The sequence below is a fragment of the Nicotiana sylvestris genome, chromosome 12, assembly GCF_000393655.2.
Source record: "Nicotiana sylvestris chromosome 12, ASM39365v2, whole genome shotgun sequence".
Classification (NCBI taxonomy): Eukaryota; Viridiplantae; Streptophyta; class Magnoliopsida; order Solanales; family Solanaceae; genus Nicotiana; species Nicotiana sylvestris.
In genome coordinates, this window is record NC_091068.1 from 93,293,490 (window position 1) to 93,365,578 (window position 72,089).

The 72,089-nt window shown below is 37.4% G+C and overlaps 2 protein-coding genes and 1 long non-coding RNA gene across 15 annotated transcripts; 1 reads left to right on the plus strand and 2 right to left on the minus strand.

Moving 5' to 3' along the window:
• Positions 1-1,803: 1,803 nt before the first annotated feature.
• On the minus strand, positions 1,804-3,506 carry LOC138884330 (uncharacterized). Its single transcript, XR_011404501.1, has 2 exons — positions 3,070-3,506; positions 1,804-2,083 (listed from the first exon to the last, which is right to left on the minus strand). It is a non-coding gene; the product is annotated as an uncharacterized lncRNA (long non-coding RNA).
• A 12,998-nt stretch (positions 3,507-16,504) lies between these two features.
• LOC104238241 (ricin B-like lectin EULS3) lies at positions 16,505-20,468 on the plus strand. Of its 5 annotated transcripts, none has more exons than XR_011404303.1 (5): positions 16,573-17,243; positions 17,330-17,452; positions 19,297-19,360; positions 19,437-19,642; positions 20,268-20,468. XR_011404303.1 is itself a non-coding variant. In XM_009792557.2 (4 exons), the coding sequence occupies exons 1-3, from the start codon at positions 16,635-16,637 to the stop codon at positions 19,631-19,633; spliced, it is 972 nt and encodes a 323-aa protein (XP_009790859.1). In that variant the 5' UTR covers positions 16,505-16,634; the 3' UTR covers positions 19,634-19,642; positions 20,268-20,468. The 5 variants fall into 5 exon arrangements, 3 of the variants coding, with proteins under 3 accessions (XP_009790859.1, XP_009790861.1, XP_009790860.1); XR_011404302.1 differs by having other exon boundaries at positions 19,437-19,628; XM_009792557.2 differs by lacking the exon at positions 19,297-19,360 and having other exon boundaries at positions 16,505-17,243; positions 19,394-19,642.
• A 1,179-nt stretch (positions 20,469-21,647) lies between these two features.
• Positions 21,648-42,236, minus strand: LOC104238239 (U11/U12 small nuclear ribonucleoprotein 65 kDa protein). Of its 9 annotated transcripts, none has more exons than XM_009792549.2 (13): positions 42,096-42,236; positions 34,154-34,346; positions 31,383-31,454; positions 31,023-31,247; positions 30,506-30,587; positions 30,204-30,386; positions 29,826-29,984; positions 29,573-29,740; positions 25,313-25,400; positions 25,046-25,104; positions 23,722-23,787; positions 22,323-22,461; positions 21,648-22,173 (listed from the first exon to the last, which is right to left on the minus strand). In XM_009792549.2, exons 2-12 carry the CDS (start codon positions 34,318-34,320, stop codon positions 22,378-22,380), a joined length of 1,353 nt encoding a protein of 450 aa, XP_009790851.1. In that variant the 5' UTR covers positions 34,321-34,346; positions 42,096-42,236; the 3' UTR covers positions 21,648-22,173; positions 22,323-22,377. The 9 variants fall into 9 exon arrangements, with proteins under 9 accessions (XP_009790851.1, XP_070021048.1, XP_070021047.1 ...); XM_070164947.1 differs by lacking the exon at positions 42,096-42,236 and adding an exon at positions 35,322-35,704; XM_070164946.1 differs by lacking the exon at positions 42,096-42,236 and adding an exon at positions 35,138-35,306.
• Positions 42,237-72,089: the final 29,853 nt, after the last annotated feature.

Genomic DNA, 72,089 nt, shown 5'->3' on the forward strand with positions numbered 1-72,089 from the left:
TTTATTTGCACTAAACTAGGAGAATTATTCTCTCTTTTTTTTCATTTTTAATAATTACACTAATATTTTTTAAAAAAATCGGTCGACAATGCAAGTAAGTCTTCCAAATGATGTATCAAGTAGCACATACGTGAACATGATGGTCTCAAAGAGGATACCTGTCTTATACGGACCCGACCCCTGTGCCGAGTTTCGCTAAGTCAAATGCATGTGATGCAAATAAAGCGAACCTACTAGGGATATCCGGCATGAGGCTTGTTCTTCTAGGTTTAGATCCTATTGGAGAAGGTATCTAGACTGGCTTGCTCGAGCGGACAACTCGAGCCGAGGAGGGTCAGTGTACCGGTAGCATTGCTTTCCGGCTTAACTGGTGGTGCTCCCCGCCTAAAACAGGTGTGACTAAAATCCTTCACCGGGTGACGAACACCTCGGCTATCTCAAAGAAAGCGGGTTATGTCAAGCAAATGCCAAATTTTTAATTTCAAAAAGACTCAGAGGGGTGCGTGAGAAAACAGTTTATATGTACCCTTCAAAATAATAATAATATGGTGTATGGGCCAAAGAGTTTTTCCAATTAAAGTGACAAAATTTGAATAGGGATTATTTTATTGTTCAGAGTCGCCACTTAGAATTGATTTTTTCGGTGTTCCAAGTCACCATTTATTTGGATCCCTAGTCAAAGGAAGGTTTGACTCTATTTTAATCGGTCCGCGAAAACAAAGTTCGAGTAAGGAATTCTGTTGACCGGGGAGAAGGTATAAGGCATTCCCCGAGTCCCGTGGTTCTAGCACGGTCGCTTTATTGACTTAAACTTGGCTTGAATTAATTTTGGACAAACTGTGATTTATATTATTTTCATGTTTTACCTATCCTCTTTTATCTCTTGATTATTAGAAAAAATAAAAGAATATTTTTGAATAATAAGATGTCATAACCACACTACGCAAGCGAATGCGTGATCGACAAAATTTATTATTTAGTCATAACGGCGCTACGCAAGCGAATCCGCAGTCATGACAGACGATTGTTAGCACGTTATTTATTTTTGAAAAATTGCTGCAATTGTGTTGGAGGAAATATTAACCCTCTTTTTTTCAAAAAATTTAATAAATGTCACTACCACGCTATGCAAGTGAATCCGTGATTATGACAAAAGATTTATAAATTAATTAAAACTATTGAATATGACATGAAATTGATGAATTAACTTATTAAAAGTTAAGCGTCACGCTACACAAGTGAGTCTGTGAAGTTAAAGTGCACCTACTATTTGCCTAACGTTTAAATTAATTAAAGGGAAACTAGTTAATTAAAATAGTAGAAAAATCTGATATTATTATTATTTTTTCGAGCTTTAAAGTTGGGAAAAATTATGCAAATAAATGTTGGACCAACTTTACCTATTTTAAAGGAAATGAGCCAACTTCTTATTAAAAAGAAAAATGGGCCAGCTTGTATGTAGACTTTGGGCTGCTGGAATTTATTATTAAAATGGGCCAAAAAATGAATTTCAATTGGTCCAATGCTATATAGAAGAAAAGGGGAAATTTTGTTGTTCAAAGGTAAATGGGCCAACTTTTATCTTTGATTCAATAAGGCCCAAAGTTGATACAATCTTAGCTCTTTACTTAGTTTGAGTTCTTGACCATTAACTACATAGTCACAATTGTATAAACGCCCACTTTATAAAAATAGCCATTTTTGCAAATCCGGCAAAATGGCCAGATTCACAAAGATATTATCACAGCATTCCTAGAAGCATATGTTGGCAGTGAAATTTCAGCAACTAAAATGAACTCATGCTATGTGTTATACACCTAAAGTCATTTATGACATACTTAGCATTGTTACTCAGATATAATAGCTTGAAAACATGCTTAAAAAATCCATAAACGACTTACATATCACATTCAAGTATTATGAAGGACTATATTCACATTATCACATGCTTGATACATAACAATAACATACAAGCTCTTTTGTTGTCAAACTATTCATCATTTCAAACACATTTAAATGGTGCAGCATGTTCAAGTTGTTCCCATTACTGAAAATACGTACATTACGAGTCTTAAAGGATTACCTGGTAGCAAAAGAATAAACAGTAGTTCAGCAACTAAAGCAGTATAAAAACAGCAGCAAAACCAGCAGCAAATTCGTGTTAAAACAACCCGAAAACTTAGAAAGGGAACCCAAAAACGAACTCTAAAGAGGACTTATACCTTTCTAAAAGTTTGCACTCTAAGATTCACTCCCAAAGCTCACCATTTCAGCTTACTTTTCATGTGTTCAACTGCTGAATTTTTTTTTTTGTGTGACAAAGTAATTATAAAAAATGCCCCCTGGAAGTGTGATGGAGTCCCCCCAAAGTGAGGAAAGGGCAGCCCTTAAATAGGCAAATTTGGATAGATTTTGGTTCACCAAATGTCTGTCCGACAAAAATTGACATTGTGTGCTAAACACTGTTTAAAATCTGTCCAAAGGTCAAAGGAAATCTACTATGTCAGAAACAAAGAGAAAAAAAATATCATTTCAACCACCCTAACTAGTAAAAGTAGGCTACTAGCACCCTATTTTATGATAAAATAACATAAACTTCAGATTTTAACAACATCAATATCACCCTGTTGATTCAAACTAAACCAAGTATTAAAATATGTAATTAAACTTCACACATGTGTTACGAACCAATCGTAAGCAAACAAAAATTAACTATTAAAGCCAAACGAAACGCACGCTATCACTGGAGCAATTTAATAAAACCAACTAGACAAAGATAATAAAAAATGGATTAAATGAAGAAACAAGATAGAAACTAACTTTAACTAAAAAATCAAAAAATTAATAACGGGGCAGGATTACGATTTTACCATATACTCTCAAGCATTTCCTCACTACCTCACTTTAATCAACACAAAGCTATTTTACTACTTCAACAAATGCAAAAACAGAAAATTTAACATTCCAAAACTTCAAAAACTAATGCTAAAATAATTAATAATAAAAAATAAAATCTGAAAAATAAAAATAAAATAAAAAAATCAGCCATGAAAAAGAATAGGATTTTACCATTTTACAATTCAAGTGGTCGAAAAAATGGTGGTATGCCAAAAGAGGGTGCTCGGGGAGGTCGCCGGAATTTGGCCGGATTTTGGTCGCCGAATTTTCAGGGTGAAATTGGCATCAATAGCTAGGTCTTGAGGAGCTCTATCCATTGATGTAGGTATTGTGGTGTTGTAGTGGTTGGAGCTTCAATAATTTGGGCAAAAAAGTGACGGGAAAGTTTCCTAGATCTAAGATTCAAGGAGTTTGGGGGATTTTTGAAGGATTTGGTTTTGAGATATGAAAAGAGGGAGTTGTGGAGATTACATGGTGTGAATTTAGAGGTGTTTGGAGGTGGTCCGCCGGCGGCGGCGATTTCCGGCCGGCGGCGGTGGGGCGGCGGCAGCGGCTTGGGGGAGAGAGAAGAGAGAGTGATGAGAGGGAAAGAAGAGAGAGGAAATAATGGGGAAATGGGGCAAATTTTTGGGGATTTTAGGCTTTAAATACCTAGGATGAAGATCAAACTAGGACCGTTGGATTAAATCAAGATGGGTGGATGAGATTGAATCTTGTCACTTCACCAAAACGACGTAGTTTCAAAACAAAACTATGTTGTTTTAAGCTCTTCTTGGCAGCCCCCTTTTGGACCGGGTTTGGGCTCTTTGGGCTCAAATTTTGGGCCAATTTTGGCACAATTTTAATTAAATTACACTAGCCCAAACCCTACCCCATTTATCAAACCATTACTCAACTCTTAAAACCTATACATACACAAATAAGAACAAACACACACACACACACACATACATATTATATATATATAAGGCAAAAATTAGGCATTTACAAGCCTTTTTAAAGATTTTCTTTACTTTGTTTCTATAATTTTCCTTACTTTGCTTCTCTGAGTTTTAGCATGCTTTCTCTACTTCGTGTCTGTGTGTTAGCCTGCTTACTTGAGTCTTGTGATTACTCTGCTTCGAATATGTTTTCCTGAATCCCTAGCCTACTTATGTCGCTTTTGTATGACTATGCTCACTTTGTTTGTTCATCTTTTGCTTCTTTCTGTGACTACGCTTCAAATATGTTTTTCTTGCTACATCTGTGGACCTCCTCTATTTATATGTTGAAAGTATAGAGTCATGACTCCCTTTTGATCAAGTCTAGTTTCCTTAATCGATGGTGATTGAAAATTTTCTTTCAAAAACCCTAAAAGCTTTGCCTCGTTTGTTAAGCTGACTGATTTCCTTACCCTATTTTGCTATGATACTTATTTTTTCTACTAATTAGTGGCCTTAATCAAGGCTTTATGAATTTGGCCCTACTCTATGCTATTAAATCTCGACCCCTACCTTTCCACTTAATTTGATTAGTTGCTTACCTTAATTAATTCTCCTTGCCTTGTCTGCATTGCTACTGATTGTCTCCTTAGTTTGAAAACTTTCTGAACCTAGCCTTAATTACTTGTTCTATACTGGTATTATTTTTGAAATCTTTCCTTATCTGTTATACTCCAGCTGTGTATGATTTTTTTCCTTATTTGTTACCTGCTCTTTACCATTCTCACTAACTCCCTTAATCAAAGGGAGATTCGAACCAATTCTTTATACTGAGGTCTATAATTACTAAAGAATTGATTCTTGCCTTATTTTAATTAGTTGTCAAACTACTATATAAATGACTCTCTTCTACAGTCTTAACACACGAACAATTAGTTCGAAAAAAAACACACATAAAAACTCTCTCCTCTCTCTCTGCTACTTGTGCTAACTGCTTGTCTAGCCGGCTGAAAGCTAAGGCTAGACTGTGGAACTCTAATTGCTTTACTTTCTGCACTTTGCTTCCTTAACTGGTATGTCCTAGTTTAAGTTAAAGCCTCAACAATAACATGTTTCTATTCCTGTTTCGGTTTCTTTTTTAATGGCCTGCTTTTACTTGTGGTTTTTATTGTGAAGTTTGTATCCAAGCATGTTGATATGATCCCCCCATCCCCTTTAATTTCATGCGACTTAAGCATGCCTGGATGATTGTATTTTGTGCTCTTACCATCTTGTGAATCCCAAATCCCATATCCCTCCTCTATGTGTTCATGACTGGTTTGTGATTATGCCAGTGTCCAACCATCTCTGAGCATGTCCCTACTAGTCCTAATACTCTTATTGGGGTCAGGTGTTTGTAGTCAATATATATGTATCCCCAAACCCCTTTTTACCTCATGTGTGATTACTGAATTCATTCACTTGCTGTGTGTGATCTTACCCTGAAGTGTTTGAACCCTGTCTTACTGATACAACTTCTTTCAAACATCTTTGTTACTAATTGCTTTCAAAATGGACCTCTCAGTCCAGTTTTTTAAACAAAACTCATTTCAAACATGTGTCCTGCACTTTCACTATACTCTTAGACTACTAGGTTCTGCCCCTTTTGTGTGAGCCTTGCCTTGGGACCCTTGAGCTCCTTCTGAACTTAGACACATAAAAGCTGGCCTTTTCATACTGCAATTACTCTGTCTTGGCTATAAAATCTAGGTGTGAGCACTGCCCGGGATCCCTTGAGGTCCTTAGGGAACTCTGACACACCCAGATATGAGAAGGCTATGGAACAATCTTGGCACTTAAGGTGATTTATTACATAACTCAGGGAGGAAGTCCTAATCAGGCTCCCTATGGTGTAACTTCCTATTTTTCATTTCTACTTAGGTATTTCATTTCAATGTTGGTCTGTAATAATCTATTGTAAACAAGTATTAGGGTGGCTAGTGAAAAAGTATGGGGTAAATATGCATGCTATAGTTATTAAGGGTAGAAAACATGTTATTAGGTTTATATTTCTAATTGTGCAATAGAAACCATGCTTAGGATTCATACATGCATTAGAAATCCTGCTCTTAGGAAATTCTGTAATCATGTTGTGCATTTAGAAATCCTACTATTAGGAAATTCTGCAATCATGCTGTGCATTTAGAAATCCTACTTTAGGAATCCTGCATATAAATCATTAGATACCATGATTAGGTTCTCGTCCATACTCACCCAGCTACGCTTAGTTAAACTACTGATGCATGAAAAGGAGTATCAACGGTCTCATCCTGCTTTAAACAAACTGATAATAATCCCTGCATATGTTTGCAATATTTAGAACAACACGTTTTAGGTAAAAAGAAAAACAATCTCCAAACTGTTTTAATAATTCTGGGTAACTGCTGCATATTACTTTACGCCTAGGCAAGCCTTAGGCAATCATTTAAATAAAACCAGAACCGTCTCTGTGATTAGTGTTTAACTATCAACTGTTAAAATCAGTAGGCAAACCTGATTCGGACTTCTTATCTGAGCCATATGATAAATCTAATTCTGATGTTGTCACTTAGATACCATGCTTTAGGATTCTGAGTTAAAATGTGGACCTTATCTGTGTATGAGTCGTGTTGTCTATGTGCATTACTTGTGGAGGTATACCTCAGCCTTCTATCTGCTTCTCTGTGTTTTCCCCTCTAAATGCAGTCCTGTGTGTTCTTATTTGTCGCCTAGCATTTTGCCTTTAAACCTAAGGGTCTGCCTAGAACCTACCTCATAGGATAGAAGTCCTAAATTCCTCCGGGACTGATAGGAAGGGACGGGTAACAGCATGCAATAGGGGGTCGAGACCAACCCTCACTTTAATTACCTTCACGGGGCAGGAAAGGGTAGATATGGATATGATGACCGGTGCATTAATGCCATGTGTAGCCCCTCTTTGAGGAGTGTCATACTGGGTATTTCATTGATGTGATCCATATTATAAACAAACCTAGGACCCCCCCTCCCTCTTTTATGCTTAGTTTGTAATTCTTTTCAAAAAGTCTTACTTTTCATTAATTGCTTCTCAAACACCTGTGTATCAAAACTTAAATCCCCTATTATGTGAGCCCTACTTGTCTATTTGCTAATTGTACAAATTCATAAAAAACTGTTTGGCCGGGAACCATACTAGTGGATCCTGAGGGGTGCCTAACACCTTCCCCTTAGGATAATTTCAAGCCCTTACCTTGTCTCTGGTTATCAAACGTAGTTATAAATGAACCCCCATAGGTGTCCTAACACACCTTAAATCGCTAGGTGATGACTCTTCAAAAATGCAAACCCCTTTCCCAAAAGAAAAAGAGTTGTCCCATACCAAAATATCATAAATCCGATTTTCGCGGAGGGAAAAGGGGGCGCGACAGGGCCAACATCAACAATAGAATTGACTTCAGTGGGTCCCAATAGAATAAGTACATGGCCTAAACATGATTTCTAACATGGTTCATAGCTCATTTACTCTAACACGTAGGAATTTTATGGATAGAAACAAGATAGATAACTACACAGTACCGCATAATTAATCAATCGAGTCATAATTCGCACGGTGCACGCCCACATGCCCGTCACCTAGCATGTGTTCCATCTCAATGCCAAACACATAACACGTACATTCAGGGAGTCATACCCTCAGCACTATGTTTAGAAATGTTACTTACCTCGAACAAGTCAAATCCAATACTAAGCAAGCCAAACAATACTTTAGAAATGTCATATCGCGCGTACCCACCTTCGAATGGCTTGAAACCCAATCCATGTGTAATGACCCGACCGGTCGTTTTGAGAGTATTATCCATGATCCTCTGTTTATTGTATCCTCTGTTTCATTTTATGGCTATTTGACTTGCTAGGGTGATTGGTATCGGTTTTGAGAGAGTTTCGGAGTGGAATGGGACACAAGTCCTTAAATTTGAAGTTGAAGTTGTAAGAGTTGACCATAGTTTGACCTATGTGAAGATGACTCCGGAATGGAGTTTCGTTTGTTCTAATAGCTCCATATGGTGATTTTGGTCTTAGGAGCGCGTCCGAATGTGGATTTAGAGGTCCGTATGTCATTTCGACATTATTTGGCGAAAGTTGGAAATTGGAAGGTTTTTGGCGAAAGATTTTGGTCTTAGGAGCGCGATCGCGTGACCTTTTTTGCGATTGGGAAGCACACCAACAAAAATCTGCCAACTTCAACATGCTTCGGATGGTCCGAAACTCACCCGAGCCACTCACGACTCTGTCCAATCATGCCAATAAGTCTATAAACATAATTCGAACCTACTAGAGATCTCAAAACACATAAAATAATATCACAACCAAGAATTGCATCCGAAACCAAACTAATCAACTTTGCAAACTTCTAACTTCTTTAAACTAACTTTGAATGCGACGAATCATATTTAGACAACTCGGAATGGAACCAAATCTCACCCACAAGTCCAATATGACAACACGAACCTGTTTCAGGGCTTGGAATACCAAACGGGATCCGATAATACCAAAGTCTGATCCAAGTCAAACTTTCAAAATGCCAACTTCCAAAAAAAAGCGCTGAATCATTCACGGACCACCCGAACATATGCTCAAGTCTAAAATCACCATATGAATATATTGAAACTTTCAAATTCTGATTCTGAGGTCGTTTATTCAAATTATTGACTTAAGTCAAACTTGGCCATCTTAGGCTACTACTATAGAACTAAGTATTTCGAATTCAAATAAAACTATTCCGAAACCAAATCAATTGTCCCCACAAGTCACAAACAAAATAGGAAAGCACATACAGGAAGTCTCAAATAAGGGAACAGGATTCTAGAAAGCCAAACGATCGATCGGATCGTTACAATTGAATTATGTTGAACCTGTCGAATATAGGTAATGTCCCCCTCTTTGTTACAAGCACTTGAAGTCTTGATGGTTGTCATTTGACTAGTATCCCACGTAGTCCAATTCAATTGACTATTTTCCAAGACACCTTGATGTTTCTAGCGGCTAGTGGCTTCTCCATATTTCTTTCTTTTGGTGAGTCCCACTATTGATATTTAGTACTAACCTTGGTTTTTTTTGGTTAAAAAGATATACATAATATAGATACTTAAAAACGTATACAAGAGTTTGTAAAATGCATAAGCTGCATCAATTGAAGAGAACTAGAGTTGGATACTATGTCCCCCTTATGGGAACGATTGTCATATACAAAACCTGGATTTGTTACTACAACACTACTACTAGACACAGTACTAGTTAGGGAACTACTATTACATATCATAGTTGTTGATTTCATCAGTCTTCTTCTAAGCATTCCATCTTGATCTTGCTGGTAAAAAGGCTTGACAAAAAGTGGAGGACTTCCAAAAAGTATACAACTATCCTCCACATACATTGCTCCATATTTAGCTAGACAGTCTGCAATAAAGTTTTGCTCTCTGTATATGCTTTGAATCTTTGGATTATCCAGTTGTAGGAGTAATAACCTGCAATCATTGATTAAATTAGTGTATTGCATTGTAGGTGTATTTAACATACCAAGTATTGCAGTTGCATCTGTTTCGATGGTCAGTAGTGTGAGTTGATGCTGGATAGCAATTTTTAGCCCCATGAATAGTGCCAGCAGTTCTGTCTGAACACTTGAGCCATGTTGTGCTCTTCCTGCAAATCCTATAATCCATTTGCAATGTTGATTACGAAATAACCCACCAATACCACATTTGTTGTGAGTGTAGGATGAAGATCGATCAATGTTTAACTTTAAAAAAATGTCTGTTTGGTGGATGTCATTTTATATATAGAGGTAGTAATGAGTTATTTCTTTTTTTAGGATTTATGAGATAATAAAATTCAGTGGCATATTTGTATAGTAAAGGAATACTTGACTTAAGTTTTTGATGATCAAAATAGTTTTTATTTCTTATGGACCATAACTGCCACAAAGCAAAAGGCAAGATTATGGAAGATGGAATGTTACGAAATGAGGATAATGGCTGCTTATGTATAAAGTTGTGTAACCAAGTTGTACGATCAATTTGAGGTGGAGTATTTGTTTGTGTAGTGGATATATTAATAGCAGTCCAAATTGCAAGAGCATTATGACACTCAAGGAAAATATGGTTTATAGTTTCAGGGACCATATGACATGGTACATGGATGAATTAATAATTCCTAATTTATATAAATAAGAAGCTGTAGGGAGTCTTTCATGATAGATTAACCATAAGAAGAAAGAAATTTTGGGTGGTATGTTAAGTTTCCAAATCCACTTATAGTTAGTAAACTCTTTTGTTGTTGGTTGATTGAGTCCATTTATGAGAGTATTGTACATAGATTTCACAGAGAATATCCCATTTGGTGTAATTACCCAATATAATTTGTCATAAGTTATGGGCCCCATTGGTATATAGATATCAGTGATTGCATATTCTAAAGAAGGAGGTACTACGAAAGGTAATTTATCTAGGTGCCATTTGTGATTGAAGTAATAATCTGACACTAATTTTCTGTCTTCAGCTTAGGGGAGGGGTCCTGATATATAATTACGAATCAAAGAATTGTGAGTTAGCCCAGGATCATTCCAGAATTTTACGTGTTGTCCAGTAGTTAGGTTCCATTTATAACCTAATCCACAGTTGGACCAACCTTTAAGAATATTATGCCAAGTTGATGAAACTTTATATTTGATAAAAGTGGGTGGCCTTAGGTAACTATGTAGTAATACTTGAGACCACAGGTGATTAGGGTTTTGAAAAAGCCTCCATGCAAGACTCGCATGCAAATCTTGGTTTTTGGTAATAAGATTTTGTATGCCTAACCCCCCTCGCTCTAAAGGTTGTGTAACCATAGACCACTTAATAAGATGTAACTTTTTCTTTTGAGGAGTGGTGCCCCATAGAAAATTTTGTTGGTATCTATTAAGAGAGGAAATAATATAAGAAGGTAGTGTGATATATTGCATCAGATGATTAGGAAGGTTGTTTAAAGTTGAACGTATTAAGATCGTCCTTCCTGCTTTAGTTAAAAAATGTGTTTTCTAACCTGCCAATTTAGATTTGAAATTGTCAAGTAAATATTGGTAATCTCGTTTAGTGGGCCTTGTGTTAAATATAAAGAATATTTCCCAAAACTTTTGCCCGTGCTCATGTGAAAATTTTGTAGAATTGAAGCTCTTATATTAGTACCACAATTCTTGGAAAAGAAGATTTTAGATTTCTCAAAGTTAATAGTTTGCCCAGATTGATGTATAAATTGATTGATAGTGTTAGCTATGGATTGGCATGAGGTATTTGTAATTTTGGATGTCAAAATAATATCATCCGCGAAAAATAGATGTGATAATTGAGGTCCCTTTCTACCTATTGAAATTGGTTGTCAAATGTTATAGTCAACTTCAGTATTTATTTTCCTTGATAGCATTTCCAAGCATAAAATAAATAGATAAGGTAATAGAGGATCCCCTTATCTAATGCCCCGTGTAGGTGTAAAATAATCAGTAGGTGTACCATTAATTAAAATAGCAGTAGTAGTAGTTGTTATACAAGACATTATTAATTTAATAAAAGTTGGTGGAAAATTTAGAGTGTATAATGTGTTGTAAATAAAAGACCATTCCAATTTATCAAAAGCCTTTTCAAGATCTAACTTTAGAAGCATATTTGAATTGTTACCCTTCATTTTGTGGAATCTAGTGATGATTTCGTGTACGATAATAGCATTGGCATCTGCTCTTCTATTTTTCTGGAAACTAGATTGAGTTGGATGAATGATGTGTTTCAGAACTAGTTTTAGTCTGTTAACAATTATTTTCGTAATAATCGTATAGATTGTATTGCAAAGACTAATAGGTCAGAATTGTGATATAGTGAATGCATTCTTATTTTTTGGAATTAGACAAATGAAGGTTGTATTTATAGAAGGATCAATTTGATGGTCCAAGAAAATTTTATGACAAAAATATTTGACAGAGTTCCCTATGATATGCCAATATTTTTGATAAAATAATGGATGTAATCCATCTGGCCCAGGAGCCTTTATAGGTTTAAAGGAATGGATGGTAGTGAGAATTTCATAATCTTGTAAAGGAGTTGTTAAACAAGACTGCTCATTTGATGTTAATATATTAAAAGGCTATAAAAAAGTTCTTTTAGTAGAAATAATTTTTTGAGTTGTAAAAAGATGATGGTAGTATTGTGTAATATCATCTTTAATCTGATGAGGGTCAGTAGTCCAATTACCCCCTAAGTCTTGAAGAGCAGTTATACGATTATGTCTTCTTCGATTTAATGTAGTAAGGTGGAAAAATTTGGTGTTAGCATCACCATTATTTAACTAATCGATTCTTGATTTTAACTTCCAAAATTCTTCCTCAAGCTTTAGAATGTTATTAATTTCTAAAGTTAATTTTTTTTCCAGATTTTGTAAAACATTACTCGTTGGATAGTGGAAAGAAGCTTGAATACCACCTAGTCGTGCCAATAATTTTTGTTTACGCTTAAAAATATTTCCAAAAGTAGCTTTATTCCATTCTTGTATTTTTTTTCGTGAATTGATTAATAGCAGGAAGTAAGTGCAATTTTTCTAGCTAAACTTGTTCGATCACTAACGAGAAAGAGGGGTGGATAGTCCATATAGTTTCTAATCTAAATTTTTTTTTTCTAGGCATTGAACAGTGTTGGAGCTCAATTTTAATCGGGCAATGATCGGAGTGAGTTTGGGGGAGGTGTGTAACTAAAGCATCAGGATAAGTAGTGATCCAACCATAATTAGCTAAAACACGATCAATACGTTCTAGTATGTTAACACTATTATGCCTACCATTTGTTCAAGTGTAACGACTACCCTTGTATCCTAAGTCTGTTAAGTGACAATAATTAATACAATCTAATAACTTACTAGCTCTTGAATTATTTATAGGTAATCCACCAAATTTGTCTACTGCATGTTTGCATAGCCAGGCTAAGTCATCGGCATTTGTCTATTTTTTTGTACAACCTAGCGACTCAATTAACATAGTGGAGATAATATATATTTTTGGGTAGCGTTACTGTGATAATCTCATGTTATGACTTGTTCATTTATGTTGAAGTCATTGCGTTATTATATGCTGAAATGTTAATTGCATAGATTATTACATTGTTATGCGATGACACCGGGTGCGGAGTTCCTTGGCATGTGTTTGATCGTGCGGCGGACGCACATATTCCCTTTATATGATTCATTAGATTACCTTTGTCGAGCGGCGGCCGATCCATAAAGTAAGTGAAACAATCGATTTAGGCCCATATTTTTGGGACCCCCATTATTTGTTATACCTATTAAATTATGTATAACTTTTTAAAAAAGTTCTGTACAGTGAAAAAGTTTGATTTCTTTATCAAGAAAATTGCACTTGTAATGAATATCGAGCCCGAATTTCGTAAGAAAATTGTGATATATAGGAAGTAACAATTTGATGCTAATGTTAATAATGAAATCTCAAAATCTTTCGAAAAGTACTTTAGAGTTGATTATTTTTATACATAATAGACAAGGCCATTTTTTCACTTCAAAATAGATTTGAACAATTCGCAACATATGAAAATATTTTTGGTTTTCTATTTGGCGGTAAATACTAAGATCACTAGATGTTGAAAATTCGAAAAAATATTGCCTTAATCTTGAATGTTCCGTAAAGCATAATAATCAATTGGTATTTAATGGTTTAAATTTATTTTCTGATAAAAGTATTAAGGAAAATAGTACAATTAGAAGATAACAGTTTAATTGATACACTTAATAAATAAAAAGATTTAATTCTTTTCCAAATGCATAAATTGCTTATGGAATAATGTTAATAACTCATGTTACCGCTGCTTCACAGGAAAGAAGTTTTCAAAATAAAAATTGATAAAATCTTACCTAAGATCAATAATGTCATAAGAAAAGTTAAACGGATTAGCTATGCTATCAATTGAGAAATATTTATTAGGAGTTATTGATTATAAGAAAATTACTAAAACTTTGCATCCAAGAAAAGCTAAAAAAAATAGAATTCAAATAAATAATAAAAAAAAATATTAAGGCCCCTCATAAAGTTTGGCTTTAGGCCACAAAATTTGTCGGGCCGCCTCTGCCTTTGCCCATGCTTAAGCACAAGCCCAATAATTTATATTGTGTGAAGATTGGGAGAAATTCAAAAATAGTCAGATTTACAAGTGGTCATTCAAAAATAGCCACAGTTTCAAAAATAATCGACAAAAACACTTTGACCTCCGCGAAAGCAAGATAAAGACCATTATAGAAGAAACTCTCTCTTTATACAAGCAAGGGAATCTTCCCCTTCGGATAGAAGAAGAATTTAGCCACTTTTCATGTAAAGATAAATTTGAACGAAAACACTATTCAAAATCCGAAAAAATACTCCAGTATAATATACTGGAACTTTCCGCGTGTTGGAGTTCCAGCATAATATGCTGGAATTTCATACACAGGATGCACCGATCTCCAGTGTATTATGCTGGAACTTTCCATATTGCAACAAAATAATGGTTATTTTTCAATGACTTTGCAAACGCTGGCTATTTTTGAATGACCAGTCCGAAAATGCTATATTTACGTGAAAATTCGTTTATCTTATGCTTATTAATTTGGTCTCTATATAAACTATTGTTGTATTTCGAATTCAATTAACAAAGCTAAAAATCTTATCTTTTTAGTCCTAGAGCAATAAAATTAATCATGGGAGCATATATGTATTTTTATATTGTCAATTTATTGAACTAAAAAGGTGATGAAATAAATATAAACTTCACTAAAGAACATTCAATTGTAATCTTTTTTTAAAATAATCTTGAAAAGGTAAAAATGCCTTATTTAATATTGTAATTTTTTGGGCTAATTCTTGATTCTATCTAGATAGCAAATTTAATTATGATATTTAATAAGTTTTGTTATTCAGATTGCTGCTCAATAGATGTTAAAAAAATTTATATGCAAGGTTTATTAACATGCAAGGTTCGTTCTTATCATTTTCATTTCCATTGAATTTTTTTTATTTCTATGGGATTTCAACGGGCTATAAAGGTTGTATTTGGAAGATCTTTTTATAGCATTTCTTTCGCTACAAATTTATCCAACTTTGATACAACTATAGTTACCAAATATAATCTTTGGCATGCATGTGACAACTCTTTTAGCGAATTAGACAAACTTTCACGAGAATAACTATCGATAATCATTACATTATGCACTAACATTAAAATACATTTGTTCAAAAAGTATTTCAATTGAAATAAAGATTTTCACTCATAAATATTCTAACTTTTTTCCTTGAGTCCGTTTTGAACGACCAAAAAAGCACTACTCCTAAATAATTAGTGTCATGTGATAGTGACACATAATTGATTAAGTGAAATCACGTTATTCACATTTGTATTTTTAACTAATTAAGTCTGTCTCTCTAAACAGTCTAAAATATGTATAGTACAAAAAGAGGAAGGGTCCATCTTGGGTATGTTGGATCTTGCAAAGTACTTGTTCTTCTACCTGGTTAAACCAAGCTGCTCTTGAAATAGTATACACGTGTTTTATGGAGTATATATTTGGTACAACTACTATCTAAAGAGTTGTTACAGCCAAAATAACCATAGTAAAAAGGTTTACAAAATAATTTAATAATTTTTTCGGTAAATAATTGATAACCTGGAAAAGAGAAGTTACATAAATAAGGTGGCATATATAGTAACTAAAGTGCACTAAATTTCAAGTAAAAATCAATATCATATAATATAATTTTAGTATATGATTTGCGAAAGTAATTCCAGAAAACTTTTATAAATTTGCTATTACAAATACAGAAGCGTAATTTGATGTTTGAAAATGTTCATCTTTTTGCGGAGTGAAATAAGACTCCGTTTGTCCACCAAAAAAAATTTGTTTTTTTTCAAAAAAATTCAAAAATGTGTTTGTCCATAAAATTTTGCAAGTTTTGAAAATTTTTCGGAAACGAGTTATTCAGAAAATCAAGTGGTCAAAACCACTTTTTCATAATTTTCAAAAAAAAAATCCCACTCACAAAATTGCATCACTTTTTGAAGTGAAATGCATGTTCAAACATAATTTCAAATTTCAAATATTATTTTTCAACTTAACTTAATATAAAAAATTTTAAATTATAATTTTTATGTCCAAACGCCTACTAAAACTTCTAACAAAAGAGGGTGAAATAAATAAACAAGAATTAATCCAAATAGCCATCCACCCAATTACTTAACTAAAAAAAGTTGGTGAAAGTATAATATATGTGTAATTTATATATATATAATTATATATAATTAATGTATATGACAAAAAAAAAACAATAAATATGAACAAATATTTGTGTAAATATCCCATAAATAAAAGTGGAGTTTTCAACGGTCAGTACAATCACAGATAGAAATGGGCCCACAGAGAGAGTGCACTTGTCAGCCATAATGATTAAGTGAAATGAGCCCATTGTAAACATACACGATAGCACGGGCAAAAGTGTCTACGCAGCCAAAAAACTGATAAAGCATTGCACAATAATTGATTTTTTGGACCAATCAAACTAAACTAGCTCATATGTATTTACTAAAATGCCCTCTGGTCGGCAAACAAACGTACACGATAGCACGGGCGTGTAATATATTTTGTTTACGTTTCAGCGTTTAGACTTCTATCAAATTACTAAATAAGTGCAGGGATAATTAAAGCCAATATAAATAAAGAACTGAATAAAAGTCTTTAGTTCAGACAGCCCTAATTTTGTCATAAATAATGGAATTTCCTTTTGGACACCACCACCACCGTCGCGACGACGACGGTGGAGAGGAATTTCCACCTCCCGGACGACGACCACCACCGTCAGCCTACGACGAACCACCACCGTCAGAAGTTACCCATGTCTATCACACTTCCCATGTAGGTGGACCACCACCGATGGATCCCAATTATAACCGTCCTCATTATCCTCCACCGCCACCTATGGAGGACGATTATGGTCGGACTAGTTATCCTCCTCCGTCAATGGAGGATAGTTATGGTCGGACTAATTATCCGCCTCCGCGAATGGAGGAGAACTATGGTGGATCTTATAATCGTACACCGCCTTATTATGAGGGCCCGCCACCACCGCAACCACCTAGTTATTCCTCCGTCGAACACGTGTCTCACGAGAGTGAGAGTGAGAGCGTTCATCGTCAGCATGATCATCATCGTTTTCAACCACATGTGCCTTCATTCTTCCACCATGAGACCTCACCACATCCAGAGCTCATCGATAAGCCTTCATTTAGGGTTTATACAAAGGCTGATCCCAATTACTCTCTCACTATCCGTGACGGCAAAGTCGTTCTTGCCTCTTCTGATCCATCCGATCCTTTTCAAGTAGGTCCTTTTTCTTCTTTTTTTGAATTTTGTTGATTCTTTGCTGTGAATATGATGTAATTTTTTCTGTGTGAATTTGTTTGCAGCACTGGTATAAAGATGAGAAGTACAGCACTAAAGTGAAGGATGAAGAGGGGTTTCCAAGCTTTGCTCTGGTTAATAAAGCTGCAGGACTGGCCATGAAGCACTCTGTTGGCGCCTCTCACCCTGTATGTTCTGTATCTTGTTAACCATAAGCGCTGAAAAATAAAATAGATATTTGTTTGTTATTGAATGAATTGTTAAACCTTGATAGCCAACCCATTACTTTGTCCTGGAAAAGGATATTAGAGATTTCCACCTAAGACAAATGCTGTGACTTGCAAATGATGCATACTATGAATTTTTCACGGATTGACTAGAGAAATCAGAGAAATGGATCTTTTGAGATTTTTAATGTTGACTGCAAAGGATTAATAATTTATGTGAAGGCTCAGTTATGACTTCTTTTAGAAATACAGGATTCAAGCATGATTCAAGTATGCATTGTTTGGACACTATGGGGGAAGAGAAACCTTATATGTTCTGAAGGAAAGTTTAACCCAATATGTAGACTGAATAGTTTTTTTTTTTTTAATGATGAACATGGTTTTTTGGATTTTAGGTGCCCTCTAGAAGTACGGCTAACCCCTGAAAATAGCTTAATTCTTGGCATCAATACTGTTGTCTATATTCAAAACAGGCTGATTTTATCCACAAAAAAGAGGTGGAGGGGTTTGTAAATGACAAACATAATACTAGTATGGATTTTAGGTGCCAAGAAGGTTTCATAAGCTTCACTATTTCTCTTTGATTTATTCATAGCATAGCTAGATAGATGAGATCTTGAACTTGCATAACTTATAGTCTATTGGTAATGAGCATAAGCTAGAAATTAAACAAATATCTAGAAGTTAAAGCACTATTGATATGCATTTATTATTAATTGGAATTTACTCTTTAAAAAGGAAAAAAAGGTGATGATGATTATGTGTGCATTACTTTTATCTAAAGCTATGTTGCGTGACTCCTGAAAATCCTCGCATTGTCGACACTACATGGGTGTGGGTGTCGGATCTACACTAGATTTGGAAAACTTACCGTGGGTGCTTTGACTATATCTATGATCGAGAAGTATTGATTGATCGGGTATCTAGTTTGATTTTGTAGGTTTATGTCATATATATTATGAAGAATTTATTAGGTGTTTATAAAGAATTAAACTTTACCATTAGTCTTTGCTCACTAACTTTAATTAATAGAAACATATACTTATAAATGTCGTAACGTGCATATATTAGCCGTATCTAAGCACCCGTATTCGCACTTGGATCCATACCCTCAAATTCTAAAACTCATATGATGAAGAAGCCGACCTCTAGATCCGCACTCGTATATCCGCACCCGAGTTCGAGCAATTAGGATCAAAATAGAACTAAAGCAGAGCAATATTGTTCCATGCTGATTCCAGTACATGGATGATTTATTCGTCCAAGTATGTGTGCTGATTCACTGCAACACCCGCAATTCTGCATCGTTACACCAGTTTGACCATGTTGTAGAGAGAATAGTTGGAAGCATTTTCATACTAGCTCTAGCTTTAGTTCATCTACTTTTTTCTCCTACAGTATCTGCACTCTCTTCAATTAAGAAATAATGTGCAATGGGTGTGAGATAAACTGAGGCTATGGTGAAATTAGAACTAGAGGCATCGTGGCCATGTTGAGTTTAAGTTTTGAATTCATTAACTGCAGAAAACCTTTAAGTTGCTAAGAGGAAATTAGTGAAACATAGACGTTTGTGGCTACTATTTGTGGGATACACTGGGTTTGTTGTTGTTGTTGTTGTTATAGGCATTTGTGGCTTGGGTTTATACAAGAAGAATTTGCATCTTAAACTTGATTCTTTGTGATGTGAATTGCTATTGTTATGTTGCCTATTTAAGTACTATATGTGATTTCAACTAATATTACCCTTGCTCCATGCACCTTGATTGTTGCAAATGCATGAGTATGGAATTTACATATGCTTGAAGGTAATTAACACACTGATGTTCAAGGGCCTTGCCTTCCTGATGTTACATGGCTTTTGACTGGAAGGTGAGTTACATTCCTATTAAAATTCCTCTACAGGTGCAGCTCACCCCTTACGACCCTGATGTTCTTGATGCATCAGTCTTGTGGACAGAGAGCAGGGACGTGAGTGATGGTTATCGAGCAGTTAGGATGGTTAATAACATTCGCCTCAATCTAGATGCATGGAATGCTGATAAAGAACATGGAGGTGTCCGTGACGGGACCATTGTTGCTCTCTGGGAATGGTGGAAAGGAGACAACCGTAACCAACAATGGAAGATCGTTCCCTACTGTTAGTCTTGCAACGTAAAAAATGATTTTTTTGCTTGGAAAGCCTAGAACCTGAATTCCTCTCTCTTCTTTGTCTTCAAGTTTATATTCCATTTAAAATTTAGCCATCCTCGCCCTTAAGGCCATTGATTCTTTTATCTGTCTTCTTTTTGCATTCTCACACTTAGCCTCCATGTTGTTTGATATAAATTACTTTCACGAAAACTATTTTCTCAATGAAATGTATTCCTCAGCGAAATATTTCCGGTGTTTAGTAGTCTCAGGTCTATTTAAGCCTTAATATGCTTTAACTGGAAATTTTCTGTCCTCTTATTATATCTGATACTCTTTCATCAACATAGCTACCCTCCCACAGTACCTTATCACCAAGCACCACCACCCCCTACTGTTTTGTGCAACCAAAAAACCAAAAATTATGTAGGAAAGATGTGTTCTTTATAATACATTCTCATAAACTTTATTATTACCTAGTGATTCAGTACCAAACCTATTTTAATTAAGCTAGATGTCATTTACTTGTCAGTTAACAAGCAATAGGGGATGCTACCATCAGCTTTCATCCCAATAATTTTACACTTTTTGTTTTTTATTTTTCATGCATTTATATTAATTAATTTTTCCCTAAATAATTTAATTGCAGGATATGTTGGCTCGTGAATGATGACTGGACGAGTTTAAATAATGGAGTTGATGCTTGGTGTTTTTTTTATTGTGTGGCTTATTACGCATTTTGTATTGTATTCAATGTCCCTCCAAGAATGTAAAAGAAATTGAAAGCAAGGGAAATACTATGTATTGTGTGGGAGGTGACATGGCTATGGTATGTATGTGTTTTAATTTCTATTTTGTGCTCGGTAGTTTGTGCCTGTTTATCTTCTTTCTTATTACTAAGATATATGACAAAGGATCACAACAGCCTTATGAAGCCATAAATTTAGCCATCCGGCAGTTGGGAGTGTGCTTATAGTTGCTAAAACAGTTCCTTATTTTTATGTTTTACCAATACAATGGAAAATTTTCTTACTGGGCAACCATCCTTCCAGGAGGAAAGGGTGTACTACTACTTTTGGCCATTGATTTCTTACTATCTGGCTATTTGGCGTTAAAAGCTAGTGAACAAGTGCTTTCTGAACTAGTTGAATTAGCTGCTCCCTCTGATGGCAATGGTGCGAACGGAGAAGCTCTTACGCTGCGGATGGGTTGAATTAGTTACACGATTTTTTTTTTGAAAATTTAAGCAGAGGGGGATGTGTTGCAGGTTAGATAACTGTGGTCATTACTGATCCATGAGGGGAAGCACCATATCTGGTGCTTTTTTTTATGTGCATAACCTACCGGGTAATATTTTTATAGTAAAAACTGCTTTGTCCATATATTAAATATTTGTATTCATATTAACTCAGTTATAGTGAACTAAATGGTGACTGACTCGTAGCTCTAAATACATGAGTACACGCACATGAAGAGAGAGGTAGCTTATTGTCCAAGAAAAAAAGTAGCCCTGGGTTCTTGGTAGAAGCCAGACATCTAAGTTTTCCTTAAGTAGGTTAAACTTTAAATAAAAGTACTCCAAGTAATTCAGAGTAAGCTTTATTCTCAAAAAAATAATTCTTTAATCGACGATTGAGCCTTTACCTTCTATGTATGGAATTTTTGAAAATTCTTTTGTTGTCTTCTCTTTGTATATTAACCTCATTGACAGAATGAAGACTGTGTATATGCTCATGCTTTATCTCCCACAAAGAGTTGTTCTTAGTTTTCCTAAGAGAAAGAAAAAAGACAGACAACATCTCAAAGATTGTCGGCAATTTTTAGAAGTGTTTGACGACCAAGTACTTACTAGGATATTTTTTTTGTTAGTTACTCTAGTGTGAGCAGGAGTTTGGGATTAAATAATTCATGCCAGCTAGTTTACAACACTCTTTTCATAAACTAGTAGAAACCGAAGCTCCAGATATTTTACATTGCACACATGATTCTGCATAGTGAAATGAGCTCGTAGTTAACATGCTACTGCAGATTCTGAGAGTCGAAATTTGCATTCAATATCATTTGCATCAAATACCTATTGTCATCAATACAAGAATTCTATCCAAAGCCATCACTAGTTAAATAAGCAGAGAGTCCTCGCACCTGTTTCACCGACTCACCACTGAAACAACACTGTTCTCATAAACTATAAACAACAAAGAATTAACAACCAATCATTGAGCTCCAGCATATCAATTGTGCTTCAATGTACTGATCACAATAACTTCTGTGTGTTTTTGGCTCCAGATACAAATCTTGTGAAACCACTGTGTAGGTAAAACCTGACAGCCTGCCCATATTTTGACCTTCTCCGGTCCTGGAAGGAATCCCTACTTTCCTTGCTTCCCTCAGCAGCATCTTCATTAGCTTGACCGCCTCCTTTAATGTTACCTGGGCACAAGCTATCTAGTAACCAAAATGACGTTTGCAGCAATTACAGCCAAAAGTAAAAGATACAAGAAACTCTATCAGCACAGCTTTACCGAAGTCACTGTCCAAAAGATTATCTCACCGTACTGCATTCATTACAAACAAGAGATGAGTCGCATATAGATACTATGATTAAGGAATAACTACTTTGGTACAGTATTGAGGTTATTTAAGATATACGCGGAAAAAAACAATAATTAAAGCAAACTAAGCAATCCATCGTGTGCTTATATACCTGACTTAGAATGTTGAGCTGAGGGCTTAAATTACCCTTGTTGCAACTATTCTCTCTAGCTTGTTTTTGCTTTAGCAGGATCACGACCGAACTGAATGACGATAGGTTTGCCTTTAAAAACATACCCATTCACCAGATTCTGCAGTCATTCACTTCTTTGTATTAAATTTTTACAAGTATCATCAGGTGTAGTATACAGCTTCACATAACTCTAAGTTTAGCACCCATAACACATCAGCTAATTTCTAGATAGTACGGATGTGATATAAATTAAAGTATATGACTGAAATGATTTCCTTTAATCTATATAACACATTTTTAGGCAACTTGAGGAAACTAACCATATACATGAATAATCTCGCATTAAATAACCATAGGAAATTTGACACAAGTTCATGATTAAATTCAGAAGGTTCCTCACCTTCTAAATAAATCTAAGATTTTGCTAGAATTCGATTGAGAACTGTTGGGGTAGGCACTTGCACCATTTAAGGTACACCAAGAACAAAACCTTAATACCAACTGCTGGAGTTGAGCAGCAAATTTTATCAGCTTAGTGAAATTTGAATAGGCTACCAGAGACGCCAACAATTTGAAAATGTCAGCATAAGTCATATTACTAAAATACATCTAATGAGACTTGCAAAATGCTAACAGTGAAAGACAAAAGATTGTCTCGTATGTGGTGCTTTCGGATTAAGAGATTTATTTTTGAAAGAGGTTCATAAAAGCCTATAAGTACTTTTGCGGTGTTTACTTCACAATCATGCTGCCCAGGATGAAAACTAAATACCAAATTACCTGCTTTTCCTCTTGTTTCCCCCAGATTCTGCTATGTTTTGATATATGATTCCACGATCCAGCAGTTCAAAAAATAAATCCAATGCCACTTTAAAAGAGGAATGTGGATATCATAAATTTTAATGTTTGATATTGATTTCTTCGTTTTTCAATCTTCTAAACCATCCTTTTACCTCCTTCTGGCCTCCCCCCTTCTTTCCCCAATGAAAAGGAAATGACTGGCCTGCAGCATCATAGAGAGGAAGAAATAGCTTTGATTCGGAGTAGTATTTTAATAATGGAAGCATGATTCTTCTTTATTTTATTATTAAGAAGATTAGATTGGGAATTACTATTGTACCATTGTAGATAAATAGCTCCAACTTTATCAGGTTCTTTCAAATTTCATGAACAAATATTTTTCTTCCAGTGGAAGGATAACCTATATAAGCAGTCATTCCAAAATCAGGCTCATACCAGTAACTTTAAGAAATACATCAACTGAAAATTTTACTACGTATAGACCATCAAAGGAAATGAAATGAAGACAAGAAACATCTTGAGCTAACTAAAGCATAATAAAGAGGGAAATGTAACAAAAGAGGGAAATGTAACATACTAAAGCATCTTGAGCAAGTTCAACAGAGGGAAATGTAACAAAAGCTTGTCCACGCATTCTCCCTTCCTGGAAATGAAAATCAGATAATCATCAGCATTTAAGTCATGAATAAACAGCAAATTAACAATGGAAAGGGAGTACTGATTACTATCTCACCCTTCTACATGAGAATGCTATTTTTATGCCACAGGACAATCTATCTCTTGGCAACAAAACATATGGAACTAGAAAGGAGTACGTCAATTTTGTGGTCTGGATCAGGTAAGAAACAGACCAACAAAATGGCACTGGAATGAAGAAAGTGAAACTTATAGTTAAATAGAGAAGTAGATTACCAATTGATTTTCTCACCAAGTTGATGAAATTGGCCCTAAATTAGCTTAAGATATAATGAGCTTTTGCTGAGTTAGATAATGTTTAACCAGTCCCCTGACATCATACCCTTCACCAAGCAGGGAGTTTATGCTAATTGTACAAAGTGCATCATGCCTTTTAAGTCATCAATTCAGTTAAATCTTCCTCAATTGTTCCAGAAGAAATATAGAGACCAGGGTTTGGTTCAATACGAGTGTCATGATTTTTGTTATCAAGAAGCAACTAAGGAAAAAGGAGAAACATCAAACGGAAGAAATGTGATAAGAATATCAGTAACACAACCTTTCAAGCCTTGTAACGAAGATATTCAGTGATATCATTAACCGCGCTAGCCTCGGCATGGAAGTTATACTTGAACGTACTGCTCATTACTTCCCTCTAGACCTAGCAGCTATTGAAGCTTCATCTAAGAATGGAAATATTTCCAGATGCTTCACACGAAGAGAGGTCATTCTCCCCTTTGTATATATAGAAGAACATTATAAACTTTCTTTCAACCTTCCTTTAACTGGGTTTATCACTCTCTTTCACCAAACTATTATCATTCTAACTCAACTCCTGAGTGCTTAGAGTCCCAATTTATTGTCAGCCAATGCCAATAGAGCCTAATGGGTGGCATTAAGAAGTTGACTGGCACTGTAACCAGCTTGCCAGATTGACAGTTTTCTTTATGTAACAGAAGACTTTACAATTTTAAGAAGCACACATATTCTCAATGGGCCCATGTATGACATATCACATATCAACCAAACCTACAGAGGAGCCACGTGTCACAAAAGTGGAGCCAAGACCTCACATTGGATGATCAGATAGGGTAATTTAGATAGTGTTCCTTATATTTTTCCAGCATAAACTCCCAAAAGAACTTGGAGTTATATCAAATAGTGGATATATAAAGCTTCAAGTTTTCACGTATTATTAAAGGTAGATAAATACAGATGAACCTCACCTGCATTAGCTTCACTGCCAGTCTGGATTTAGCTTCATCGATGCTTCCAAATAAAGATCCTGCAAACATTATAGCTGATATAATGGTTCTAGTGACAAAACATGAGTTTCTAGTAAGTAACAAATCCATTGAACTAACTTCTTGTTATCCATTTTTTTGAAGGGGAAAAGAAAAAGTTGTCGAGGTATTGAACTACAAGGAACTCTTAAGGAAAAAGTCGGAAAAACGTGTTTTAGCTTGTTAATGGATATGTACATTAATGCTTACCAAATATGAAGTAAAAATCATCAACAATCACTTCTTTTGCTAAGTTCTTCAAGTACAAGATAGGAGAAGGATTACCAGCACAATAATTCTGCATAAAGGAAAGCCCATGAGTTAAATATCCATCAGCCCTTTGCTGGGGATGTCCAAGAACCAACTTAATGCTTGGCTTTGCTCATAAAAAAAACTTTTGATTTACTGATAACAAAAAATGAATTAGTATAGCACAATTTATAGACTGGAAAGATACAATCTTAATGAATTCCTAATAGCAACTACTTGTCAGCTTAAGTAAACTAAACAGAAACCCTACTTATCAACAAAAAAGTCACTTCTTCTCACAAAGGAGACTAAGCAGCTAAAAACTATTAGAAAAAGTCTGCTGTATTTAGCATGAACAATCTCATAAGCTCATAAACAAATTTTCAGCAACCAGTTTAGTTCTATTCCTTTTCCTGCCATTTCTCCAAAATCAAGAACATTTCATGGAGATGATTAGCCATCTATAGAAGTAAATGCAGAAATAACCAGGCATCTTTTACTTCACTGCCCAGTTTCAGCAGATCTATAGAACATGTTTTTGTCTCTTTTTGGAATGGACTGGATAATGCCTGGGAGTTTAATGGAAGCCTTTTTGAACTGGAACAGCTGGAAAGTTGGTAGAACCATCAAGAAAATCTGGAAACTAATTCCTTTCTGTATTTTTTGGTGTATTTGGAATGAGAAGAATAAGAGATGTTTTGATGGAATAGCAACTCCAAACCACTTCCACAAGGCTAAATGTCTTTTACTTTTGTACCGTTGGAGTACCTAACACCTGTGAACTCCCCAGACAACTTTTTGGACTTTGTTAACTCTTTAACCCTAGTATCGGACTCATTGTACTGGAGCTAGCAAATCTTTTGTATCTATATTTCTGCATCTTCTTGATGCCATTTATAATATCTCTTACTTTATCAAAAAAAAAAAAAAAAAAGATAAACTTTCTGGACATCATTTTTGGTTTCCACATACATAACTTCAAGCAATTCAAAGTAATTAGCCAAGAGCCTCTACACTTAAGAATCTTAAAAGGAATTCAAATAGGAAAGCAGGTGTTTGCTCAATATGCTCGGATCCCTAATATACATATTTCCCTAGTGACCTAGTTAGTATTTAGAAGTTAAACAGATAGGACTCTTTTTCCATGATTTTTAGTATTTTATTTCTGTTATACCTAATTTTCAAAAGTGGTAGTTCGTACCCCATTTTCATGCAAATTCCACACTTCTATCTTAAATTAATCTATTCGTCTGATACAGACCAACATTCATCAAGTCAGTCATCATCAACAAGACTAGGCGGGTAATGATACCCCTAGAGGCATACTTAAGAAAATTAAAAAATAACTACTCCCTCTGTCCCATATTATGTGACATAGTTTGACTGGGTAAGGACGTTAAGAAAGACTTTGAACTTTGTGGTCAGAAGCAAGCTATAGATATATGTGTGGCGGTAGATAATCTCAAAAAGTATAAAATGGGAAGTTAAATTGTTGCTAAATATAGAAAGGCGTCATTCTTTTTAAGACAAACTAAAAAGGAAAGTGTGCTACCTAAATGGAACAAAGGGAGTATAATGTATTAGAATTATTAATGAGATATGATAAGCTGGTATTATTTAAGTGTGCCGTGCCCTAGGCCTGTTGCCCCTCTAATGATGCAGTCCAAGAAGAACAGCTGAAGAAACTATATGTAATGAAAGCATAATTTAAGAATGGTTGATTCCTGAATACAAACAAAAAGGGAGTTACAGTCTGATTTAGTGTCAGATTATTTTATCATAGTTGTTGGTTTCTGAAAACTTTTGCTGCAAGGTGTTATATGATTCACAGTTCACATACTCTACCTTACTAAATAAAAAAAATATAAAGATTCACAGTGTCCACATAACCCACAAAATCCTTTAGAAGAGCCTGAATTGATAAACCTCATTTAATTTACCTTAGGTGCCAATTATGTTTTGGTGACTTGAATTTACTGAAATAAACAACCAGAAGAATTCATTTCCTAGTTGTTGGTTTATTAATCCTTCATGGCGAAAAAGAAATCCTTCATGGGGTAGGATTGGATAGATTCTTTTCTTAACTGAGAAATCCCTGAAGGCCACTAGCGCATGGTTCGAAAGTCGCTGATAATGGGCTCGGCTGTTATGCTCAACTTAATTACCCAGCTATTGTTTGTGACAGGTTTAAACCCGTGACATGCGCTTAATCCACACATCACATGATGTGCTCTTACCACGAGGCAAAATCCTGGGGGCAGTGGCGAAGCCAGGAATTTTTTCAAGGGTGTTCAAACTTGAAAGAAGTGAAAATATTCTCCAACAAAGAGTGTTCAATATATGTTATATACCTATACAACCTAATATTTTACCTATATACCCGGTGCTATTTTCCGACGAAGGGTGGTCAAGTGACCACCCTTTCAGACATATGGCTTCGCCTATGCCTGGGGTAATTAGATTTTTGATGAAAAAATGTTTCAATTTATGTGAACGTATTTAACTGGACGCGAAATTTAAGAAAAGAAGGAAGACTTTTGGAACTTGTGATCTTAAACATATCATAACATTTGAGTGGTTAGAAGACTTTTGAAATTTTATGGTCTTAGACATGCCATCACATTGCTATAAAAGGTTCTCATTAAGATAAAATAGAAAGTTCAAACAAAATTGTTTCCAAAATTGAAAAGGAGTCATTCTTTTGTTGTATATGTTGAAGGAATGCAAAAGATCTAACATAGAGCTCATATCCGATACAATTTTTTCCTATACCATAAGTATAGACTCTTCAAACATCTATTTTTAACATTAACTATGTTTTCTTTACTATAATTAAAACATATGTTATTCCTTGTTATTTCTCTCCTGCCGGATATTCCAGAAAAAGTTGCAGTGGGACTTTCCTCCAGAAAGTCTTCATTGTAAAATTGCTCCAAAGTCTTAAAGATATCATCTCTCAAGATGTACCAACAGTTTTGACAGAAGGCCGTATTGAAATCATCGGGCCAGGCGCTTTGTCACCATCGAACATCTTGATCACAGCATCAAGTTCCTCCAACGTGAATGCCCTTTGCAGCCATTTACTATCTTCTATGGATAAGGTTCCAAGGATCGTCCTATCCCTAAAGGAACTAAGGCCTCATTTCTTTGCACTTAATGGAGGTCTGAATCTTAATCATTCAGATCTCACATATTAAGTGTGTTTGTTTTTTAAAGTCTCATTCAAATCTTGATCATTAAGTGTGTGCTTTTTTTTAATTTCACAACCACTTAATGGGTCTGAATAGGTCTGAACGATTAAGATCTATAACAGAGACTTAATTTCATTAAAATGTTTCTATCCACATTTACAATTAATTACCGCCATTGCCCACCATTATCAACTACCACCATGCACCACCCACTACCTCCATACTCAACCACCACCACCGACCACCACCATCCTCAAGTATAATCGTCACCGCCATCATTATTGACTACCACCACCGACCACCTCACCATTATTGACTACCACCACGTCTCACCACCCCCACAATTATAAACTACCACCGCCATTACCACCATCATCCTCAACCACAACCATCCACCTATGACCTACCCACCGTTAACTACCACCACTATTATTAACCATAACAACTAGTACCCACCGTTATGAACTACCACCACTTTCCTCAACCACCACCCACCATTAGCAACCATATTCTCCACTACCCATCACTACTAGCTACTACCTCGAACCACCACTATCAACCAAAACCACTACTAACGAGCACCTCTAGTAATCCACAAATACCACCGTTAGCCATCAACTACCATATATTAATTTAAATTCATCAATTCTTATATAAAGATAAATTTTATTAATTCAGATGTTGAAAAACAAACAGTCTTAATTATTCAGTATTCAGATCTTAATACACATCTTAACATTCAAATGTGTATTCAGATTCAGACATCTTAATCTTAATATATATCTTGATATTCAAATGTGCATTCAGACGTCTTAATCTTTTTTTTTAAAATGAGGCCTAAGTCATTCCATTACAAGACTTTGCCCTAGATCCACTTCCTTTAGCTCTTAATAAATTGACTAATGAATATCATAAGAAACATGAACTACCAAGTAACAGGACCACAGATAAAACTTAAAAGACTAACTGCAAATCCAATCTGCACACAAGCGGTCCATGGGAAAAAGTAAAGTGCCCAAACTTCCAGTACCTTAAACATAGGAAGCGACAGAATCTCTTCTGGGGGCAATCTTCCACTTTTTAATTCTTCAAGGGTCGCAAAAGTTTTATTATCATTCTCTTTATCTTCCACCGGCAATGATATTTCCCTCATGTCACCCTTCTCTTCATTCTGTACCTGCTTAGGTGCTACTTTAATCTGCAAGTACAGCGATCAACAACATAGTATCACAAACTTCAATGAAGAACAAAGGGGGGGGGCTTTGAAGATGCAAGGCTATCACCTGAATTATTGGGTTCTTTTTCTTAACTACTGGCATCTCTTTAGGAACCAAGGCAGCAGCTCTCAATCCAACAGCTTCATGAGCAACATCCTTGTCAACTGCAGGGCCTAAGATAGCTTCACGTCTGGCACGCTTTTGTTTAGGCCCGCCAACATTACTCTAATAGCAAAAGGAAATAGTTTAGGGTGAAAAATGAAAACACAAGGAACATAAAGATAGAAACTTTAATCCTGAGATACACTGCATAGATCATTAAAATTTAAGTCATCTCCCCAGTATCGTTGAGGTTTTATACATCATATTTAAAGTCCCAGTTAACTGCATTTATCAAACTCAATTCAAGAGTAAACGGATGCCAAACAGCATAGGAAATATTACCTCATCTGAAGACTCCATTTCTGATTCACTACTTGATAAATTTTCCAGTCTACTCTCAGAAACTGTTGGAGGAGGTGGGGGAGGGGGTGGAGGTGGAACAGATAAGGAAGTTGGTAGAGGTGGAGTCGGCAGAGCCATCCGAAATGGAGCTGGAATATTCATCTTGTTCATCAAGTGTAAGACCTATACCATGACACAATATAGGTATAAAAAGATGTTAGATAGACAAAGACAACACAGACGAATAGCAAGGGAATGAGAAATATGAATTTGAGAAGCAGAATGGATATAGTATAGATAACCTGTGTGTAGAACCGAGGAACAGCAATGAGAGCATTTACAATATTTGTAAGTATATGCCCATCAGGTGGGGGGTAAACATATCTGAATCACAAGCAGGATAGTCAGCATTATGAAGAATAAGCAGAAGCTGTTACTGTTTATGAGTACATATGAAACTATATAAAGAACTATCAAGTGCTAGATCAAGCAGAATGACTGTCTAAATCCTCTTAATACTTTAGCTTCTTCTTCTTTTCTAGTTTTCTATGCATATACCAAACAGACCAAGAAGAGAGTCTACAATTTACACGTCAAACAAAGCTGGCATGCCTAAAGACATGAGAAATATCTGGCATACAGGGATGATGCAAATCAGCTGTGATGTAAAGGAAAATCATGAGAAATGTTGTAACGTTTAGGTCAGGGGATGCTCAGGATATAGAGAATGAGGAGCTACTTCTAGACACTTATCCACCAAATCTGGATAGAAATTTAAAAAGATGGTTTAAAAAAATCATGAAGTAGCTGAAAACATACTCGAGGTGAGGAGGAAATGGATAATCCACCCCAAGTCTTTCAGCAATGGGTTCGCTGCCAGGATGAGGATCTCTTCTAGATCCTCCACCGAATTCTTTAGCAGTAGCATCGTTGATCAAAGAGACAGAGTCTTCTACAATCCGAGGTTCACTTTGTCGATATTTATCTCTCTCTATGCTTTTATTAGCCCGTTCAACTGCTAATGTTTTACCAAGAAACCGTACCCTAACACCCACAAAACTTGGCAATCAGTCTTGCTTAATCTCCAAAGATAAATAAAAATAAAGAGGAGCTCATTTGAATATATTTTATCTAAGATGATCACAAACAGGATACTCAGAAGATTCTAAAGAAAAATACCCATTCAAATGCTGTTGCGCTTGATGTGCCAGACTTTCATCCTTGAAATCCACAAACACATAATTCCTCACTCTGTCCAGGAAAACATAAGATCCAGATTCAAACCTATTTAGGTTTAAATCATAAAATATGTGACACTAGAGCTCAAGACTCGAGTAGCATTCATTTCATTTTTTTAACAGGTAAATAAGAACTACTAATAAGCAGTCAAGCACAAAGTTAGCGCTTAAACATCATAAATAGGGTGTTTGGATTGGCTTATTTTCCATTATTCCCTTTTAGTGATGATCACCTTAATATTTTGTTGTTTTTATTCTGCTTTTATATGGCTTTTTGGTGTTGTCCGTTCTTGTCTATATTTTCATTAATGTGGTGCTTATGCTTTCTTGGGCCGAGGGTTATTGAAAACAGCCTCTCTATCCTCACAAGGTAGGGGTAAGGTACACACTACCTTCCCAAGACCCCACGGTGTGGGATAATAATGAGTATGTTGTTGTTGGATTGGCTTATTTTAAGTGCTAGTTGGCTTTTAAGCGCTTTTCTAGCTTTTGTGATGTTTGGCAATGATAAAAAGAGCTTAAAAGCACTTACTTTTAGACATGAAAAGTACAAAAATAAGCCAAAAGCCAAAAGTTGGGTATTACCAACTTATGGCTTTTAGCTTATAAGCTGCTTTTTAAAAGTCAATCAAAACACACTCAAAGTCAAGAACCCCCTATACAGTAGCATTAACTTCATATCTAAGATGGCCAAAGAGCATTTTTGAAGAGTTAGGTGTTACCTAAAGAATTCTGAGCGTCAATTAATGCTAATTAAGTTGCTGGTATAACTGGTAAAATTGTTGTCATGTGACCAGGAGGTCACGGGTTCGAGCCCTGAAAATACCCTCTTGCGGGAGCTTAGTGCTCCGGGCTGCCCTTTTTTTAGTTAATGCTAATCAAGGAATTTTCCCCATGACTTGCGCAAAAATTGGTGGGGATAATCGTGAGCGCTTGGGGTTTGGGAAGAGGGGGGGGCTTAGTCAGACGCTTAGAGCATAAGCTTTATGAGACAAGAGCCTTCCATATATGCCTCAGGTTTGTTTGGCGAACGCCTTGCAGTAAGGCGAGTTCCTAAAAAAGTCTTTTTAAGGACTAATCACAAGCACATTGATATATACAGAAATGTATGTCTGGATCAGACACTCAAGCTCTCGTGAGTCGGAACAAAGTTTATTTTACCGGGACGGCAGGACCTTTACCCTAGGGCACTGGAAATTTCAACCAAAGACGCAGTATCAAGATCAAAAAGAGCAGGGCCTGTGCACACAAAGAATTTATTGAACAGGTAGCACTCCAAAATATAGATTCCGCTCAAGAGATATATACATGATAAAATAATTCGCAGCTCCCATAGCAATGTACGGGGATGCAGAAAATCTACTGTTTGGTTATCCTTCAGCAGGGAAAAGCAAAATATGCTCGTCTAAGCTTTTAAGATGTAGAATTAACCATATACAGTTTGACACTGTTACACATCCTTTTAAAGGTCATTACTACCCAATGCCTAGCAACATCAATCCAGAGTATAATTTGTGCATTGGTAAACTCAAGCTATGTTGCTCGGACTCTTCGAAAATGTGGCAGGATACGTGTCGGATCCTCCAATAGTAGTGCATTTTTGAAGGATCCGACACGGGTGCGGTTACATTTTGGAAAGTCCGTGCAACATAGAACTCAAGACATAAAATTGGAAAATTTCATGTAAAGTAATGGATTGCGAAATCAGGTAAGCTAACTATTCTTCTTTTTTTTGGTAACCGAGGAGTCCACCCCAGCATGCGCGTACCTCAAATAATTCCACGGGATACCTGCCACCTCCTACCAGCAACAGGTACCAGGTAATTATGCCACCAAGGCTTAGACAGATGGGAAGAAATAGCCTAGTATTTTTTGTCTCAGCTAGGGTTTGAACCTGAGACCTCATGGTTTTCCACCCACTTCATTGACCACTTTGCTACACCCTTGGGTGCGTAAGCTAACTATTCTTTAGAAAGTAATATTAAAGACAAGAGTATCTAAACAATTTGAGTATAAGATGACAACTAGTTGATTCGCTATAAAGGAAAAAGAAGTTGACAAGCACCAAAAAGGGGGATCAGAAACGCATCATCGTTTCAGGAAGCATCACAATCTCATTAAATCACCTAAATCTACTTTTTAGAAAAGCAATACAAGTTAGAAAACATTAGTATAGAAGAGGTTCCTTGAAACCATTTGTCCAAAACAGTATGTTGCTGTGAGAACATACTTTTTCTAGTTGTATTAACTTTAGAAGCAACAACGGAGGTCAATTCTTTATCGAGCCTAGTACCGCTAATTCATATCCTCAAACAAAAGAACAGCTTGCCATCATTTTGGATTGGGGAGAGTAATAGGAAAAAGCAGCTTTCATTGATAAATGGAGGCCTTAGTCTAGTGGTTAATGTTGAGGTGCTTAAGACTACAACCCTCAAGCTTAAAACCCATCTAGGTGTGAATATGAATCCAACTCATATTATGCTCATTCTACTAGTTTGTTCTAGAAAGAGCCGATTTCCTCCTGTCAATGGTGCGTAAATACAGTAGACATATTCTTGTTGATTTTTAAATAATACAAATTACACCAGACAAATGAGCACATAAACAGTTTTAAGAACATAAGAAAGCAAACCTTCTATGCTGGGTATTAGAAAAAACAAAACAAAAATGTAGCAGTGAAATTGATAATTAAGGAATCATTCTTTGGAATACCTGCCACTAGTACAAGGACGAATAGAAGATGCGCCGTAATTGGAGAGCAATCTAGAAAGGGTTTCATGAGGAACTGCTTCTGGAAGATGCCGAATCAACAGCGTACACTCTTTAGCTTCCTCCCTCGGCAAATGATGAAGAGGAATCCCAGTCATGTAAGCATCCATTACAGTTCCTTGTACTCACAGAAGTTCTACGCTCAACAAAAATGACAGTCAAATTTTGGTTGAAAAATCACAAAACAGTCAAACTTGGGTTGACAAATCACAAAAACTTCAAAATGCATTGAGGCAGCGAAGGGATTTGGATGGCAATGGGGCAGTGTGTGTGATGCGGGCGGGTCGAAATCAAAGCCCATGTGAAGATCCACTTTCTTAGTTAGACTATTTTGATTACATTATAAATTAACCAAGACTCACAAGAAATAATATAAAAAGGACCAAAATACATTTTCTTCTTCAATATTAGTACATTTTACCTTTCTTTTTTTTGGAAAGAAATTCTTCGACACCATACTTTAGCCAAAAACAAATGGATATACTTTCATATAAATCAATGAAATTCATTTTTCGCCCCATCGCATAAATCTATATCTAAATATAAAGAATAAAGTTTGTAATATGGTTAACCCAAGGTAAATTATTAATAAGTCACTTAGCAATTTTAAGAAGAGTTTATGGAGAGATTTTCTAGTAAGAAAATATTAAATCGGGTGAATTATATATGGAATCCCATTTACTAAAACTAAATTTAGTTATATCCCATTTTCACGACCAATATAATTTAACTTAGGAACTTTTCAATATTTTATTCACTCAGTCTATACAACTAGGTAATGAGAATTGTAGTTTAGCACCTCATATTCAATCATAACTCAGTCACGACTCACGAGATGCCCAATTTTCACAAAAATTCCTATGAACTCAAGCCTCAAACAACAAAGAAGAGAGAAGAAATAAAAGATAAAAAGAGGAGCATACTTACCTGACCGGCAAAGGGAAGGGGCTGTGGTCGTTGAGGGTGAATGGGCCTATGTTTTTTTTTCTTTTTGTTCCTTCGTTTAAAGATTTTTTGAATAACCAAGTTTAACACTTGAAACATGATATATGTGGAGATAAAATAAAGAGTGGGACACATGGGGATTAGCTTTATTAAAGAAAGAAAATACCAAGCATTTGCTTTCGTTCCTGAAGACTGAAAGAGAAATGCAGCAACAGTGGCTGCCTTTGGCATCTCTATTTCTACAAGGAGAGGTCACATTCAAGGCCTTGTTTACCATTGAAATATAGATTTGTCAAGAAAGTACTCAAGACACAAAAGAGGAATAGGTTTTGCTACTACAAGATAATTCCACCACTCCCGCTTTAATCATGAAGTTCAAATGATGTTATTGGGTGTATTTGAGTACGAAAAAGGAATTGGAACTTAGTATTTATGTAACACCAAAATGGTGTTCTTGACATTAAGGAGCTAAAGGAAGAAGAAGAAAGATAGAACAATAACTTGGGATTGAGGATTGAGTTAATTAATAACTTCAATAATTCCATTGAGTTGATTTATAATTTGTAATGGCATGTTGGACTACCCAAATTATGGGGTAATCAGGAAAAAAGTTATTAGATGGTTTGATGCCGATTGTGAGCCTGAAAATGAGTTATGATGAACTCTTTGAACTTGAGTTGATAAAGTTCAGATGTAAATATTGTAGATTGCCATCGTTGAACGAGTTGAGCTTGTTGGAAAAGTTTGGACTAGTTCGAAAAGCTAAGACGATATAATTTAAGATGTACCTTCCCTTAAAAATTTATTGACGAATTCCAAAAATTCTAAAGTTTGCTAATGTTGATTTAAATGTTGGTTTGGATTCGTTGGAGTGATCCAACCTTACTATCCATATTTTTAACATTATATCTTTTAGTATCAGATGGTCATAACTTGTATTGTTTGTCATTTTATGACTTTTATTGAATGATATCACTTTAAATCATATTTTTTCTCTGGACTTGGATCAAATGGTTATAGCAAATGTTGAAACTCGTTATCTTTTAATTTTTAATTTCAAAAGTTGTCGATTTATCGAATATTTATAGGACTTACGGGTCACATAAGTTAAAGAAAAATATCTTGAGAGGACCATAGCTAATATTGCTTATGCGTGCCAATGCCATATAGTGCTCATAGAGAAACCTTACCGTGCTAGCACTATCGTAAATCCTATAGCAATGGTGAGGCGGCCTCGTGACCATGCAATGGTTACTATCATCAATATCCTTAGTGTGAGACACCTAGGTTGACCAGGGAATGGTCAACATACAATCATTGATTATTGTTACAGTTATAACTATTGTAACTCCTCATCAAAAGATTTATAGTTTATCGAAATGTATTCGGTGTTTAGAAATAATTTAAAATTTTAAAATGCTTTAGAGGTTACATGAAAATACTTCTAATGCTTATTGCTTTTTGAAATGTCATACTTATTGTACTTCATTTATGTCACGACCCAGATCCTAACCTATCGTGATGGCGCCTATCAATGGTGTGAGAAGGCACGGGAGAAAATATGATATATTGATATTGTGAGTTCAATACAATACAAGAGGTCCTTATTTATAGCTATACTATACAAGGACATACTACTCCTATTCCAATGTGGGACAAGACTACATTATGTACATATCTAACACTCCCCTCAAGCCGGTGCATACACATCATATGTACCGAGCTTGTTCCACATGTAACTAATACGAGAACCAATAAGAAACTTAGTGAAAATATCTGTTAGTTGATCATTCGACTTTACAAACTTTGTAACAATATCTCTAGACAGTATTTTTTCTCTGACAAAGTGACAGTCGATCTCAATGTGCTTAGTCCTCTCATGGAACACCGGATTTGGCGCAATATGAAGAGCAGCTTGGTTATCACACACTAGTTCCATCCTGTTGATTTCTCCGAGCTTTAACTCCTTGAGCAACTGCTTGACCCAAACTAACTCACACGTTGCCATAGCCATAGCCCGATATTCCACTTCGGTGCTGGATCGAGAAACTACATTTTGTTTCTTGCTCTTCCACGAGACCAAATTACCTCCTACTAGAACACAATATCCAGATGTAGATCGTCTATCAGAAGGTGATCCTGCCCAATCAGCATCTGTGTACCAAATAATCTGCTCGTGGCCTCGATCCTCGAATACGAACAACTACATCCCAGTGACTATCACAGGGAGAATCCATAAACTGACTTACAACACTCACCGGAAAAGAAATGTCAGGTATAGTCACTGTGAGGTAATTCAATTTTCCAACCAACCTCCTATATCTCGTAGGGTCTCTAAGAGGCTCCCCTGTCCAGGCAGAAGCTTAGCATTCGGATCCATAGAAGAGTCAATAGGTCTGCAACCCATCATTTCAGTCTCCTCAAGAATGTCTAAGGCATATTTCCGCTGTAAAATAACAATACCTGAGCTAGACTGAGCGACCTCAATACCTAGAAAATACTTTAGTCTGCCCAGATCCTTAGTTTGGAAGTGCTGAAAGAGATGTTATTTCAGATTAGTAATACCATCCTGATCGCTGCCAGTAATAACAATATCATCAACATAAACCACCAGATAAATACACAGATTCGAAGCAGAATGCTGATAAAACACAGAGTGATCAGCCTCACTACGAGTCATGCCGAACTCCTAAATAATTGTGCTGAACTTGCCAAACCAGGCTCGAGGGGACTGTTTCAAACCATATAGTGACCTGTGCAATCGGCATACACAACCACTAAACTCCCCTAGCAACAAAATCAGGAGGTTGCTCCATATAAACTTCCTCGTCAAGATCACCGTGGAGAAAAACATTCTTAATGTCTAACTGATAAAGAGGCCAATGACGTATAGCAGTCATGGACAAAAAAAGACGAACAGATGCTACTTTAGCCACGGGAGAGAAAGTATCACTATAATCAAGCCCAAAAATCTGAGTATATTCTTTTGCAACAAGACGAGCCTTAAGCCAATCAACTTGGCCATCCGGGCCGACTTTGACTGCATAAACCCAACGACAACCAATAGTAGACTTACCTGCAGGAAAAGGAACAAGTTCCCAAGTGCCACTCGATGTAAAGCAAACATCTCGTCAATCATAGCCTGTCGCCATCCAGGATGAGATAGTGTCTCACCTGTAGACTTAGGAATAGAAACAGTGAACAAAGAAGATATAAAAGCATAATGAGGTGACGATAGACGATGATAACTTAGACCAACATAGTGGAGATTAGGATTAAGTGTGGACCGTACACCTTTGCGGAGTGCAATTAGTTAACTAAGAGGAGACAAGTCTGCAGTAGGTGTAGAATCTGATGCAGGGCGTGAATCACCTGGGCCTGATGCTGGATGTGGACACAGATGATAAGTCAAGAGTGGCGGAGCTGCAGAATGTTGAACTGGATTATTGGAGGAATTGGACTTATAAGTGGTGGAACTGGAGCTATAAATGGTGGAACGGGAACTATAAGTGGTGGAGCTGGAGATGTAGAGGAAGATGGATGGAGATTGTGATTGAATCTCCAAAAGAAGAGACTGGTAGTACCTCAGAAATATCTATGTGATTACCTGGACCTGTGAAGTATGATTGGGTTTCAAAAAAGGTAACATCAGCGGACATAAGGTACCGCTGGAGGTCAAGAGAATAGCATCGATACCCCTTTTGCGTTCTCGAGAAACCAAGAAATACGCACTTAAGAGCACGGGGAGCTAACTTATCTGTTCCTGGAGTAAGGTTATGGACAAAACAAGTGCTTCCAAAGACACGGGGTGGAAGAGAGAACAAAGGTAAGTGGGGAAACATAACAGAGAATGGAACTTGGTTCTGGATAGCTGAACATCGCATACGATTAATAAGATAGCAAGATGTAAGAACTGCATCCCCCCAAAAACGCAACGGAGCATGAGATTGTATGAGTAGGGTACAAGCAGTTTCAATAAGATGTCTATTCTTTCTTTCAACTACCCCATTTTGTTGAGATGTGTACGGACAAGATGTTTGACGAATAATCCCATGAGATTTCATAAACTGCTGAAATGGGAAAGACAAATACTCTCGGGCATTATCACTACGAAATGTGTGAATAGAAACCCCAAATTGATTTTGACTTTCAACGTGAAAGGTCTGGAAAATAGAAAACAACTCAGATCGATTTTTTATCAAAAATATCCAGGTGCACCTAGAATAGTCATCAATGAAACTAACAAAGTAGCGGAATCCTAAGGTAGAACTGACCCGACTAGGACCCCAAACATCTGAATGGACTAAAGTAAAAGGTGACTCTGCTCGATTATTAATACGTCGAGGAAAATGAGAGCGAGTATGTTTACCGAGCTGATAAGTGAGATAAACTAGGTACCATTTTCTGAAGTTTTGACAAACTAGGATGTCCCAACCATTTATGTAATAAATCTGGTGAATCAGTAACAGGACAAGTTGTTGAAGGGAGACAAGATGTGAGTCCATGTGATTTAGCAAGGATAAGGTAATAAAGTCCATTTGATTCACGCTCGGTACCAATGATCCGCCCTGTACTGCGTTCCTGTACAAAAACATGGTCATCAAGAAATAAAACGGCACATTTAAGTGATTTGGCTAGGCGACTAACAGCTATGAGATTAAAAGGACTATTAGGGACATAAAGAACTAAATCTAAAGGTAAGGAAGGAATTGGGCTTGCTTGACCTACTGCAGTTGTCATGGTTTAAGACTTATTGGCCATTGTGACTCTTGGAAGAGATTGAGAATACGAAAAGTAGTGAAAAGAGATTTGTTACCAGAAATATGATCCGATGCACCTGAATCAATGACCCAAGACTCAGAGGATGAAGATTGAGAGACACAAGTCACGCTATTACCTGTTTGAACAACGGAAGCTATCTCAGAAGATGTCTGCTTACCTGCTTTGTACTGAAGAAACTCAAAATAATCCACTAAAGAATTCGAAGTATCGGTTGCCATGTCGCTACAATTAATAGTAGTAGGGTTAACTTGAAATAGTAAAAATTAGTAACTCCTTTGGGAAAATTAAAGAAATCGCTGAGAAAACACTATTTACAGCAGGAAAACAGAACATTGTTCTACGCCAGAAAACACTGTTCACGCCAGAAATACTGTAGCTCTCGGAATATTACTGTAGCAACTGGAAAAATTCAAAGTGGTCAGAATGAAATAAAAACAGTAGGGGTAGGATCGGAATTACCAGACGACCCAACTGTTCTGAAGAAACTTTTTCAAAAAATGGCCGGAAGTCCACTTCTGAAATTACTGTTCATGCCGGAAAAAATATAAAAGTGGTCGGAATTTGGTATAACCTGGATGGGTTGGCTCGGAATTGCAAGGGGAACAATCTGTCCTGAAGAATCGTCGCCAAAAATGGCCGCAAGGTAGCCCACGTGACGTCAGAACTTCGCCGGAAATTTTTCTTCCGACCGCTACACTACCGCCGGAGATTTTCACTGGGGTTTGGTTGCCGGACAGTGACTACTCTTGTGGAAGTGTTGGATTTTGCACAACACTAACCGAGACAAAGCAGACACAAAACAACTTTGAAAAGTCGCCGGAAAAAAGGGTTCCGATGACTGATTTCACTTCCCGGAATCACTGGAATTTATGCACATGGATAAATCTCTCACGATAGCTCTGATACCATGTGAGAAGGCACGGGAGAAAATATGATATATTGATATTGTGTGTTCAATACAATACAAGAGGTCCTTATTTATAGCTATACTATACAAGGACATACTACTCATATTCCAATGTGGGACAAGACTACATTATGTACATATCTAACAGGTACTAGGCAAGCCGACCTTTTCAAAATACTTCCAATATTGTGCAAAAAAAAAAGAAGATAAATCAAAGGTTCGTAATTGTCACGCCTCATTTTTCCCAAGGGGATAGGGAGTTTTTCCAATTAAAGTGACGTTAATCGAAATGGGATTATTTATTTATTTCAGAATTGCCACTTGGAATAATTTATGGTGTCCCAAGTTACCGGTTTATTTTAAATCCCAAATCGAGGAAATTTTGACTCTGTTTTAGAGTCTACAAAACCAGAAGACCGGGTAAGGAATTTTGTTAACTCGGAAAAAATGTGTTAGGCATTCCCGGGTTACGTGGTTTTAGCATGGTCGCTCAACTATTAATAATTGGCCTAATTATCTGATTTAATACATATTTAAAACCTATTGTGCATTTTAACCTTTTAACTGCTTTTAACATTTATGGAATTTGTTTGAACAAGTCGTGATGTCGCGCACTCGTTTGTTTTTGTACACATTGCAAATCACATCACGTGAATCGTACCCGCGATCTACAAAATATTTATTTTATTATAAATTTGAAGTTATGGTCGGATCACATGAAATGCACACCCGAATTGGGATTTATGTATCGTGACCATGCCACGGGAACCATACCCATAGTCACGATGATTTATTATTACTCGCGCCTAAAGCAACTAACGCATTTGAATTATGTTCCTAATCTTTGAGATTATTGCTAGCAAACAACACATGGCCCATTATCACTAATCCCTTCATGATTCAATTAGAATTTCCATGATAAGATGCAGACAAATTTTATTAAGATGAACCTAAACTATACAGAAGCTTTCAATCTAAACATATACATATGAGAACACACTGTTCATTTTCCTTTTAAAGAAAACAAGAAACTCTACACTAGATTAAAATTAACCAAAGAGAAGTCAATAAATATCAAGAAAAATCTATGAAGAGAACTAAGGATTAAGTAAAATCTGAAAATCTCGGCTCGTAGTTGATAAAACAAAAGAAGACAGATTCCTGCTACAAAACTATTCTTAAATGTGCTTATACTGTAGTTTAAACCACCATATAAATAGCAATATAAGAGAAAAAGGTAAAGAGATTGACCTCAAAAGCCTTCAATTGACAAAACAAAAATCCAGCAACTAGGATAGACGGAATGGCGCACTACAAGTGAAATTCGAAACAGCACTCGAACTCGGATGAAATCAACGGACCTCCAAACTCGCCGAAAATATGCACGAAAGTGCTGTTTGGTGCGTTTTTGGCTAAAACAGAAGGAGCAACGGCGATTGAAGATGAAGAGCAGCTAGGTTTCTTTTAGCTCTATTTCCCTTTTCTTGTTTGTTCATCCCTTTCTCTTTTGTTGTAATTGTGTGTGTGTTTGTCTCCTTGATTTTGAGTGTGTTTGTTACACATTGTATTGTAGCGTGTATTGTATTGTTATCCAAAATAATGTTTGTTTTGATTGTTTATTTAAAATTAATTATATCTTATTATTAAATCTATTGTTTCGGAACAACCAAAAGCCCTATTTTATGAAACAATCAATTTGGTATGGTGGCATCGTTTTCCATTTTCTTTTTCAATTGTGCCCTTACTTATTACTCTATAATTCTATGTTATTTTATTTATTTTTCTTTTAACTGCAAATCTCCAACCTATTGACCTACTTTGTCTTCTTTCATCTCTTCTAGAGTTGGTTTGCCCCATTCTTTTTATCCAAGTCTCTGTTCAATTCTTTGTCTCTTTCTATCGTTTTAATTTTTTTTTTGTTGCTAATATTAGTTAACCTTTTTTTCAGGTTTTTGCTCTTGTTTTCAAGCTACATAATTAATCATAAATTAGTAGAAAGAGGTTGTCTTAAATTATTTTTATGTATAATTCTTGATAAATTTTATTTAAAATAATTGGGGGTATTTTAGTGAACTTATCAGTTACAGTACAGTACGATACAGTCAAACCAAACAACAAAATATTATTTAAAAACAGCAAATGATACAATCTATTCAAACGTTGTATCCACAATACATTATAAAACGATGGATAACAATGATCCAAACATAGTGTTAGGAAAATGGTGGTCCAAGGTCTTGCAGACTTCCTCCGCCATTTTCAGCTTTTTTGGGGGGAAGGGGGGATTTTTCCCCCTTTTTTGTAGCTTTGTGTATGTATTTATGGGAATGGGCATAGGGTTAAGGGATTGGGCTGGAGGGAGGAGTGGGCTGTCAGAATTTGGGTTCAAGTTTGAGCCAAATTTGCCTTTAAAAGTGGCCCTATAATTCTACAAAGCTAAAATATTAATTTCTTTTCCTAAAATATCATATCATAAAAATGTAAAATCAATCCTAATTAGATAAAACAACTATATTATAACATGAAACTATTTTTTTGGTATTTTCAATGATTATACTAAAATAAAAATGGGTTAAAAATAATATCTTTCTAAAATACATAATACCTGAATTAAATAGAAAAAATAAAACTATTTTTGTATTTTTCAATTTTTGTGCTTTAAAATAGAATTAAAATTAATAATAAAGTAAAATCATATAAAAATAAACTCAGATAAATATTTTAAAAATACTAGGACTATTAAAGGTAATTTTAATGTGTGTGTCAAAAATTACGTGCTTACAGTAATTAAAGCAGAGTTTCGAAAGCAGGGTTTAAACTCAAAATATAAGTGCGGAAAGATAGCCAACATCGGGGTGCACTGAGTCATGAGCTTCTAAACATAACCGGTTTGGATCATCACTTGTTTTAGAAATAAATTCTATGTTCCGAGGCCTTAAAACCTCTTTTTTGTCTCACCTTAATTTACGTGCGTAGTCCGAACGTGTATCTGGAAAGCTATTATGTGAAAATCTATGAAAAATAATAAATTTTGCTTTTAAAATGAATTTAAGTTCACTTTGGTCAACATTCTTGGTAAACGGATCCGAACCCATCCGATGGTCTCGTAGGGTCCATAGTAAAATTTGGGACTTGGGCATATGTCCGGAATCGAATTTCGAGGTCCCAAGCCCGAGAAATGAATTTTTGAAGAAAATTGTTTAACTGAAATTGTAGAGTTTATGGAAAATTTGAATGTAATTGAATTTGATGGTATCGGGCCGTATTTTAGTTCCGGAGCCCGGTACAGGTTTTATATGTGATTTAAGTCGAGCATATAAAATTTGGTAGGAAACGGACTTGAAATGATGTGAATCGGACCTTCGGTTGTTAAAATTTGAAGAGTTCATGATATTTTTCTTTGATTTTGATGCTAAATTCATAGTTATTGGTGTTATTTTGATGATTTGATCGCACGAGAAAGTCCGTATGATGTTTTTAGACTTGCGTGCATGTTTGTTTTGGAGCCCCGAGGGCTCGGATGAGTATTAGATAGGCCACAGAGTGAAATTGGACTTAGAAGAATTGCTGGTGTGTTGCAGGTTTGTAGCAGGCCTCTAATCTCGCAATTTCGAGATCAGGCATCGCAATTGCGATGTAAGCAGGGTTCGCAAATGCAAGGTTTTTGTCGCAAATGTGAAGAACCCCGGCCCGGCCTTATCTCGCATTTGTGAGGTACACTTCGCAAATACGAAGTCTTCAGTTAATGCTAGAAGTCGCAAATGCGACCCATGTATCGCAAATGCGACATATTCTTCGCATTTGGGAAGTCAGCAGGTTCCTTAAGGGTTCGTAATTGCGAACCCTGGTCGCAATTGCGACATCTGCAACCTGCTAAATCATAACTTAGACGCATTTTCAGTCATTTTTCAAACCTTTTCAAAACCTAAACACCTTTGGGCGATTTTTCAAAGACAAGTACTCTTCCAAATCGATTGTAAGCCATTTCTAAATCGTTTTTATTAATCTTTAACATCTTTTCTCATGATTTCAACTCAAAATCAAGGGTTTTCATGGGAAAAATCGGGTGTTTTGGGTAGAACTTAGGATTTTTAAATTTTGGGGATTTTGACCTCGATTTGAGGTACGATTTCAAAACAAATTATATATTTGAGTTTGTGGGTGAATGGGTAATCGGGTTTTGGTTCGAACCTCGAGTTTTGACCATGTGGGCCCGGGGACGATTTTTGACTTTTGGGGGAAATCATTGAAAAACTTAGTTTCATGCATTAGAAACGATTCATTTAGCATTTATTGATATAGTTAAGTAACTTGTGGCTAGATACAAGTGAATTGGTGGTGGAATCAAGAGGTAAAGCAGTAGTTGAGGCTTAAATTGTGTTCATGGCATCGAGGTAAGTGTTTAGTCTAACCTTAGTTTGATGGATTAGGAGTTGTGTCCTATTTGCTATGTGTTAGTTGTTGAGTACGATGTATAGGCATGGTGACCAATATCTATACGTTGGTGTCAAGCATGCTCGTGAGCCTTATACTATGATTAATGTGACTCCGTTTGTATTGTTCATGCCTTATGTGATGATTTCTATTGTTGAGCAAGGCTTGTGGAAGTAATATTGATATTTGAACATTGAAGAGCATTGGCTCAAGTTATAAAATGATTTGTGAAAGTATAATTGGTAATTGAACATTATAGAGCATTGGCTCAAATTGTGAATTGAGTTGTGAAGTAAATGTGAAAAAGAAAAGAGAATTATGATATTGTCTCCCTTGTCGGAATGTTGTTGTTTTAATGTTATATCCCTTGCCGGGATGTTATTGTTTCCCTTGCCGGGATATGATTGTTGTACTATTGATTCCCTTGCCCTTATTACTAGTGATTGTTGTTTGGGTAATGAAGAGTGTTAAAGCACGAAGGGTGATGTCGTGCACGATTTTTGTGAAAGAGTGCTAAAGCATAAAGGGTGATGCCATGTATGATATTTGTGAGAGAGTGTTAATGCACGAAGGGTGATGCTGTGCCTCACGATGTACAATTCAGTGCCTTTATATGAGTGAAAATGCACGAATGATCATTCCATGTCATGATTACGTGAGGTAAAAGCACGAAGGGTGATGTCGTGCCAATTATACTGATTTCATGGTGAGGACGAGAGTAAAAGCACGAAGGGTGATGCCGTGCACTTGTCTTTGATTTTCCTGATATCTATTGATAATTGAGTTATGGTATTCTTTACATTTAACTATTGGTTTCGGTTGCTACTTGTTGTTTTCCCGTAGCATGATTCCCCTTCCTATCTTTAATTGTAAAGTTTTGCTTTTATTTTCCACTGTATATGATTTAACTGCACATATTTACTTGGTAGTCTGGTCCTAGCCTCATCACTACTTCCCCGAGGTTAGGCTAGGCACTTACCAGTACATGGGGTCAGTTGTGCTAATACTACAATCTCCACTATGTGCAGATCCCGGTACTGGATACGGATTTTAGCTTTGGGTTGCTGTCTTCAGTCCATTCGGAGATTCGAGGTAGTCCTGCAAGCGTCCGCAAGCCTTGACATCTCCTTCTATCTTTTCATCCCGTTTCATTTATGTATTTCAGAGACAACATTGTATTTATTTTTCGGACCCTTATTTGTAGTATTCCTAGACCGTCTGTGAAATTGTGACACCAGTTCTGGGTAGTTTATGTTTAAGGATTTGTATTGGTAACATTTAAATAGTTATATTATGGTCTTCCGCTTATTAATTCCGCTGTTTACGTAATGCTGGTTCTTAATTGTTGAAGGATTAAAATGGGAAAAGGGTAAATAATGCAAATGGTTGGCTTGCCTAGCTTTCACTAGTAGGCGCCATCACAACTCCCGAGGGTAGAAAATCCGGGTTGTGACAGAAACCAAATACAACGAAAAGGAGAGATAAAGAAGATAAAGCAAGGTCTACGAACGCCAGACAACTACCTCGCTATCTCCAATGATCAGCTGCGAGAAACTATCAACACCCTCTATGAGCACGTAATTTTTGCCCTATATGAATTACTCCCATAAATTCAAAACAAAATAATTTCTTCAGTGTTGGCAATTTTGTGGATTTTTGTGACATTTTCTATTAATTGTTTGCATTCGGCTGTGCGTGTTTATTTTATTTTAACTAATGGAAAACACAAAAATACGTGGCATTTGCATGTAGGATTTAACTCTATATTCTAGGATTAATTAATAAATTAGTTGTTTTATAAAAATGAAAAAATTACAAAAATTGGCTTACTTTTGCATTTTTAGCCTTTTAACTTTAAATTAGTAATTTCCTCTTTTAATTTAGGAGTAATTAATTTCTGTAAATATCATAGTAGATAATTAGCCTAATTTTAAAGATTAGATCAATTTAGGGGTTAATTTGGGATTTCAATTAATTATAGAAAAAAAAGAAAAAAAGAAAAGAAAAAGAGGAATAATAGAAAAGGAAAAGAGAAAAGGAATTTGCTCTTAAAAATCTATTGGGCTAAATCCAACTGCAGGCCTAATTGTTAAGCACCGAAACCTGGCCCAAACCCGCGTCTCAACCCGGTCCGGTCATCCCTTCATCCGAAACGACGTCGTTTTGATATCCTTTAATCTCGACCGTGGAGGTTAGTTGATCTGACGGTTTAGAACTAACCTCATCTTGATATATAAGTGTCCAAACAGCCCCCTACCCCCTCTCATCTCCTTCACCAGACCCTCATCACCTCCGCCGGAACCGCCTGTCGGAAATTGTCTCCGCCAGCGGCGGTACTCCAATCGACCCCAAATTAACGCCATAGACTCCCCTCCTTCTCCTCTTCCCAAATCTCCAAAACCCCTCTCTCGAATCTTATCAGAACTCTTCGAATCTTAAATCGAAGAGGACGACCAAAACCCTAACTCGTTCAATCGGCCCCAAAATCACACCACAGAACCACCCTGACCCCCTCTTCCCAAATCCCGGGTTGATTTCCCTCGAATATTGGTGAAGCTCCTCGAATCTGGATTTGAATGAACAACCCTAAAAGTCCAGAGGTCAGAATCAGCGAGGTTTAGAAGATTTAGGCCTAAATCGATGTTACTCGTGTGTTCTTGATATTAAGAACATACGATTAACTTCGGATTGGGCCGGAATCGATGAGTTGAAGGCTGTCACTTAGGCCCTTTTGTCCGAGTCCTCTTGGGTATGTTTCTTTTCTTCTCCTCAGTTCTTTTCCTCCTCTACTTCTTCGTTTCTTCTATTATTTGTTGTCCCGTTAGGTCTTTTGTGTTCGTTTATGGTTGTCTATTTTGCATGTTATTTTAAAAAATGTGAGGTCACTTAGCTTGATTAGTTAGGTTAGTTTTATCTGGTAATATCTTTAATCTTAGTCCAGTACTTGATTTCTGTTGTTCAGACTCGTCTCTGTTTTGAACATTTTGTTTCAATCAATTCGACTTGGGTTGGGTTTGGGTTTATGCCTCTGATCTTTGATTTACTGGTTTGGGCCGGACCTGAATAAATTCAATTGGGTCGAATCGACCCATGCTCTGTCCGGTTCCTTCAGGTAATAACAGGGTCATTAAGGGGTAATTTGGGTAGTCTAGGCTTGAGAATCTTATATAACTGAACTAGGAAGCTTCCTAGAAGCTGGGGTGGGGCCTATTCTGAAATTCTAAGGTTTACACTAGGGATTTCTAAGCTAAAATGAAAATTTCAGAAGGTTTTAAGTGCAATTTTGAACTCTTTGAGGCTGCCCTAGTAGCTTGCCTATAAAGGCATTGTTACTTAGAGCTCAAGTCAGAAATTTTTGAGAGCTAGAAATCCAGAAAATACAGAAGCTGCATAAATTTACTACTTTCATAGACTTCAAGAGCTAAAAGTTCTGAGAGAAAAAACAAAGGGCTGAAAACACTAAAAGAAAAAAGAGATTACTGTTCCATTGCATTTTCTTCTATAATTTTGAAGACTTTTAACTTCTGAAGAATTTTTGATTAATCTAGTGCTGAAATGAATTGAGTTTTGGGTGTTTGAAGTTTGGTTTGAGGTTGCTTTAGGTTATTGTTCGATTAAGATTGTCTTGTACTGCTTCGTATCCATTTTGCTGGTTTGCATTGGTGTTGCTGGTGCTGAATTCTGCTAAGTACTGCTGCTGACTCCTCACTTTGTTCTTTGCTTTCAATATCCAGGTACTTATTCTAAGACCTGCAGAATGTGAATCCAAATTTGATGAATGAAATGGACAGGGAACTTTGAAGCAGTGCATTAAATTTGTTCACTTTTATAGCTTAGCCGTATTTCTGTTTTGTTCATAAAATGTCACTCATGTCTTTTGAAAATCATCAGAATGTGTAGAGTAGTCTGATCTCCCCTTTATCATGTTCACCCTTAATTGTTTAGCTGCAAACATGCTCTGTAATACTGGGTGGATCATGGACTCTGGCCCTTGAATAAGTTCGAATTCATGTTAGTAAGACTTTACGTTTGTAATTGCTAATTTCACGCTGGTTTGTTAAGGACTTTGGTTAGTTTTTAGCTGAGAGTTACTGGGATTCTCTAATGTAGATGTACGTTTGAGTTCACTGGGAAATGACAAATTGTTAGTTTGGTTTTACTTATGCGAGATTAGTTTGATTTGTTTTAAGTCTTCAGGTTTTTATTTTAAGTTAACTTGGAGGTCTGGAAATAAGTTGCCTACTGCTAGTTATTTAAATCAGACTTTCAACTGCTTGCAAACTAAATCATTGTTGAATGGAATATAATTGTCCATTGATAAGCTAGAAGATGATTCCCAAAGTTTGTTTGTATGTGTATTGGTCCCATGGTTAGTCTTTTGAATTTATGTGGGCCGTTTGTAATGCCAAGCGTTATTCACGCAATGTGGGGATTCGATACTGAGTTGTGTGCTCAGTGGCTGTAAGGCTCCGAAATTTGGGCTCGCTCTGAGGCCCAAATCTGAAAGTGCCTCCGAATTAGATCTGGGCCGTCTCCCTTTCGATGGGCCATCACCTGCGTGTGCTCGTCTAATATGTTCAGCTTAATGTCGTGTTCTGCTAGCATATGATTTCTAATATTGAGTTTGAAACTCTCACATTAGGATTAGAAGCTCTTCACATAGTTCAATTTAGTTATTCCCTCTTTAAAAATTGGAATCGAGGTGTACCGTGACAAACAAAATTTCAAATGCACAACCCTCAGTTAACTAATGTGTTTAATCCTTAGAATTTGAGGCGCGTCATTTAATGAATGTTCCATGGCCCTCGCAAATTTAAAAATGCTTAGTTGCTTTAAGCGCATAATCTTAAAATTACCTTCCTAAACTCGGGTGTGCATTTCATGTGACCCAAATCCAAATCTCAACAACGTTGAATAAAATGCGTTTCGGACTGCGGGTGCATTTCATGTGGTGTGGTCCAAAGACATGTTTTAGACAACGTTGAAATCTTCCTTAAAATAATTAAAAGCGGTTTAAAGTTAAAATGCACATAGGTTCAAAAGTGTTTTAAAATCAGATATTCGAGCCGATTATAACAGTTGAGCGACCGTGCTAGAACCACGGAACTCGGGAATGCCTAACTCCTTCTCCCAAGTTAACAGAATTTCTTACCCGGATTTCTATGTTCGCAGGCTATAATACAGAGTCAATCTTTTCCTCGATTCCGGATTTAAAACGGTGACTTGGGACACCATAAATTATCCCAAGTGGCGACACTGAATAACTAAATAAATAATCCCGTTTCGATTGTCACTTTAAGTTGGAAAAAATTCCTATATACTCCCTTCCGGGGTGTAGGAAAATGGAGGTGTGACAGCTCTGGCGACTCTGCTGGAGATCGAACCCAGAATCTCTGGTTCAGGGTTCAAGAATTCGAGCTGAGAATAATTTTTATAATTGGCTTTATCCATTATTTGATTTTGTTACATGATTTGGGCCTAAGGTGCTAATTGATTGCTTTTACCGCTTTGATATTCCGTGAACTGTATATAAACTGTTGCGAAATCCCTCCTCTCTGAGTCTTCTAAATCATGAAGAAGTGTGCACTTCGTGTGACTTCTTTTCTGTTAGAGTCATATTCCAAATTTAGAATGAGGTTCGGACAAGTTGCAAAGCCGATGAAGCTTCTGTATTCCCGGTACGCTGCCCCCTCGGCTCGAGCTGTCCGCTCGGGTAAGCCAGGTCTAGAACAAATAAACCCAGGTTTTTAAACCTAGTATAACAATACCTCATGCCAGATCCCTAGTAGGAACGTTTGTTTGCATCATGTGCATTTTGACTTTGGAGACTCAACACAGGGGTTGGGTCTGTCTAGGACAGGTGCACCCGAAATAAAAAAAAAGATCATCCTGATGCATCTTACTTGCTAATTGTGCATTTATTTGCTTCGGATTTGCATGCTGACCGGCTTTTGAATAAAAGGGAGAGAATTTGGGAAAAGAAAACAGCAGTGTAAGGTAATTACCTGCGGTGAAAATCAATGTCCCTAAAAGTATATTGAAACTCTGCCGAAATTTTGAAAACAAAAGGAGAATTTTGTGAATTTTAAAGAAAAATAGGAAAAATATCTTGGTGTTTTTGGGAAAAGAAAAAAGAAGTTGGGTTTATTTTCTTAAAAAAACATTTCCCGAACTATGCCAGTTTGACTCTCACAGGGTGTGAGATACGTAGGCAACCCCCATCGGGTCCAACTTCCTTTTTGCAAAAATAACACAAAAGAACAAAAATTTTACTTTAATTTAAAAATAATTAAGGTGATGTCATTCTTGTTAGAAATAGCCAAATGTCCCTAAAAGGGCGCCGAAAGGTTGTTTTTGCAAGAACAACCACTTTTAGTCACTTTTAAAGGTTTTGGCTGGCTAGCCAACACAACCTTAAAATCTTTGTTTTCGAAGTGCTGAAAGGCCGTATTGGCAAAGCCGAATATTTGTGTGAAAATTTTGGAAAAAAAAGATGGTCATTTTTCTTGAGTCAAAACGAGTCATAGTTTCCTTTTAATTAAAATCACCTTAATAAATGTGCAGGATGAGCACAATTCAAAATGAACCTTTCTCAGTCCGTAAAGAGATCCCTTTGGAGCTACATATGTGGTGGCACGATTTGGGGGAAGATAGCAGAAAGGCTGTGACAAAATCATTGGGCGGTCTTATCGGGCTCTTGAAGGTTAAGCCAAGAAAAGACGTTGAGGCCTTGATACCATTCTGGGACCTAGCGCATAATGTATTTCACTTCGCTGATTTCGAGTTTAACTCCTACACTGGAAGAGATAGCAGGCTATGCCGATTTCGAAGGGAATCTTAAAAGTCGATACCCGGTGGCACCAAGAACAGTAACCCCTCATAAATTTTTGGACTTGTTAAGTATCAGTCGTGACATCCGAGACGGAAATTTGGCCAAAGGATTCTGTACCTTCTACTTTCTATATCGACGTTACGGGAATCCCCGTGGCTTTGAAATGCCAGATACCGGTCTTACTCACGCGGGAAACCAAAACAAGTGGGAACCTCGGAGAGGATTAGCTTTCATAGCGGCGTTCCTGGGTATTTTGGTTTGCCCTAGAAAAGACGAAAACATAGAGCTGGGACTTGTAGGGATAGCCGACTTTATGATGCAAAAGGCAAATGGGACTATAGTGCCGTTGATCTTGGCGGAAATTTACCGAGCACTGACCCATTGTTGAGAAGGAGGGAAGTTCTTTGAAGGGTAAAATATGTTGTTACAACTATGGATGGAGGAACACCTTTGCCACCGTCCCGGATACTTGAATTGTGGTATGACTGGCCTTGAATGCATCAAAAACATGAAAAGCGGGTAGAGGGTTATGAGTTCCCGAATGGTACAGAAGCATGGCATGTTCATCTGAGATCTTTGACTGCAAACAAGATCGAATGGACGATCGGGTAGCTCTCGATCAATGAAGTGATCTATATGTCGGTCGAGGGGTGTTTTTTGCTGTTGATGGGTTTTTGGAGTATCCATCCTTATGCTCCGCACAGAGTCCTACGTCAATTAGGCTAATACCAGACCATCCCACACGATGAAGATTTGAGTCGTCAGTTCATTGAGTTAGAGCCAAAAGCTGCCTTCCCAGAAGAAAAAGTGCGTCGGATTTGGCATCAGTGCAGATTCTTAGGGACTAATACTCAAGTACGAGATCTATTCAGAGGCGAGGTGGAGCCCAGTTATATTGCTTGGTATGGTAAAAGATCTCGCGTGCAACATGAGCCCGAAAGGCCCGCAAAGAGACCCCATGTCCAACAGTTCACTGACGGAGCACAAGTGCAACGGGACTGGTTGGCCAAAGAAAACGGGTATGGGGCTACCATAAGCAAATTGGAGAAACAAGTCAGGGACCTTCAGTTTAAAAATAGCTTGCAAGCCGTGGTGGACGAAGGAGAAAAGAAAAAGCTAGCCATAGAAAATGAGGCCCTTCGAGCCCAGATTCAGAAAATGAAAATAGCGGCAGAAAACCCAGCCCGAAGTGCCAAAGATGAGAAACTCATAGCTAACTTGAGGCAGAAAGTGAGCGACTATAGTTTTGATTTGAACAAAGCAGAAAGTGAACTAGCCAAGGCTCGAAAACTTGGCTAAAAATGCAGATGAACGAGCATGCCTGGTTAAGCAGTTGAAAGAAAAGTATGATGATGAGGTTGCGGGATTAAAGAAAAGGGCTATCGCCACGGAAAACAAAATGATCAAACAGGCGAAAGACTTCAAGTTTGAAAGAGAACATTGTTATACGGCATTGGCACAATTATAAATAGATTTGCAACAATTTTAGGAGCAAAATCAAGTGGCTGAGCAAACTTTGGGGGCCAGAGCCCAGCAGATTGGGCGTTTGTTACAAGAAAAAGGTGTCATAAGAGAGAGAATCAGAAACATCGCCGATTACATCGTTATGAAGTGCCAAATCTGTGAGGATATGACTCACACTACCTTCTTCGCGGCAGTAATGACATTCGTTAAGCAGATAATGAGTGACTTTGACCGACTTCAAAGGAATCTTGCATATAGGACCGCGGCGAGACCGAATGATGTCCCTCGGGCACCAGGAGCATTGATGTATTCATGATTTTTCATTTGAGTATGTATTTCCTTTTCTGTTAGAGTTCGTCAGTTGTGTTGAGTTTGTATTTTCTTTTGCTGGTGTCTGTCAATTGTGTTTGAGTCCGTATTTTCTTTTGTTGGAGTATGATAGTTTATTTTGGAGTCTGTATTTCATCTTTTCATCAGTGTCTGTTAGTTTTTCTCGGAGTCTGTTAGTGTTGAGTCTTCGTAATCAAAGCGTTTGTTTTCATGAAATTGAAAATCCCAAAAATTGTTTTATTGTTTACTTTCGTACTTATCTTCCAGAACTACGCTCGGTCTGATTCATGCGGGGTCATGATACATAGGCAATCTTCATAGGATTCGACCATAACCAAAAGAGAAAAAAGAAAGAAGAAGAAAAAAAGAGAGGAAAACAAGAGAGAAAAGAAAAGAAGAAAAAAGAAGAAGAAAAGAGAGAAAATAAGAGGAAGAAGCAATGACAAAACAAGAGAGAAATGAGAGGATAAAAACAAAGAAAAGCAAAGGCCAGAATGGAAAAAGAGAAGAAAGAGAAGGAAGTTTCCAATGGAAAAACCGGGATGACGCAAGCAGCCGATCAAATGCATAATAGAAACGATTAACTGCTTAGGTTCATTCATTCCTCAAAATGTGCTTACCAATCTGTGTAAATCCTAATCGCTAACAAGGTTGTTGTTGATGTATTGAGTCCAGGCAGGTGGTTAGTTGATTGGAATTCTGGTAACTCACTCATACAACACCCGATCAAAAGACAGGCTGAATATGGCCAACCAAGAAACGGAGACAAGTATTATTGACCCGTCAAAAGAGGTGGAAGAACTGGATGTTAATGCAATGAAGGAAGAAATGTATAAGTTAAAGCAGTAGATGGCTAAAATGTACCAAGCATGGGCAAAAGGGCATCCACCACCGGTTTATCCTGCCAACCCTACTTATATCCCACCATCGGCCCAACCTTAGGAGCCTCCAACTGTGAACTCATCTCCAGCCTTTCCCCTCTACCAACAATGCTATGGCGCCACTTCCCATACTTCTCAAGCTCCACCACCCAAACAAGTCCCATACCCTCCCCCATCAATTATATCCATTTTTGTGGCACCCCCACCTGCTACATTACATCGATCTTCCAGTGTACCTCTGTTCCAAACTCACGATAATCAGTACTATCCCCCTGAACCCACCTTCAAAGTTCCAGAACCATATTCTTACACCCCTCATCTTGATCTCCCGGCAGAGACCGAGAAGCCACCCAAAAATCCCGAGCATGTAGAGATGATCAGAAAGGTCAAAAGCTTAGAACAATCGTTCGGAGATATGAGGGGGTTGGGAGGTCAAGTAAGTGTGGCCTATAAAGATTTATGTCTGTTCCCAGATGTTCAGTTACCAGCAGGGTTCAAAATGCCCAAGTTTGGTCTGTACGACGGGCATGGTGACCCAGTAACACACTTAAGAGGATTTTGTAGCAAGATGAGAGGAGCAGGTGGAAGAGATGAATTGTTGATGGCATATTTCAGCCAAAGTTTGAGTGGATCGGCATTAGAATGGTATACCAGACAAGATCACAACAGGTGGTACACATGGGACGATTTGGCCCAAGCCTTTGCCTGCCATTTTCAGTACAATCTCGAAATTATTCCAAACCGTCTATCATTAACAAAGATTGAGAAGAAGCCTGATGAGAGTTTCAGGGAATATGGATTCTGGTGGAGAGAGCAAGCAGCGAGGGTTGACCCTCCGATGAAAGAAAGTGAGATGGTTGATTATTTCTTGCAGGTTTTGGAACCCACTTATTTTGGTCACTTGGTGTCAGCAGTGGGCAAGTCCTTTAATGAAGTTGTAAAAATGGGAGGCATGGTTGAGGATGGACTCAAGTCCAACAAGATCATGAGTTATTCAACAATCAAAGCGACCACCCAGGCCATTCAAAATGGTACTGGAGGTGTACTCGAGAAAAAGAAGAAAGAGGACGTTGTGACAATTGAGTCGGGAGCTTGGGTCGGTTCCAATAACCTTCCACGTTACTACAACCCGCCTCGACCCTACCACCAAACTTACCCCCACACTCCATATAGCCCACCGCAATACTACTACCCACCATCAGATCCCCATTTTTCTGTCCATCACGCACAAACCTATACCCAACCTTCTGCTCACGCACAATAGCGTGCGCCGACTCCACAAAGTCCATACCTAGCTCCACAAAATGCCCATCCACCCCCAAAAGCCTACAAAAATCCCCCTGGAACAAGTTTTCGGCCAAATCAAGCCTTTAAGAATGAGAGGTTGCAAAAGCAGAAGACTTTCACTCCATTGGGAGAATCATATGCTAGTCTATTACACCGACTGAGACAGTTGGGTATGTTGAATCCGATCGAGGCTAAACTACCGAATCCCCCTCCCAAAAATCTTGTCCGCTCGGTGAGTTGTGAGTATAATTCAGGGACCCCGGGTCACGACACAGAGAAATGCTGGAAATTGAAAACAGCTATTCAAGAGCTCATTGATACTAATCGGATTGAGGTCCAAGCCCCGGAGGCACCCAACATCAACCAGAACCCGTTGCTGGCCCATCATGAGACTAATATGATTGAGATAGTGCATAAGGGAGGGGAGCTTAAGAAGCCTTCGCAAACCGTCATGATGATTCAGGCTAGTGAAGAAAAGCTGTTTGAAAAGTCAACAAGTGAGAAGTCTGTGATCAAGTTGAACGGGGCAAATAATGAACCATCTGTGGAGGTCAAGAAGGGGTCCTCAAGTGACGTTGCAGGAAAACATGAAAGAGCAAAAGTGGTTGTGCCAGGAGTGACGAACAAGCCTTTGGTAATTGTGAAGGGCGCCTGCACAGATCCTGTCATCATCAAACCAGTAACTCAATTACCCATAGTCGACAGCAAGGTAGTCCCATGGAGTTATGAACGAGTGACAATGACTTACAAGGGGAAAGAGGTTAAAGAAGAAATGTGTGAGACCCATGGTTTGACTCGATCGGGGAGATGCTTTGCCCCCGAAGAGTTGAGAAAAGCTAAGACCTCAAAGGATAACCTAGTGTTAGTGAAGAAAGCGGTGACCGAGGAAGAAGCAGAAGAATTTCTGAGAAAGATGAAAGTACAGGACTATTCTATTGTGGAGCAGTTAAGGAAGACACCGGCTCGGATCTCGCTCTTGTCATTATTGATCCATTCAGACGAGCACCGTCGGGCTTTGATGAAGATCTTGAACGAAGCCCACGTTCTGATGATGAGTTGCCCGTGGAGGGTATCGAGCACAATAGAGCACTCTATCTGACGCTGAAATGTGAAGATTCCGTGGTTACTCAGGTACTGGTTGACAACGGTTCCAGTGCAAATATTTTCCCTCTTTCCACTCTGAACAAGTTGAAGGTGGATGATGAAAGAATTCACAAAAACAGTATCTACGTTCGGGGATTCGACGGTGGAGGGAAAGATTCGGTCGGGGATATAGTGCTCGAGCTTACAATAGGGCCAGTTGAATTTACTATGGAATTCCAGGTGCTCGATGTAGCTGTTTCTTACAATATATTATTAGGTCGACCCTAGATTCATGCTGCCAAAGTGGTCCCGTCCACTCTGCATCAAATGGTTAAGTTTGAATGGGATAGACAGAAAATTGTTGTGCATGGCAAAGACAATGTGTGTGTTACCAGTGATGCCATTGTTCCATCTATAGAGTTTGAAGACGACAAGGGGCCGTGGGTTTATCAGGTTTTTGACACGGTATCGGTAGAGAAAATTCCTGAAGGGAAGTGCGTGACGACTCCAAGGGTAGCTGTTGCATCAGTCATGGTAGCCATTGAAATGTTGAAAAATGGTTTTGTGCCGGGAAAGGGTTTGTGCATCTCTGCAAGGTATTGTACAACCGGTTTCTCTTCCTAAGAACTTGGATACATTTGGTATGGGGTTCAACCCACAGTCGCAGACGTGAGAAGAGCCAGAAAAATGAAACAGAGAGCATGGGCCCTTCCAAAGCCAGTCCCGCATCTTTCCCGATCATTTGTCAAGCCTGGTACCCAAAAGCGCTCAGTGACGACGGTCCCCAGTTCGGTGGTTGATGTGGATGGAGATTTGATAGAAAGGTTCGAGAGGATATTCGCCGATGTGAACGTGTTGGAAGCTGGAGAGGGTTCTAGCAAGGCGGATATGCAATTTGTTGGGCCCAGTGCAAAGATTAACAATTGGGAAGCTACTCCTCTCCCCACCAGGAGGGAGTTTTGGTAGTTTGCTTTGATTTTCTTTCAATTTATCTGGATTATTCTAGGGTTATAATTCAGATTCTATGTTCCATCCATTTGGATGTATAAACCCCATTATCTTTAATTTCAATGAGATGCAATTTCTCTTTTCCTTTCTTCCTGATAGTTTTATTTTTTTTCCTTTCTTCCTTGTATAGTTCTTTTTATGCTGGCCTCAATGATATGACATGCATGCGGAATCTCCGGCCCAGTCTTAAAAGCCAATCTAGTTCTGAAATAGTAATTCAAGAAATAGAATGTGATGTTGAATCGGAATATGACGAGGATGAAGCCTTTGAAGAGATTAGTAAAGAATTAAGCCATTTTGAAGAAAAACCCAAGCCTAACCTGAGTGATACAGAAGCAATCAATTTAGGGGACCAAGATAATGTCCGGGAAACTAAAATAAGTGTCCATCTTGAACCACAACTCAGAGAGGAGATAATTAAAACACTATTTGAGTATAAAGATGTTTTTGCATGGTCCTATAATGACATGCCAGGTCTAAGCACTAGCTTGGTGGTTCACAAATTGCCCACCGATCCGGCATTCCCCCCTGTCAAGCAGAAGCTGAGGAAATTTAAAACTGATATGAGTGTGAAAATCAAGGAAGAGGTCACCAAACAGTTTGAGGCCAAGGTCATTCGGGTCACTCGGTATCCCACTTGGTTAGCCAATGTAGTTTCTGTGCCAAAGAAGGATGGCAAGACCAGGGTGTGTGTTGATTATCGAGATCTCAACAAGGCAAGTCCCAAAGATAACTTCCCATTGCCGAACATCCATATATTGATCGATAATTGTGACAAACATGAGATTGGTTCTTTTATGGATTGTTATGTGGGCTACCACCAAATCTTAATGGATGAAAAAGACGCGGAAAAGATAACATTCATCACGCCCTGGGGAACGTACTGTTATCGGGTCATGCCATTTGGTTTGAAAAATGCTGGGGCAACCTACATGAGGGCAATAACGACCATATTCCACGACATGATACACAGGGAGATCGAGGTTTATGTGGATGATGTGATTGTAAAGTCTAGAAAGCAGTCGGACCATGTTAGAGATTTGAGAAAGTTCTTCTAAAGGCTTCGCAGGTACAATCTCAAGCTCAATCCTGCAAAATACGTGTTCGGTGTTCCGTTTGGAAAGTTGTTGGGATTCATAGTCAGCCGAGGAGGTATTGAATTAGACCCGTCAAAAATCAAAAGCCATCCATGAATTGCCACCTCCAAAGAACAAGACTGAGGTGATGAGTCTGTTGGGAAGATTGAATTACATCAGCCGGTTTATTGCTCAGCTCACGACAACTTGTGAGCTTATCTTCAAATTGTTAAAGAAAGATGTTGCAGTCAAGTGGACAGATGAATGTCAGGAAGCATTTGATAAGATAAAGGGGTACTTGTCAAACCCACCTGTGTTGGTCCCGCCAGAACCAGGGAGACCTTTGATTTTATATTTGACAGTCTTGGACAATTCATTTGGATGCGTGTTAGGACAACATGACATCACTGGCAAGAAGGAGCAGGCCATATATTATCTCAGCAAGAAGTTCACATCTTATGAGGTTAAGTACACTCAGCTTGAGAGGACGTGTTGCGCCCTAACTTGGGTAGCCCAAAAGCTGAAACATTATTTGTCATCTTACACTACTTACCTCATCTCTCGATTGGATCCGTTGAAGTATATCTTCCAGAAGCCTATGCCCACGGGAAGGCTCGCAAAGTGGCAGATATTGCTCACAGAATTTGACATTATCTATGTGACTAGGACCGCAATGAAAGCACAAGCATTGGCCGACCATTTGGCTGAGAATCCTATGGATGAAGAATACGAACCTTTGAAGACTTACTTCCCTGATGAAGAGGTAATGCACATTGATGAGTCGGAACAGGTTGAAAGGCTAGGATAGAAGCTTTTCTTTGATGGTGTTGCTAACATGAATGGCGTTGGAATATGAGCGGTACTTGTTTCAGAAACAGGGCATCATTACCCTGTTACAGCACAACTTCGGTTCTACTGTACTAACAACTTGGCAGAATACGAGGCATGCATTTTGGGTTTGAGGATGGCTGTGGACATGGGTGTCCAGGAAGTCTTGGTCTTGGGTGATTCGGACCTTCTGGTACACCAGATTCAGAGAGAATGGGAAACACAGGATTTAAAACTCATACCGTACCGGCAATGCTTGCATGATCTTTGTCAACGATTTCAATCAATAGAGTTCAAGCATATTCCGAGGATCCACAATGAGGTCGCCGATGCTTTGGCTACTCTAGCATCAATGTTACATCATCTAGATAAGGCTTATGTAGACCTGTTTCATATTCAGGTCCGCGATCAGCATGCTTATTGTAACGTGGTGGAAAAAGAGCTCGATGGCGAACCTTGGTTTCACGATATCAAGGAATACATCCGAAGGGGATTATATCCGGTACAAGCCACAGGTGATCAAACGAGAATAATTCGTCGCTTGGCAAGTGGATTTTTCTTCAGTGGAGGAGTTTTGTACAAAAGAACTCCAGATCTTGGGTTATTAAGATGTGTAGATGCCAGACAGGCTGTGGCTATCATGACCGAAGTACATTCTAGAGTCTTTGGACCGCACATGAGTGGGTATATGCTGGAAAAGAAGATTTTCCGGGCAGGTTATTATTGGCTCACTATGGAGCAAGATTGTATCAGTTTCGTGCGTAAATGTCATCAGTGCCAAGTGCATGGAGATTTGATTCATTCTCCACCATCTGAATTACATACAATGTCTGCACCATGGCCTTTTGTTGCTTGAGGAATGGATGTCATTGGACCAATCGAGCCAGCAGCGTCCAACAGGCACATGTTTATTTTGGTGGCCATCGATTATTTCACCAAGTGGGTAGAGGCTAAAATATTCAAGTCTGTAACCAAGAAGATGGTGGTTGATTTTGTGCATTCAAATATCATTTGCCGGTTTGGGATACCGAAGGTGATCATTACAGACAATGGGGCTAATCTCAATAGTCATCTGATGAAAGAGGTATGTCAGCAGTTCAAGATTACACATCGCAATTCTACCCCATACCGCCCTAAGGCAAACAGAGCAGTTGAGGCGGCCAACAAGAACATAAAGAAAATACTTCGGAAAATGGTGGAAGGTTCTAGACAGTGGCATGAAAAGCTGTCGTTTGCATTGTTAGGTTACCACATTACTGTCAGTACTTCAGTAGGGGCAACTCCTTATTTGTTGGTGTATGGCACGAAGCAATGATACCCGCCGAAGTGGAAATTCCATCCCTTCGAATTGTCGCGGAGGCTGAGATCGATGATGAGGAGTGGGTCAAAACCCGCTTGGAACAATTGAGTTTGATCAATGAGAAGAGACTGGCAGCAGTGTGTCATGGCTAGTTGTATCAACAGAGAATGGCAAGAGCATACAACAAGAAGGTGCGTCCACGGAAGTTTGAAGTGGGGCAGTTAGTATTGAAACACATTCTTCCTCATCAGGTTGAAGCAAAAGAAAAATTCGCCCCAAATTGGCAGGGGTCGTTCGTTGTGACTAGAGTGTTGTCCAATGGTGCATTGTATTTGACAGATGTAGAAGGCAAATGTGTAGAAATGGCTATCAATTCTGATGCAGTCAAGAGATATTATGTACGATTTCTTTCTTTGATTGTACTTGTTTGTATTTGGCATGTCTCGAATATTGAAATGACGAAGGCATTTTGTTCTGCTATCTAAAGACTTTATCCCTCGTTACCCCTTTGAGCCTCATTTATTTTATTTCATACCCCTCCTTCGGAATCAATAGCAAATATCGCAAACACAAGCGTAAAGATAAGTAAAGGAAGGAGAGAAAAAGAGAAAAGAAAAAGAAAAGAAAAAGAAAGAATGAAAAGAGAAAGAAAAGAATGGAAAGAGAAAGAAAAGAATGAAAGGAAAAAGAAAAGAAAAAGAAAAAAAAAGAAAAAAACAACAAAAGGAAAAACAAAAGTAGAAAAGAAGAGAAAGAAAAAGAGAAGAAAAATCACAACAAACAAAGTAATTCCTATGTCATGAACTACGTTCGACCTGATTCCTTTTAAGGATATGTAGGCAGCCTCACGGTTCGGTCCCATCAAAGTAAAAATCCAAAAGTCCCCAAACAAGAAACTGGGGCAGAAGTTGTGGTTGTTATCAGAAATCTGATTCCGAAGGTTGTAAGTTGGAACCCAATCAAATTGTTTTGAGCTTTTTATACCCTTCCTTTCTAAACCCATCTAAAAGCCACATTATGGTCCAAAGAAAGACCTTCCGATCAGTCTTCGAGAAATGCCAAGTCAAGCAGGTAGAGGTGATTCATGTCAGGGGCAACACTCTGTTCCAAACAGGGAAAAGAAATAAAAAATGAGAGAGACTTATTGGTGAAAACCCTCGCGGGCACCGTAAGGCGACGTGAGTAGAGAAAAAATAAAAATGAGAGAGTCTTATTGGTGAAAAGCCTCACGGGCACTTTAAGGAAAAAGTGAGTTGATAGATGAACGAATGAGAGAGGTCTGCTGGTAAAAACCTTTCAAAAGGCACCGCAGGATGAACAAGGTCGGGATTTGGGTGAAGAAATCAGGTTGCGGGAATTACGGGTCAACAAAGTGTGGCAACTGGATGTTGATTGTTTGGACAGATTGGACTGATTAATCCAAAATGCATGTCATGATCATTGGTACTAGCTGTTCCACTCAGATAAGTCTCTTTTCTTTTTCTCTTCATAGTCTTCCAGTTTTGGATTTCTTTATCTTTAACTCTGAAAGTCATTGCATTTCATTTCTCTTGGGTTTATTTCTTTAAGACGTTCCCCAATGTCAGTTATATTTAAGCAAATAAGAAGGAATTTCAAAGTTCACTACCAACTTCCAAAATTGCAACGCACAGCGTGGTCAGGGCATACTAAGGATAACATGATGTAAAGGGGGGGTACAAGGAATCACCGGAAATTTCATCGGGGGAATGATTTGGTAATGTCATGGAAATGCAAAGGTTCAGATAAAGGGGTTAGAGGTGTAAAACAATAGTATGGGTATATAACACTTGGGTCGTCAAAGGTCAGGGGTTTGAAAGTCAATCAGAAAGTCAGGCGGTTCAGGGCCAGTACGGGGAAGATAGTGAAAACAAAACAATGCAGTGGAAGGATCTTCAGCACGAATGCCATCAACTAACCACCATTTTAAACTGAAAAAATGTTCTTTGATTGAAACAGGGGTAGAAAAGTTCATTTGTTTCGGAGGAACTCTCCGCAAGGAAAGACAAGCATCAAACAGGTTTGACAGTAAGTTTCAGGACCCTCCTGAAAAATGAGACCTAGTTTAAAGTTCAAAACAATCATGAGTCACATAATTTAGCACAAATGTATCCCCAGAGGAATATAAGTTGGTCTGCATGTTTAGAATAGGATTCAATTAGGAGTTTTCAGGACCCTCCTGAATAATGGGACCTAGTTTAAAAGATTTCCATTGGATCACAAGATGTAGCATAAAATCCTGTCATAAGGTAGTATAATTCAGTCATAAAAGTGTCATTTTAGGACAAGATTTGATTTTGATTTTCAAGGCCTTCCTGGATAATAGGATGTAGTTTAAAACCCTCTTAGATAACAGGACTTAGCGGAAGCAATACCTTTAGAAGATATAGCTTAGATCTATAATTGTCAGTTGGCAGGACCTCCCTGGATAATAGGACTTAGCTTTCAAATTCTTAGTAATAATTGATAGAATGATTCAGTTTAACACTCACCCATGTGCGCAGCTACCAAACTGGGGTAGAAATTTTTTTTTGTTTTATCTGTTTTGTCTATTTTGAAATCAGGAGCCCGCCTGGAGAGCACGGAATACTTTCAAGCGCAGCAGTCAGGAGCCCGCCTGGAGAACAAGGGAGTACAATTTAAGTTTAGCCTTCAAATCCTCTGTTTTGTCTATTTCTGAAATCAGGAGCCCGCCTGGAGAGCAGGGAATACATTCAAGTTTAGCAATCAGGAGCCCGCCTGGAGAGTAGGGAATACGTTTCAAGTTGAAGTCAGGAGCCTGCCTGGAGAGTAGGGAATAAGTTTCAAATTGAAGTCGAGCCCGCCTGGAGAGCAGGGGATACATTTCAAGTTGAAGTCAGGAGCCCGCCTGGAGAACAAGGGAGCACAATTCAAGTTTTAGCTTTCAAATTCTTTGCTTTGTCTATTTTGAAATCAGGAGCCTGCCTGGAGAGCAGGGAATACTTTCAAGCGCAACAGTCAGAAGCCTGCCTGGAGAACAAGGGAGTACAATTTAAGTTTAGCATTCAAATCCTCTGTTTTGTCTATTTTTGAAATCAGGAGCCCGCCTGGAGAGCAGGGAATACATTCAAGTTTAGCAATCAGGAACCCGCCTGGAGAGCAGGGAATACGTTTCAAGTTGAAGTCAAGAGCCTGCCTGGAGAGCAGGGAATACATTCAAGTTTAGCAATCAGGAGCCTTCCTGGAGAGCAGGGAATGCGTTTCAAGTTGAAGTCAAGAGCCCGCCTGGAGAGCAGGGAATACGTTTCAAATTGAAGTCAGGAGCCCACCTGGAGAGCAGGGGATACATTTCAAGTTGAAGTCAGGAGCCCGCCTGGAGAACAAGGGAGTACAATTCAAGTTTTAGCTTTCAAATTCTTTGCTTTGTCTATTTTTGAAGTCAGGAGCCCGCCTGGAGAGCAGGGAATGCATTTCAAGTTCAGCAATCAGGAGCCTGCCTGGAGAGCAGGGAATACATTCAAGTTCAGCATTCAAGCGTCCAATCGGAGAAAGGAAAAACATCATCAAAGTGTAGTTGGCAGTCAGGCATCCACCTGGAGAAGCGGAAAACATCTCAAATTACAATTCAAAGCGACAACAAGGGGATTCCATCGGGAGAATACAAGTCAACAAGGCAACAAGAACCACTAGAGCAAGGTTGAAGTTATAAATAGGATTTTGTAATGCATAGATCATAGTATAGTCTAGCTTCTTTTCATTTATCTTGGTGTAATAAGGGGATACAGTAAGCAGTAGCAGCAACAGCAGCAATAGTGAAATCACAGCTTCATGGTAGTCCCAGCTACCAAAACTTCCCGAACTACACTGACCTGATTCCTTTTTAGCCAAGGATATGTAGGCAACCTCAGAAGCAGGGTGCGGTCAAATCTTTCAAAAATGCTTCATACGGAGTATTCAAACGGGCAAAAATCGCTCGTATCCGCTCACTTATCTTTGCACGAAAACTCTTCGTGTTTCCGGGCAAAGAGGGGCAGCTGTAAGCACGTGATTTTCCCCCTATATGAATTACTCCCATAAATTCAAAACAAAATAATTTCTTCAGTGTTGGCAATTTTGTGGATTTTTGTGACATTTTCTGTTAATTGTTTGCATTCGGCTGTGCGTATTTATTTTATTTTAACTAATGGAAAACACAAAAATACGTGGCATTTGCATGTAGGATTTAACTCTATATTCTAGGATTAATTAGCAAATTAGTTGTTTTATAAAATGGAAAAATTACAAAAATTGGCTTACTTTTGCATTTTTAGCCTTTTAGCTTTAAATTAGTAATTTCCTCTTTTAATTTAGGAGTAATTAATTTCTGTAAATATCATAGTAGATAATTAGCCTAATTTTAAAGATTAGATCAATTTAGGGGTTAATTTGGGATTTCAATTAATTATAGAAAAAAAAGAAAAAGAGGAATAATAGAAAAAGAAAAGAGAAAAGGAATTTGCTCTTAAAAATCTGTTGGGCTAAAACCAACCACATGCCCAATTGTTAAGCACCAAAACCTGGCCCAAACCCGCGTCTCAACCCGGTCCGGTCACCCCTTCATCCGAAACGACGTCGTTTTGATATCCTTTAATCTCGACCGTCGAGGTTAGTTGATCTGACGGTCCAGAACTAACCTCATCTTGATATATAAGTGTCCAAACAGCCCCTACCCCCTCTCATCTCCTTCACCAAACCCTCATCACCTCCGCCAGAACCGCCTGCCGAAAATTGTCTCCGCCGGCAACGGTACTCCAATCGACCCCAAATTAACTCCATAGACTGCCCTCCTTCTCCTCTTCCCAAATCTCCAAAACTCCTCCCTCGAATCTTATCAGAACTCTTCGAATCTTGAATCGAAGAGGACGACCAAAACCCTAACTCATCAAATCAGCCCCAAAATCACACCATAGAACCACCCTGACCCCCTTTTCCCAAATCCCGGGTCGATTTCCCTCGAATATTGGTTAAGCTCCTCGAATCTGGATTTGAATGAACAAGCCTAAAAGTCCAAAGGTCAGAATCAACGAGGTTTAGAAGATTTAGGCCTAAATCGATGTTACTCGTGTGTTCTTGATATTAAGAACATACGATTAACTTCGGATTGGGCCGAAATCGATGAGTTGAAGGCTGTCACTTAGGCCCTTTTGTCCGGGTCCTCTTGGGTATGTTTCTTTTCTTCTCCTTAGTTCTTTTCCTCCTCTACTTCTTCGTTTCTACTATTTTTTGTTGTCCCGTTAGGTCTTTTGTGTTCTCTTATGGTTGTCTATTATACATGTTATTTTAAAAAATGTACTTAGGTTGGTTTTATCTGGTAATCTCTTTAATCTTAGTTCAGTACTTGATTTTTGTTGTTCAGACTCGTTCTATTTTGAACATTTTGTTTCAATCAATTCGACTTGGGTTGGGTTTAGGTTTATGCCTTTGATCTTTAATTTACTGGTTTGGGTCGAACTTGAATAAATTCAATTGGGTCGAATCGACCCATGCTCTGTCCGGTTCCTTCAGGTAATAACAGGGTCATTAAGGGGTAATTTGGGTAGTCTAGGCTTGGGAATCTTATATAACTGAACTAGGAAGCTTCCTTGAAGTTGGGGTGGGGGGCTATTCTGAAATTCTGAGGTTTACACAAGGGATTTCTAAGCTATAACGAAAATTTCAGACGGTTTTAAGTGCAATTTTGAACTCTTTGAGGCTGCTCTAGTAGCTTGCCTATAAAGGCATTGTTACTTAGAGCTCAAGTCAGAGATTTTTGAGAGCTGGAAATCCAGAAAATACAGAAGTTGCATAAATTTACTACTTTCATAGACTTCAAGAGCTAAAAGTTCTGAGAGAAAAAGACAAAGGGCTGAAAACACTAAAAAAAAAAAGAGATTACTGTTTCATTGCATTTTCTTCTATAATTTTGAAGACTTTTAACTTCTGAAGAATTTCTGATTAATCTGGTGCTGAAATGAATTGAGTTTTGGGTGTTTGAAGTTTGGTTTGAGGTTGCTTTGAGTTATTGTTCGATTAAGACTGTCTTGTACTGCTTCGTATCCATTTTTCTGGTTTGCATTGGTGTTGCTGGTGCTGAATTCTGCTAAGTACTGCTGCTGACTCCTCACTTTGTTCTTTACTTTCAATATCCAGGTACTTATTCTAAGACCTACAAAATGTGAATCCAAATTTGATGAATGAAATGGACATGGAACTTTGAAGCAGTGCATTAAATTTGTTCACTTTTATAGCTTAGCCGTATTTCTGTTTTGTTCATAAAATGTCACTCATGTCTTTTGGAAATCATCAGAATGTGTAGAGTAGTCTGATCTCCCTTTTATCATGTTCACCCTTAATTGTTTAACTGTAAACATGCTCTGTAATACTGGGTGGATCATGGACTCTGGGCCTTGAATAAGTTCGAATTCGTGTTAGTAAGACTTTACGTTTGTAATTGCTAATTTCACGCTGGTTTGTTAAGGACTTTGGTTAGTTTTTAGCTGAGAGTTACTGGGATTCTCTAATGTAGATGTACGTTTGAGTTCACTGGGAAATGACAAATTGTTAGTTTGGTTTTACTTATGCGAGATTGGTTTGATTTGTTTTAAATCTTCAGGTCTTTATTTTAAGTTAACTTGGAGGTCTGGAAATAAGTTGCCTACTGCTAGTTATTTAAATCAGACTTTCAACTGCTTGCAAACCAAATCATTGTTGAATGGAATATAATTGTCCATTGATAAGCTAGAAGATGATTCCCAAAGTTTGCTTGTATGTGTACTAGTCCCATGGTTAGTCTTTTAAATTTATGTGGGCCGTTTGTAATGCCAAGCGTTATTCACGCAATGTGGGGATTCGATACTGAGTCGTGTGCTCAGTGGCTGTAAGGCTCCAATATTTGGGCTTGCTCTGAGGCCCAAATCTGAAAGTGCCTCCGAATTAGATCTGGGTCGTCTCCCTTTTGATGGGCCATCACCTGCCTGTGCTCTTCTAATATGTTCAGCTTAATGTCGTGTTCTGCTAGCATATGATTTCTAATATTGAGTTTGAAAATCTCACATTAGGATTAGAAGCTCTTCACATAGTTCAATTTAGTTATTCCCTCTTTAAAAATTGGAATCGAGGTGTGCCGTGACAAACAAAATTTCAAATGCACGACCCTCAAGTAACTAATGTGTTTAATCCTTAGAATTCGAGGCACGCCATTTAATGAATGTTCCATGACCCTCGCAAATTTAAAAACGCGTAGTTGCTTTAAGCGCGTAATCTTAAAATTACCTTCCTAAACTCGGGTGTGCATTTCATGTGACCCAAATCTAAATCTCAACAATGTTGAATAAAATGCGTTTCGGACTGCGGGTGCATTTCATGTGGCGTGGTCCAAAGACATGTTTTAGACGACGTTGAAATCTTACTTAAAATAATTAAAAGCGGTTTAAAGTTAACATGCACATAGGTTCAAAAGTGTTTTAAAATCAGATATTCGAGCTGATTATAACAGTTGAGCGACCGTGCTAGAACCACGGAACTCGGGAATGCCTAACACCTTCTCCCGGGTTAACAGAATTCCTTACCCGGATTTCTGTATTCGCAAGCTGTAATACAGAGTCAATCTTTTCCTCGATTCGGGATTTAAACCGGTGACTTGAGACACCATAAATTATCCCAAGTGGCGACTCTAAACAACTAAATAAATAATCCCGTTTCGATTGTCACTTTAAGTTGGAAAAAATTCCTATATACTCCCTTCCGGGGTGTAGGAAAATGGAGGTGTGACACCCTCCGCGTCGAGAAACTCCTGGATCTGCACATGAAGTGCTTGGTGTAGCGTGAGTACAACCAACTCAGTAAGTAACAGAAACAAATAAGGAACTAAAAGATAGTGACGAGCTACACAATTATAATGCATTTTCAATAGTCTCAACAAGGAAAATAGACATGCTTCCCAGATCCTGCAAAATCAAGTCAAATAAATTTTTTTAAGTCAAGTTCAAGTAAAAAACAAATATAACATCTTTCAGAAGTTTTTCAAAACAATGATATAGGGCAACTGCGACCATCAACAATGAAATCATATACAGCCTCTCAGGGCAACCAACAGCTAGTCCTCCCATTCACTCCAACCTCACAATCACTCATCCCTCACAGTCACTCATTTCCTACGATCACTCAGCACTCGACACTTGTACTCAATAGGTACCTGCGCTCACTGGAGGTGTGTAAACTCCGAAGGAGCTCCTTCAGCCCAAGTGCTATATCAGGTCAATCATGGTATAAATCAGTAAAGCATGCTGCGTGCGCGCAGTCCGATCCCATAAATATCCTCACAATCAGGACATCGGTCTCACTCAGTCATTAATCTCTCCAATCTCTCGGGCTCCCAGAAATCAGAAAAATCAGCCCAAACAACAATAACATGATATATCAAGAGAATAACATAGACTGAGATATGATATGTGAGTAAAAACTGCGATTGAGTATAGATAGCATTTAACGAGCAATTAAAATGTAACGCGGCCTCTACGGGACCCAATAGTACCAATACAGCCTAAACATGGTTTCTAATATGATTTACAGTCAAACTTCTATAACACATAGAGAGCATATAACTAACAACAAGATATTCAACTTTACAGTTTTACGGGACGAACCAAGTCACAATTCCTACACGCCACGCCCGTCACCTAGCATGTGCGTCACCTCCAAAGTAATCACATGACACAAAAATCCGGGTTTCATACCCTCAGGACTAGATCTATAATTGTTACTTACCTCAATCCGAGCAAGACGCTACTCCAAAATGCCTTTGCCTCGTGAGTCGGCCTCCAAATGTCCTGAATCTAACCACAAACAGTACAATACAATCAATACGGGCTAAAGGAATCAGTTCCACAAGAAAAATTAGAGATTATAGCCCAAAATCCGAAATCGGCTCAAACCCCGGCCCCTGGGGCCACGTCTCGAAATCCGACAAAAGTCACAAAACCCGAAAACCCATTCACTCACGAGCTTAACCATACCAAATTTATCAAAATCCGACACCATTTAATCATCCAAATCCCCAAAATTCACTCTCCAAAAGAATCAAACATAACTTTTCACAAAAAATATTTCCATATTTTTTTTTATTTTTAATAAGACAATATGGGTTTTAAATCTATGACCGGTTGTAAATCTAGTAGTAAGAATAAGAAAAATGGAAGATGTCTATTTTATCGACTTTAATTATAGTTTTACTTAGTCTCTCTCTAGTTTTTTATTTTTACTAAAATAGAATTAATTATAATTCTATGACAAAGAAAAATGCAAACCTACAACAGGTAATAACTACTTTTACTAATTCTCTTTTTTTTTTGTAATAATTATATTTTGTAAATTATTACGTTACATAATTCAAACAAAAATAGAATTTGCACAAACATATAAGAAAGGATTTAATATATAAAATTTAGTTAATTTAAAACTCCTAAATATTAGGAGAACTTAAATTCTCAAAAAGAGAGAGTTATATTTAATGATGAAAGACATCTAATATCAATCAAATTGATAGTTTGTTAACTATCAATCCTTGGTTGAATTAAAAATTGATAACTTCATTACATATTTTTGTGTCTTAGTTTAATTAATAACAAACATTGACTATCAAAATACGAATTTGAAAGTGTATCATTGGATTGTTTCTACTTAATTATGAACCATAAATATTGGATGTGAAATATATACTATGAAATATGTTGATTTTGAAGTTTTAAAAATATAGGACTTCTAGTTCAAATAAGCAAAAATTGTTAACCAAAATTTTACCTGAAATTAAAGTTCTAAATATTAAGGAAATGATTAAATAATTATTTTTAAATATTAGGGAATTCGAATTTATATGTACACGCGTTGCGCGTGTACCCTATACTAATGAGAATAAAAAAAATTATAGAACAAATATAGATAATATCCAAAAGATTTATTTGCGTTACAAAATATAAATTAGTAAAAACATCGAGTTCCAAATATATGTATTCTATTTTTTTTGTTTGTAAAGGAAAAAGATCGATATTTCACTTTTGAATTTATGTGTTTGCTTAATTATTAGTCTAATTAACTTTTACCAATCGCTTCTCTTTCTATAACTAATTTCGCTAAATTTTTTACAGTCATTGCTCTTCTTATGAAAGCAAATTTTGCATACCTTAAGAGTTATACAACTTGAAAAAATAATTTTACTTATATAATGAATTTGGTAAAGAATTGAATTAGATTCTTTTGTTCATTAGTTATTTCAAACCTTAATCACTTATTCTCAATATAGTATATCGAATAGTTAGTTTTATCGACTTTTGCCAACCACCTCTCTCTTTCTCTCTTATATTTTTTAAATATTTTAATTTTTTATTTTTTCAAATTATTGTCTGTAATTTTCTAACGTATTAAAAAATATAATATAAAAATATGTCATGTATAGTTTAATACATACAGTTCTAAAGTGATGAAGTTCCAATCATAAAGTAACCATCAATCGATAATAATGTGGTTTAAGATGAATAAAGGAAGTAGATTTTTAACTACAAAGTACATAAAATAAGATTTAATACGAAATAAAATAAAAATTATCAAAATTTTAAATTTTATCCTTCAACATTTATAAAAGAAGAAACTTATTATTATATAGATGAAAGAATAAACTTAAAATTTCATAAACATTATATCATATTAATAAAAACAAAATCAATTGAAATA

Coding starts and splice junctions, on each gene's coding strand:
- LOC104238239 (XM_009792549.2), bottom strand. CDS start 34,320: ATGGATGCTTACATGACTGGGATTCCTCTTCATCATTTGCCGAGGGAG. Junction 31,455..34,153: donor CGTCCTTGTACTAGTGGCAG/GTATTCCAAAGA, acceptor TTTCCTGGACAG/AGTGAGGAATTATGTGTTTG. Junction 29,741..29,825: donor AAAAGAACCCAATAATTCAG/GTGATAGCCTTG, acceptor CTGTACTTGCAG/ATTAAAGTAGCACCTAAGCA.
- LOC104238241 (XM_009792557.2), top strand. CDS start 16,635: ATGGAATTTCCTTTTGGACACCACCACCACCGTCGCGACGACGACGGT. Junction 17,244..17,329: donor ATCCATCCGATCCTTTTCAA/GTAGGTCCTTTT, acceptor ATTTGTTTGCAG/CACTGGTATAAAGATGAGAA. Junction 17,453..19,393: donor CTGTTGGCGCCTCTCACCCT/GTATGTTCTGTA, acceptor ATTCCTCTACAG/GTGCAGCTCACCCCTTACGA.